General features: G+C 56.0%; 2 protein-coding genes, 1 long non-coding RNA gene and 1 pseudogene across 6 annotated transcripts; 2 read left to right on the top strand and 2 right to left on the bottom strand.

The window, feature by feature from the left end:
- Window positions 1-12,619: 12,619 nt before the first annotated feature.
- Window positions 12,620-22,423, bottom strand: Asmt (acetylserotonin O-methyltransferase). Its single transcript, XM_087209897.1, has 7 exons — window positions 22,349-22,423; window positions 21,927-22,191; window positions 18,120-18,249; window positions 17,418-17,486; window positions 15,960-16,249; window positions 12,967-13,089; window positions 12,620-12,872 (listed from the first exon to the last, which is right to left on the bottom strand). Exons 1-7 carry the CDS (start codon window positions 22,421-22,423, stop codon window positions 12,661-12,663), a joined length of 1,164 nt encoding a protein of 387 aa, XP_087066023.1. The 3' UTR covers window positions 12,620-12,660.
- Window positions 22,424-32,280: 9,857 nt separating this feature from the next.
- Akap17a (A-kinase anchoring protein 17A) lies at window positions 32,281-38,127 on the bottom strand. The gene is given in 6 exon segments (XM_087209961.1): window positions 32,281-33,516; window positions 33,772-34,012; window positions 35,480-35,628; window positions 36,069-36,497; window positions 36,499-36,848; window positions 37,993-38,127. Coding segments are annotated over 5 exon segments (2,064 nt in total). The 5' UTR covers window positions 36,835-36,848; window positions 37,993-38,127; the 3' UTR covers window positions 32,281-32,607.
- Window positions 38,128-38,242: 115 nt separating this feature from the next.
- Window positions 38,243-53,226, top strand: LOC101705268 (uncharacterized). 4 transcript variants are annotated; one of them, XR_015450810.1, is made up of 7 exons: window positions 38,243-38,522; window positions 46,072-46,280; window positions 46,592-48,007; window positions 48,181-50,012; window positions 51,844-51,945; window positions 52,040-52,244; window positions 52,686-53,226. It is a non-coding gene; the product is annotated as an uncharacterized LOC101705268 (long non-coding RNA). The 4 variants fall into 4 exon arrangements; XR_015450807.1 differs by having other exon boundaries at window positions 52,040-53,226; XR_015450809.1 differs by having other exon boundaries at window positions 48,181-49,852; window positions 52,040-53,226.
- LOC147828460 (uncharacterized) lies at window positions 50,530-51,351 on the top strand (annotated as a pseudogene).
- Window positions 53,227-62,924: the final 9,698 nt, after the last annotated feature.

Here is a 62,924-nt window from a genome sequence, read left to right on the forward strand (position 1 = left end):
ATGATCCAATTTCTGTGACTTTGGGGGACATTTTAGATCTAGAGCATTCCAGCCTCCCAAGGGTGCTGGTGCATGAACATCTCCCAAGAGGCCTCAGTGCAGTCTCCACGTGGCATAGGCTCTGGAACAGCAGGACATTCTGTCCCAAGCTGTGCTGGTGAAGCCGTGCACCCATACTGTGTGTAGGGCTGGCCCTTCCAGAACATCCCAGAACATCCCAGTCCAGTCTTTCTGGGATAGAACCCTAAAAGCATTCAGACTTCCACCCACAAGGTCACCACTACCTGACAGAGGACCCCACCACGATTTAGTAGCAACAAATGCTGTCATTCTCTAATCCAAAAAATAAATGCAATTATTCTGATGATCCATCTTGTGTGTTTCTAGGGCATGAAGTTAATTAAATGCAAACAGAATGGGACATGTTCAGAACAGCCAGCTGTGATCATGAAGCATGTTGATAAAAGACTTTCCTGGTGCTCACACGTCAAATATGCTACCTTGGTGTTGTTTCATGAGTCGAACACCCGTGCCCTGTGGTGTCCCTTGGGTGGAGAAGTGAAGCCCACAGTGACATCTCCGTGCCCTTCACTGTGATGCTTTTGGAGACATGACGTGGGTATCTGTTCAGCAATTTATGGCCATGAATCAGAACCTGAGTCCAGCTTCTCCACAACCAACTTCTTCCGCATCCAACCGATGCCCCTGCTTCCCAGGTGTTTGTTCCTATGGGCTCCTGGGTCACTTGAAGCTTCCACAAGATTCATTTGTGTGTCCTCTCTCTCATTGGCCCATCTCTATAATAGGGGACCCCAAATTCAAGCTTTCCAAGCCATACAGAAGTTACTGCTTTTTCTTCTAGGAAAAACAGAAAGCAATGAGGAAAGAAGTGAGGAGTTTTGAAGGCTACTCCAAAGAGACAGCTCAGTTGAAAGAGCTTGTATGTTTGAGTCTGGTGTGTGAGTGGTATAAAGTGTGTGTGTGTGTGTGTAACTGTAACACACCATGACTATCCAGGAACCTCTAAACTTACCCTAAGACACACAAGGGTCACTCCCACCAAAGAAGATTCCCCAAAGTCCTCCAAGACCAAAGAAGCCTCAAACACGCAGCCATGGAAATCCAAGATGGCAGAAAAATGGATGAAGAAGGCACCCAAGGCCTCTCTGAGCCTTGGAGATTTTTATAACCAGCAAAAATGACCACACACACATCATGGCAGACACCGAATCAGCCAGCGGGGGCTAATTTTCCAGGATCTAACAATACTTTTGCAAGGTCTGACATCAGCCACTCTCCCACCCTGGCCATCCGAATCCTGAGGCAAAGACCACAGCCTGGTTTGCATTCATTCCCAACCCCTGCCCTTCTCTTAGTCCCTCTTGTCTCCCCTCGAAGAATGCTCCTCTTAGTTATGAAAGCCTGTCCTGCTTACCCTTGAGGAAGCATGTGTCTGGTTTCTAAATTCAACCTGCATTTACCTGGTTTTGCAAATCTATTCTGCACCCAAGTAAAATGTCTTCTAAGTCCCTGCATTATTTACACAAGGTCCAGGGTGTTTGGGTCACAGATGCAGAAAGCAGATGGGTGGTCACAGGTGCTGGGGAGGGGCAAGACAACTAAGCCAAGTCTCTGACACCCAACAGACAGGGGACCATCTAGCCTGCAACCAAGATGTATGGAGAAGATGGTTATCCACTGCAGAAGTGGATTTTGGGAGATGCAGAAGTGGACTCTGGGAGATGCAGAAGTGGATTCTGGGAGACTCAGAGGGGATTCTGGGAGATGCAGAAGTGGATACTGGGAGATGCAGGAGGGGATTCTGGGAGATGCAAGAGGGGATTCTGGGAGATGCACAGGGGATTCTGGGAGATGCAGAAGTGGATTCTTGGAGATGCAGAAGTGGATACTGGGAGATCCAGGGGGGATTCTGGGAGATGCAGGAGGGGATTCTGGGAGTTGCAGAAGTGGATTCTGGGAGATGCAAAAGTGGATACTGGGAGATGCAGGAGGGGATACAGGGAGATGCAGGAGAGGATACTGGGAGATGCAGGAGGAATTCTAGGAGATGCAGAAGTGAATACTGAGAGATGCAGGAAGGGATACTGGGAGATGCAGGGGGGATACTGGGAGGTGCAGGAGGGGATTCTGGGAGATGCAGAAGTGGATACTGAGAGATGCTGTCCACACCTGGTTTTCCAACTTTATTGGTTCCCTGGCAAGCTCTGTGTTGAGTGTCTTGGGGGCCACATGCCTGCCTGGAGTGGTCGGTATTATGCATTAGTGAGAGACCATGAGAATTTGTCCTCCTATTCCCCACGTGGAGTAAGCATCTTTCTGAAACTCAGTGGGTACTGATTTGGTCTTGCCTTGGATTCCACCTGTCTGAGTGCACTCCCCAAGCTCTGTCCCATCCTTAAGTGTGGGAACTCAGATTCCTTCACCTCCGTTCTGAAAATCATCAGGTTGCTCTTCACACTGCCCAGCATGCGGGGATGGCTCTTGAGGGGCCGGGAGGGCCCCAAACTCTTGAAGGACCGGAAGAAAGATGGGGGACGTAGACCTGCAAGTGAAGGTACAAGTAGTGAAAGTCAAAGATAGCGACACAGACACGGCCAGTGCTGTAGACTGAACAGAGACGGGCACTGAGGCAGTTGCAGACACAGATACAGGTAGGGACCCTCGCGAGACACTGTCAAAGACACAAAGACAGGCGGCAACACACTCAGAGATGAACACGTGTATATACGCATCCATGCGGCCATAGACATGGGCTGAGATACAGAGTCGTAGGTGTGGATCTAGATGTTGACATAGACAGAGATTTTTCTAATCTTTTATTTTGCTTTTTGTTACTATTTTGGGTTTCTCATATAAAGGGAACCATGCAGTATTTAACCTTGTGTGTCTGATTTGTTTCACTTAATATTATATTCTGAAGGTGCATTTGTTTACCTAGAAATCCCTCAAGTTTATCCTTCTTCACCACAGAGTAGTACTCCACTGTGTGTAAACACCACCTTTTCTTTATGTATTCATCTGCGGATGGACATTAGGTTGCTTCCAAGATTTAGTTGTTATGAGTTGTGCTGCTATAAATATGGGTGTGCATCAATCACTGTAATATGATGGCTTTAACTCTTTGGGGAAGACACCTAGGAGAATAGCTGAGTCAGATGGAATTTCAAGTTTTACTCTTTGAGGAATCTCCATGCTGACCTCCATGGTGGTTGTATTGTTTACATTCCACCAACAATGAAGAAGGATTCCTTTTTTCCCTCCAGCCTCAGAAGCTTTTTTTATTATTTCATTTCTTGATGCCGGCCGTTCTTTCTGGGCCGAGATGGTATAGGTCTTTATGCTGACCCCGGACACGGGCGTGGACATAGCTAAAGGCATAGATGCAGATGGAGAAGCCGTTCAAAATATAGACACGGACAGAGGCCCAGAAATAAAGAGAGACAGAGACACAGCTCTGTGTCCTCCTCCACCCGAGTCACCGCAGCTGGCACCATGCGACTCCCGGCTCCTCCCCAAGGTCAGGATGACCGGGAAAGGTCACCATTCTGAGTCCACTCGGGACATCGAGGCAGCCGGGATGGCGCAGCTAAAGACCCTCAGGGAAGAGGACTCCAGAGCTGCTGCGGACAGCGGCCAGGACGGCGGGAGGAGGGTGTGCACAGCCGGGGAGGATTCTGGGGGGATTCGCAGCCACGTCTCCTGACCACGCATGAGCAGATGGGGCATCCCTGCACTTGTGTCCTACACACACGAACACACGCATCCAGCTCCCCCGGAGCAGCCCATTCTCCATTATAAACCACGCGTGCAGTGGCTACCTCAACATCTCGTTTCTGTACGTTTTTCAGTCTCACTCTGAAAAGGTACGTGTCTGTGAGTGTCGGGCCGGGTGTCAGGCTGCCTTGACTCACCTATCTTTCATTTATTTATATTTATAGCTATATTTGCTATAGATTATGAATACTTAAGTTCTCACTCGGTAACGGATGCAGGGACATTCGCCGTATAAAGAATCACGTTCATCAACGAATTATCCTCAAAGCTCATCTTGGAAAAGCAGAAGTTATTCAGCCTATGTACCCTGGGAGGTGGAAATAACCGTGTTCAGTCTGATGGACGTAAAGATGTCACAGGAATTCCTCAACCGTAAAGGAGATGTGAGCGAAGCTGTTTATCTCAATTTTTCTTTCCCTCCTGGACCCTTGAATTTCACAAGTGACCAACATCATAAAAACAGCAACACTGACTGCTTCCTACCACACTGAACACAGGTGACCACGTGTGCTTCTCGCGTAAAGAAGTCTTTGACAGAAAAAGCAATATCTGCCGCGTGTAAATTTTCTTGTTTTGGAAAGAGCAGCTGTGTGGCGCAGACAGAAGTCGCTCTCCCGCGTGGCTGCGGGCTGACCCCTTGTGCTGGGCCAGTCCGGACTGTGGAGTGCTGAGAGGGGGGACACCTAGTCCAACCCCAATGGCTGCAGGGGGCTGTGCAAAGGCCCTGGGGTGGCCGATGTCTCCCTGGTGACCCCACAGCCTCGAGGCCGCGTGGGCCCGCACCCAGGTGCACGAGGAGAACCGGGCACCCCAGAGCCAGCCCTGGAGCTGCAGCCCACGTGGGCGCAGGTGCGAGGCCGGCACGGGGCCGTCTCCCTCCAGGCAGCCGCTGTTCCCTGACACGAAGGCCCAGGGTGCGTCGGGGCTGAGGACTGAGGACGCGGCAAGGCCCAGGCGGCGGCTGCACGGGGCACGGCGCGCGCGCGCCCCCTGCTGGCCGGCGCCTGCCAGTCTCCTGCGCTGCGCCTCTCGGGGCCGGGTGCTGTCCTTGGGGTCTGCTCAGGGGACACCTCCGCCCGGCCCCTCCCCGTCCGCCCCCCACCACCCCGCTCCTCCGTCAGGCCTTTCTCATCTGCAGAACGGGCTTTGTCTCCTTTCAAGCCCCAGCCCCTGTCTCCCCTTCGCCGCCCCTGGGGACCACCGACCTGCTCTGTCTCTAGAAGCCCCCCGAGTCGAGGGGTGGTAATAAAGGCCATCCTGGAGGGTCGCCCCTCAAGGGCCTGGCTTCCCTCTTCCAGGTGCATCTTCGGTGTTCACGTATCAGAGCCCCGTTTCTTTTTCATGACCAAGTAGTATTCCACCGTGTGGACGGACAGACCCTCTGTCCATCCATCATCCGTCTTGGCCCCTGGGGTTGCTCCCTCTTCTCGGCCACGTGAACAGTGCTGCTCTGAACATTGGTGTGCAAGACCCTGTTTTCAGGTCTTCTGAGGAGACACCCAGCAATCCAGTTATTGGGTCGTATGCTAATTCTACATTTAGTCTCTTGAGGAGCCGTCAGACTGTTTTCCAACAATGCACAGGGATTTGTATTACTCATAGCCACAAACGCTTGGTGTGTTTTAAATACATATATTTATAAATATTAGTCATCCTAATGAATGTGAGGTAGTTCGTGACAGATCTGCAGAAGAGATTTTCCCCGCACAGAATCTCCTGTATTATATCCGGTTTCATTTTCCTAGCAGCCTCCTCAGAGAGAGAAAGCCCAAACATCTGGAAGTTAATCCTTCCCTCACTCTGGGTGCAGGTGACGTTCTTGGAGAAGAGATGAGACTTTCCTTAGGGATGACCTCAGCTCAAAAGAAAGCCCAGGAGAAGATAATGCACTGCCCCAGACCTCCAGGAAAAAGGGGGAGGAACTATTCTGGCAAATCCACTCAGGAAGAAAACTCCAGGTGAATCCCGGGAATAAATACCCTGGCTCCTCTCTCTTCCCGCTCTCTTGTCTCTTGCTGCTGTCTCTCGTTGGCTGAGCCCACCTGCCAGTCATCCAGCTATGGCACCAGGCACCTGTCAATCACAGGTGGCAAAGGACCTCCCAAGATGCACTGCATCTACATGGGCCCCTGTGGATCATGCCAGGACGCTCAGGGCTCGATGGTCGACCTGCAGGGTCCAATCTGGTTTATGGCAGCTTTTTGCTGACAGCCGGTACAGCTGGAGAAAGAAGAGGTAAGGAGGCTTCGCTTTTTCTGTGGCCACCTTTTGTACTTTCGTATTTATTTAGGTGCTCAGTGGTAGAGCATATGCTTAGCATGGGCAAGGCCCTGGCACCAACCTGAAGGAGGCACGAACACAGAGCGTGGGAGACATCGAGGTCGTGTGCGGGCCTCTGTAGGAGCCACCTGGGACAGAGGGAAAGTGGGCCGAATGTATGCACACACTGTGCACACAGCCCACATGCACATGCACGCTTGTACACACATGCTAACACATACATGCACACACACACTGACAGGCACAGGCAAGCACGCACATGCATGTGTCCACATGGCCCCCACACACAAAATGCATGCATACAAGTGCCCCAGGCACACACGTGCAAACACAGACACACGCACAAGGCACACATACAACTCCCATGTGCACACACATGTGCATATGCATGGGCTAACAGGCACATGCATCGTGCACACGCAAAGTAACACACATATTCACATACACATACCAACACATTACCGTCTTACACACGAGTATACACACTTAAACAGTGTGTACACACTTAAACACATGTGTGCATGTGTAAACCCATATGCACTGTGAACCTACACAGCCACATGTGTGCAAACACTTATGCAAACTCATGTAAACACAAGCACATGTACACACATATGTGCAGACACAATGAAAAACACAAACATGCACAAATATGCATGCAGACATACATGTATATGTAAACACACATGTACATAAAACACATCTACACAAATGCAAGCAAAGACCCACAGAAGTGCACCTGCAGGCAGGTACATAGACACACATCTGCGGACACACACAAATACATACACAAGCAGATGCGCACACACATGCAAATACACATTGTACAAACACATACAAGCATAAAGAAATGAAAAAGATGCACACATGCACACAGTCTGTATGATACACACAAATAAACAGAGGCACACACAATGCGCACACACAAACATATGGACACAAAGACAGACACACACCCTTGAGGACAAACCTGTAACCCATGCACACACATAGACACACACAGCACAAACCACTTAGCTAAAAACTGGAGGAGTGGGCCATAGTGGTGCACGCCTGTCATCCCAGCTCTATAGAGGCTGAGGCAAGAGGATGTCTGTGAGTTCGAGGCCAGACTGGGCCACACAGTTCTGGCTCATCTGCCCCACCCCAGGCTCTCCAGGTGCGACTGGGCCAGGTGACACCTCTGATCCATTAACCAATCAGCACCTCTGCAGGTAGAAACTGATACTCGGTCCTCAATCCGTCCAGGGAGCCCTCCTGCTTCAGCCTCCCAGCCAGACACAGATGGAGTCTTTCCCAAGCTCTTGGCTGAGTGTGCTGCTGCTTGCTAATTTTTCTTTGGAGTCCAAAGCAAGTTCTCCGGCTGGTGGCTGCAGGGACGTGGAGATGGGATAGCAGGAGGATCCCAAGTTCCACCCCAACATGGGCAACTGAGAGACTTAGCAAGACCCCGTCTAGATGAAAAATTAAATAAATAAAATAAGACCATGGGTTCAATCCCTAGAACTGCAAAAACCTAAGAAGTAGAGATTCCTGGCAGGGGAGAAGTCGGATTCAGACGGCCAGGGCTGGCGGGGCTGTGTCAGCAGAGCGGGAAGGATGATCCAAGTCCTGGGGGAGGAGGGAGGTGCAGACAGGGGTTCGGGGAGCAGAGAGACCCCAGCGCTTCTTCTCTGCATCCCCTCGGATGGGGGAAAAGTCCAGGGCACACGAGCTTCACCACGCTCGGGTGGACAACTTGGGCATCTCCTGCCCCACAACCAGCTTCTCAGTCTGGCTCCACAGCAGCCTCCTCCCCCCAAAAGGAGACCCTGCCCCATTAGCAGCCCCTCCCCACTCCCATCCCCGTTCCTAACAACCAAGCATCTGCTTCCTGTGGACTTGTGGATTTGCTGGTCCCTGTGGATTTGCTGGTTCTGTGGATTTCATATCAATGAAGCCTCACACTGTGCATCCTGGTGTGACTGTTTATTTCACCAAGCACGTCATCCTCGGGGTCCATCCGCATGGTAGCAGATGACAGAGCCTCACCCCTGTTCATGGCTGTGTAATATTCCACCTCATGGACATATCACATTCTGTTCATCCATTTATCTCTCCGTGGACACGTGGGTTGTTTCCACCTTTTGACTGTTGTGAATCATGCTGCCATGATCACTGGGGATATTAGCATCCCCACCGATCCACTTTCTGTCCCTGTAAATCTGGTCATTCTGCCCATTTCGCCTCAGTGGGGCCCCACGCTCTTGGTGTTTGGTGCCTGACCTCTCTCGCTCAGCACCATGTGCTCAAGGTCCATCCATGTCAAGGCGGCTGTCAGAGCTTTGTTCCTTCCCATCCATTCTTTCTCCAATTGGGATGGTTTATTACATTGAATAAAAATGTGATTTAGCAACACTTGATCTCAACAGTAAACTATTCCAGCCACCAACACTTGGTAAAATTCCACCTTGCCGAAAAGTTCATTATTTGTAAAGATAATGAATCATAGCGAAACCTATGATTACATTTTTAAAGTTTGTATCGTTTTCCCTCTTTTATGGTACTGGGGAGTGAACCCGGGGCCTTCACACTGAGCTATATCTCCAGGTCTTTTTTAATTTATTTATTTAGAGGCAGGGTCTCGCTGAGTCACTGAGTTGCTGAGGCTGGACTTGAACTTGGGGTCCTCCTGCCCCAGCCTCCCAGAGTGCTGGGGTGACGGGCGTGCACCCCCACACCTGACTTTAAATGCCTAACATGTTGAGTAAGAGCATCCCTTCTTTTTCTCAGAGAAGGCAAGAATCAGTAATAGAAGGCTTTAAAAAATGTTGAACATTTATCATTTCCAGGTGCAGGGAAGATTTGACCTCCAATTTTACTTATTTTTAAATATATTAGATTTGTGTGTGTGTGTGTGTGTGTGGTACTGGAGATCAAACATAGGACCTTCCCCTTGCAAGGCAGGGGCAATGCCACTGAGGTAAATCCTGGCCCTTTGAATATATTAGAGATGGCTGTAGAGTATGCTCATCTTAAACTACAGAAAACTGGAACAATTTCATCCTCTCCAAGTAAATTTTGATCATTGCTCTCCAACCTCAGACAAGCATGGACCAGCCCTGCCCTGATGTGACAGCACAGAAAGGGGAGCCCTGCACTTTACAGCCCTGCAACCGACAAGAGCAAAGGTCCCCAGACAGCCTCAGTGCCCCTCCGCAGAAGAAAGCAGAAAGAAAATGAGGTATAGATGCGTGGTGGAATATTATGCAGCCCTAAAGAAGGGTGGGATCATGTCATTCGCAGGAAAGTGCCTGGAATTGGAGACACAGAGGATTAATGATATGTTTCTCATCTATGAGAAACGGAAAACATAAAGAAAGTAAAACAAAGGAGGAGAGAAAAGGGCAGAATTTCTGACAATGGGGAAGGTGACTGGGGAGGGGTAAAAAGATCAGAAATAATCAAGACCTGTTATGTTAGTGCTGGTTTCCCTGAAACAAATATGACTGTTGTTAGGTACTGCACACACACACGGGCAAAGAAAAAGGGGAAGCAGACACTTGATGGTGGTCCCAGGACATAGGGGATGAGATCAAAGTCTGTGTGAAGACATCATCTGGTGTGTTCAGGGAGGAGGTGCCCTCGAACGGGAACCGCATAAGGGGGCCCAGCAAGGTCAGCCAAAGGTGGTACAGGAGGCAGAGGCAGGCTGGGCTTCCTCCAGGGTTATCCCAGGCTGTGGGCACTGGTGACCTACGTCTGTGTTCTGGGAAGAAAATGAGGTATTTCTACACGGTGGAGTACTAGTCTGCCATGAAGAAGGATAAACTTGAGTCATGTGTTGGAAAATGGATGCACCTTGAGAAGGTAGTGTTAAGTGAAAGAAATCAGGCACACGAGCTTCAGTATCACATGGTTTCCTTTATGTGAGAAACCCAAAGTACAAATAAAGAGCAAAATAAAATATAGATAATAGGAAATGGGGAGACTAATCTTTCTCAGATGGGAAGGGGATCAGGAGCTAGAGGAGGGGGAGGAAGAGTATTTAAAAAGAAATGAAGCTGCATTCTGTGAGTGCACAAACTCCACGGAAGGAGTGTGATCATTGGGCACCGCAAACGTGGACTCAGAAAAAGCTTTTTAAATACTAAAAATACAAATTCTACCTATTAAAAAAGAGAACTTGGATGATTCTCGAGGTTAATCAGTGGCAGCCTCTTTGTAGCCATGAGGACGAGGAACCACTTGTTCTCATGGATCACTCCTCCCTCCCTTGCTTTGGGCCAGCTGTGAGCTTGCAACCGGAAGCCAGGTGCAGCTCAACCCTGCTCCCCACAGTAAATAAAGACGAGGGGTCTTTTCTTCCTAGTGAAAGCCACGTGTGAAAGCCACCCTGGGTGGTGACCCTGGTTTACAAAGATTTGTGTGCATTTGAAAAAGAATGGGAAGTGGGATTCCTGGAACGGGAAGAGAGGGCGATTCCCTGGCCTTTCCTGGATTTTCAAAGGGGTCTGGAAGCTCCTAGGGCTCATTTGCAATTGCTCTTTTCCAGGCGAAAGTGGGCAGGGGAGCATTTGAAGCTGCCTCAAGGAGACCTGACGTTTATGGCGAGAAGGAATAACACAGCGGGTGTGTGTGTGAGTCTCTCTCTCTCTTTTCTCTCTCTCTCTCTCTCCTCAACAGCTCATCCACCCCTCCTGCCTCCCACAAGCTAAGGAAGCTGAGCTGAGATGGATTCCGTGGCCCATGGAGCCATCTAGCGGCCGACACGGACACCAGCCTGCCACCCTTCCCTGGTGGTCTGTGCATCGCCATGGCAACAAGAGTTTCCCACAAGGCTCTGGGCCTCCAGACAGCTATGCGCAGAGCACAGAAGCAGACCCTGCCTCGCTCCCCGGGGGACCCTGCGCAGTCCTGACCCCTGCTCCACCCTCCCTGCTCAGAAAGGGAATTAGCAGCCCAGATTTCCTGAGGTCAGATCAGCCCGACCCAAGCCCAAAGGGGCACAGGCGAGGGACAAATGTCATCCTAAAACCCAGGCCCTTCTCTGGTTCCTATCAGAGAGGCTCCAGTGTGCCCCGTGTTGATCAAGGTTTTCCCCATGCTGCTCTGTGTAGGCTGGCTTTGAACTTGGAACCTTTCTGCCTCAGCCTCCAAAGTAACCCCTCCTGGGATTAAAGTGTGCGCCACCAGGCCTGGCCTTATTGATTTTCGTTCTGTTCAGGTGGAACTATATTGGCTTCTATCCAGGTCACTAATACACTTGTCCTCTGAGGTTTCCATGAACTCATTGTTCTGCCAGAGGTGACAGGATCTCTTCTATCATGTCCGCTTTAATTGCTCTGTTTGGACTGAATTGTTTAACTCTTCTGCTATGCTCCTATTAATGTATACTCCACCATAGATGGAAGGGTGAATGGATGGATAGAATGAGATACTGAGATAAATACATGCTAAGTGATGGATAAATGCATAGACAAATTTCAATAATACCACCTTTAGCTGCACCGTCCTGGCTGCCTTGATGTCCCTTCCCGGTCATCCTGACCTTGGGGAGGAGCCAGGAGTCGCACTGTGCCAGCTGCGGTGACTCGGGTGGAGGAGGACACAGCATCGTGTGTTTGCGAGCTGCCTTTCCGCTGGACGGCGCCCGGCAGAGCAGTCACCATGTTTGTGATCACACCTGGTGAAGACCTCAGGAAAGAGGACCCCAGAGCTGCTGCGGGAAGTGGCCAGGACGGTGGGAGGAGGGTGTGCACAGCCGGGGAGGATTTTGAAAGGGGTTCATGGCCATGTATCTGTTACTGTACTGCATTTTTCTTAAATATTCACCATATATTCTGATTGCACTGCACATGCCTACACTAGGAGATAAGATGGTCCCAGAGTCATTTTCTAAAGAATACACAAGAGGAATAAGGGAGGGACCATCATCACCATATTGGGAAACCCCAAAAAGAGATAGGAAAGGAATTGCTAAAAATATGTGTAATCACTCCTTCTCCAAAGCATCTGATTTTCCTTTACCCACACAAGTCCTCTGCCCTCACCAGATGGCAAGGACCTGAGTCCTCTTGGTCACTTTGCCACCACCGAAATACTTCCACCGCTGACACCCACAGCTTAAAAGGACAGAGGTTTACTAGTCTCATGGTCTCAGAGAGTTCAGTCCACGGTCAGCTGCTCCAATGGTCTCAGGGGGTTCAGTCCATGGTCGGCTGCTCCAAGGCAGGAGCATCATGGTGGACAGGAGTGGAGGAGGAAAGATGCTCACATCATGGTGACCAGGAAGCAGAGAGAGAAGGGAGGAGCTGGGACAAGAACTCTCCCTTCCAGGTCACACCCCAGTGAGCTCCTCCAGCCAGGCCCCACCTCCTACAGCTCATTCACCAGGAGCTCATCCATGATGATCCACTGATGAGCACAGCACCCCCTGAGCCGTCACCTCCCAAACCTCAACCAAAGAAGAAGCCACGGGTTGAGGGCCATCAGCCACTATCCTCAGAAATACTCCCTCACCCCACCCCGAAAGACCAGGAGATACGGGAGACTTTTCTCTTTATTACAGCTGCTGTGTTTCCATGGTAGCTCAGACCCGGGAAGTTACTTCCGGGCCAGCATGGCATCGTAAAAGCCCCCCGTTTTCTTCAGCTGGAAACCCCCGAAGCCGGCGGAAGACAGGCGCGCACAGCACTGGCTCGTGCTCCGCTCCCGGCCCTCCGTCTGCAGCAGCATGTTCAGGGAGAAGAGCAGGGTGCTGAGCGGCCCCTGCCTGTCCTCGTCCGGGACCCTTTCGATCGCCAGGACGCCGCCACCTGGGGGAAGAGGAGGTGAGCATGACACACGCCGCGTCCCCGTCCCGTGGACCCGGGGCTTCTGACCGCCCAGCCCCGGTGGAGCCCTGCCCACCTGGCCTGCACGTGCGGTGGACCCTCGCCAGCAGCGCTGAGCACTTGGGGTCCGCCCAGTCCTGCGGGACCCTGGCCAGGATGTACAGATCGGCTTCGGGAAGAGGGTCCCGGAAGAAGTCTCCTGGAGCGGAACACAGGGGTCCCCAGACCCTGCTCAGCCTGGTGCATGGGACTGAGCCTGCTTCCCGCGTTAGAGGTCACCTTGCAAAGCCCTTCCATCCCTGGTCCTGCTGCCAGCAGCCGGCGGGCCCTGCAGTGAGAGCAGGGCTCAGAAGGCCTGCGGGGTCCGAACCCTGCAGCTCGTGATAAAATCACTGGGCTGGGCCGGCCCCGAGCACAGGGACCCCACAAGGTCCCCACCGGAAGCCAGGCCAGGCCTGTGTGAGCCAGCGCCCGCCCAGCCCGTACATGGCCTCCTGGTCATGTTTCCCTGACTGCAAACACCCCTGCGACCCTAGGCCCGGTGCTCCCCAAATACTGAGCACCGGCCTTCGAAACACTCCACCCACCGGGCTGAGAGGACAGGACAGACCCACACGTATAGGGTTGCACACGGTCTTCAGGTAAGTCAGGGATTTTGATCGCTGGCGGCTTTTTCTGTCCTCGCTTGTGATTTTTAAAAGCACTGCATAAGAATGTAGATGTGGTGGTGGGCACGTGCCGTCCAGCACTCTGGGAGGCAGGAGGATTCCAAGTTGAAGCCCCGCCTGGGCAACTTAGTGACTTAGCCAGACCCTGTCTCAAAATGAAAAATAAAGAGAGGCCGGGGCTGTAACTTCCTGTGAAGGCTCTGGGTTGCATCCCCGGGAATGAAAAAAAAACGCCATTTATTTTGGGAACCTGGATTTCAGGGCCCTTACAAATTGTGCCTGGAGGGCCAGGGATTTAGCTCAGTGGTGCCACTGTTGGCCTCGAAAGCGCAAGGTCCTGAGTTCGATCCCCAGTACCAAAAAATAAATAAATAAGTATATATATATATATATATATATATACAATTTTTTTTTGTATTTTTTTATAGTGCATGGAGCAAGATCAAAGTTGATTTCTTCATCTTAAATATGAGGATGGGGAAACCTGTTTCTGAGGGTTGGTGAAATTAAATGAACTAAGAAATTTCTATTTCTATACAGCTGGGGAAAAACAATATTTTTCTTCATGGGTTCAAAACCACTAAATGGGGCCCATATCACACCCAGTGTCCTCCTCCCACAAGAGAAGAAAAAAGAAGCACAGAACTTCAGTCTCTTCTCTCAGAGGAGGGACAGAGCACAACGGCCAGCAGGGTGTCCCTCCAGCAGGGTGTGTTCCTCCAGCAGGGTATTCCTCCAGCAGGGCGTGTTCCTCCAGCAGGGTGTCCCTCCAGCAGGATGTGTTCCTCCAGCAGGGTGTGTTCCTCCAGCAGGGTGTCCCTCCAGCAGGGTGTGTTCCTCCAGCAGGGTGTTCCTCCAGCAGGGCGTGTTCCTCCAGCAGGATGTGTTCCTCCAGCAGGGTATTCCTCTACCAGGGCGTGTTCCTCCAGCAGGCTGTTCCTCCATCAGGGTGTTCCTCCAGCAGGGTGTGTTCCTCCAGTAGGGTGTGTTCCTCCAGCAGGACATGTTCCTCCAGCAGGGTATTCCTCCAGCAGGGTATTCCTCCAACAGGGTGTTCCTCCAGCAGGGTGTTCCTCCAGCAGGGCGTGTTCCTCCAGCAGGGTGTGTTCCTCCAGCAGGGTATTCCTCTACCAGGGCGTGTTCCTCCAGCAGGCTGTTCCTCCATCAGGGTGTTCCTCCAGCAGGGTGTGTTCCTCCAGTAGGGTGTGTTCCTCCAGCAGGACATGTTCCTCCAGCAGGGTATTCCTCCAGCAGGGTATTCCTCCAGCAGGGTGTTCCTCCAGCAGGGTGTTCCTCCAGCAGGGTGTTCCTCCAGCAGGGCGTGTTCCTCCAGCAGGGTATTCCTCCAGCAGGGTATTCCTCTACCAGGGCGTGTTCCTCCAGCAGGCTGTTCCTCCATCAGGGTATTCCCCCAGCAGGATGTGTTCCTCCAGCAGGGTGTTCCTCCAGCAAGGTGTTCCTCCAGCAGGGTATTCCTCTACCAGGGCGTGTTCCTCCAGCAGGCTGTTCCTCCATCAGGGTATTCCCCCAGCAGGATGTGTTCCTCCAGCAGGGTGTTCCTCCAGCAGGGTGTTCCTCCAGCAGGGTATTCCTCCAGCAGGGTGTGTTCCTCCAGCAGGGTGTTCCTCCAGCAGGGTGTTCCTCCAGCAGGGTGTTCCTCCAGCAGGGTGTGTTCCTCCAGCAGGGTGTTCCTCACCGGAGCTGAGATTCTTTTTCACTGTCTGGGTCAGCGTTTACCCCCACTTTGCCTTCCACACACCTTCTGTCATTCACAAACACCATGGGGTCAGTCCTGTATGCAGGTCCCAGGGCCACCACAACAAAACTGGGGGACTTGAAACAGCGGGAATGCGGGAATACCTTCCCTCCAAGCTCCAGAGCCCAGGAGACTGAGACCAAGGCATCCTGAGCCATGCTCCTTCCATCCGGGCTCCAGGGGAGACCCTCCTGCCTCTGCCTCCTCCAGGGGCTCTCAGCGGCCCTGGGCTGCGACCCCATCACTCCCTTCTCTGCCTCTGCTGTCACCTAACTTTTCCCCATCTGTCTGTGTCTGAATTTCCCTTTTCTAATAAGGATGTCATTCATCAAATTCTGAACACACACCTCCTGAGGTGGTCTTGTCTTAGCTAACTGTGCCTTGTAAACAAGGTTGCAGTCAACACCGGCAGGGCTTTGGAAGGGGCGAAGTCGCTTTTCCACCTAAGGCCACACTTCAGAAGTCACTGATTGCAAGTCATCAGTCAGTCCGTCTACACCATTTTGCGTGCATCATAAATCTCGCAGGTTGAGAGGAACCTAGAGCGCTGAGGGAACCACGCTGAACCTGCCTGGGTCGCCATGCACACACCGCAGAGCCCAGGACTCTATTTCCCATGGAAACAAATCCCCCACGCTGCCTTACCTTCCTGAAACCCTATCTGCCCCTCCGCGGGCACTGGGAAGTGCTTCTTTACCGTCCGAACCACGTCTGGGGTGTCAAACACGATGACCTTCGCGTCAGGATACAGGGAGGTGCATTCCCCGGCCAGAGCCCCGGAGCCACCTGGAATTGGACAGATTGGGCAGGGTGAGCTGCCCCTCGCTCTGTGTGTGGGGTCTGGGCTGCAGCCAACGAACATGGGAAAGCCTGCCTGCCTGCCGTGGACCTTGGCAACCAAGAACCGATCGGACACAGAGTCCCACATTCCTACCCTTCAGGAAAGCAGTGAAGGACACATTCTTCGGATGGCTTGGGGACCCGGCACAGCCCATATATAACTTACCAAGGATGCTCATCAAAAGGGCAGACGTCCCTCTCAAACGCCTCAGCATCAGAGGCAGAGGGTCCTACTGTGAGGGGAACCCAGAAACTTTGCCTGTTCCTGCTTGACTTGCATGCTCCACCCAGGCAACACGACAAGCACAGTATTGATTTAGCCCATTCTTTGCTACAATCACGAGATGCCCAAGGCTCAGTACTTATAAAGAGAAGGTGTGCATTTAGCTCACTAGTCTGGATACACAAAGGCAACCTCTGGAGATGTTTCCTTACATGCAGAGTCTATTCCTCTTCTAGGTGTCTTCACTAAAGAGTTAAAAGACATCATATTACTGCTGTCCATGCACACCATGTTTATAGCAGCATGACTCATAATAGCTAAATCTATTGGAAAGCAGCCTCTATGTCCATTAGCAGATGAATGTATAAAATAAATGTGGTGTTACACACAGTGGAGTACTACTCTGTCATGAAGAAGGATAAACTCGAGTCATGTGTAGGAAAATGGATGCACCTCGAGAGCATAACTTTAAGTGAAAAAAACAGACGCATGAGCTTCAATATCACATGGTTTCTCTTACATGAGAAACATATATGTATAAATAAAGAGCAAAATAAAAGATAATAGGAAGTAGGAAGATAGTTCTTTCTCAAACAGGAAGGGGACTGAGAGAAGAAGGGACGGGAAGGGGGTGAAGGAAAGAATCAAGATGTGTTCTTTCCATGAACCAACTGCCCACAAGAAATGTAAACAATATGTACAGCAAAGATGGACTCTGCTCCTTCTCACCATGTTGGTGCTGCCTCGAAGCCAGCTGACCATGGACTGACCCCTCTATAACCTGTGAGCCAAAATAAACCTCTCCTTCTGCACATTGTTGGTGTCAGCTTTGTGTCTCAGCAATAAGAAAGTGACCGAGATGGGAAGATCCGCTTCCAGTTGGGAGTTCACAGAAAGCAAACATCCCCACAAGAAAATGAGAGGGTGGGTTATCTTCAATTACGTGTTGACTTCTTTGCATTGGGTTTTTTGGGAACAGGTTTAGGGTCTTGTAAGCGGCAGCCCTATGAGAGTTGGAGGTCCTAAAGGATTGAACTTACCTGTAGATGGCTGTGAAAAGGTCATGAGAGGGAATGCCGAATGCCTTCTCGTACTGATTCTTCCCTTCTCTGAGAAAAAGAGGAAAAGTTCTTCCTCAAGAATTTAGGCATGTAATTCCAGGTGTGGTGGTGCATGCCTGTAATCTATATATCTATCATCCATCTCTTCATCCATCCTGTCTCTCTCTCTCTCTCTCTCTCTCTCTCTCTCTCTCTCTCTCTCTCCCTCCTCCCTCCCTCTCTCAGTGGTTTCTGACTAGGTGAAAATTTTGTCACCCTTCCCTGTCCCAGGGGACACTTGACAATTTTTGGAGACATTTTCCTTGTCCCTTCTACTGTGGGGCTGCTCCCGACCCCTGGAGGTGGAGCCCAGAGACGCTGTTCCACGCCCGACCATGCACAGCACAGCCCCACGGAGAATCTCCGGCCCCAGACGCCCACAGCACCAAGCGACCTGATGTAGACAAAACCATTGCGACCAGAGCCTGAGTCTTGGCATCCCTGCTCTGAATCACCGCCCTTCCCTCCACACGTGAGACATCAGTATGGACTTTTCCCCGGTGATGGAGCACTACTGAAAGAGGCACTGATCTGGTCTCCAATCCCCGCCACGAGGGGTTCAGCTCTACAAGAAAGCGGGTCATTTCGGTCCTTGGTCCCCCTGATCCAGCCCCAATGGGGGCCCTGAGGCTCGGAGCCCACCTCACGGCCTCGGCCAGGTGTCCCCAGCAGCGGTAGGTGGTCCTAGACAGGTACAGCAGCATGTGGCACTGGGATTTGGGGCCGAAGCTGGTGAGGTAGGTGCAGGGCAGCTCTGTGTTTCCATAGAAAGCTGTAGAGAAAGAGAGAGCAGGTAGCGGGAGATCTTAGCCACTAACGTGCCCTAAATGTGATTCTCAACAGAATTCCAGGGAGCTGGAGCTCCCGGAGAAGGAGGCAGGGTGACCAGATGGTGGTCGGCACCATGCTGGGCACAGTGGCCCCAAATCCCGCTAGAAGTACTGTGTGGGTAGATGCAAATGAACAAAAAAGGAGTCCTGTGTTGTAGTCTGTGGACCTTTCAAAAAAACAACTTATGTCAAAATGGACCAATGGGTGACACCACGACTCTTAGGAAGGAAACAAAGATGGTGGTTCTGCGGGTCCACATGGGATTGAATATCTGGGGTTTGGGGGAGCCCAGAGACAGTGCTGTGCATCCTGCAGGGCACACCGCAGAGGACCAAGGAGAGCCACTCGGCCCAGATGGCCCAGAGCTGAGGACATGGAAGCCCGTCTCACCATGAGAGGGTCCATCTATCTACCCATCTACCTGTCCATCCATCCAATCGTTTCTGTGCTTCTATGTATGAGACCATCTATCCATCTACCATACCTATCTATTCAATTCTGTTCTGTTCCATTCTGTTCTATTCTATTCTACACCTATTGCTAATGTATCTGCTGCAATATATAATCCACTAATCATCTTTCTATCTGCTATTTATCCCCCATCACATATACATCTATTCTCTATATACTTTTCAATCATCTACTTGCCCATATTTAATTATCACGCATATATCTATGTATCTACCCAACATCTTTCCATCATTGGTCCATCCATCATCTATTCATCCATTATCTATCATGTATCTGTTGATCAAGTACTTGTCAGTATACCTATCCATCCATTAATCATCTTTTCATCTCATCCCAATCTGTCCATCTATTATCTACATTTCTATTTTCTATCTACTTACCTATCATCTATCTGTGCCTATTTCTATCATCCATCCACCCACCCATCCACCCATCCATCCATCCATCCACCCATCCATCCATCCACCCACCCATCCACCCATCCATCCATCCATCCACCCATCCATCCACCCACCCACCCACCCACCCATCCATCCATCTCGACCATCCACCCACCCACCCACCCACCCATCCATCCATCTCGACCATCCACCCACCCATCCACCCATCCATTTATCTATTCATCTCTCCACTTATATACCCCTCTACCTATCCATCATCCACTTATCTTTCTATCCATCTATCTATCATCTGTATATCTACCATGTGCTTTGTGGCCAGGGTAAAATTCAGTCACTCCCCCTGTCCCCATGGGGCACACATCAAAGTCCAGAACATTTTTCCATCACTACTGGGCTTGAGAAGGTGGTGTCACTGGGGAACAGTACTCCTGCTTGTGACTTGGGCCCCCTGTTCCTCTTGGAATGGGCCAGATGGCTTCTTCTCTGGGTGAAGAAGGTAACTTTCATGTCCACCTCAGGACCAACATCTCCACTGTGTCTGAACACTGTGTTGTCACCCGCTGAATGGGTGAGGGGCACCTTCATGGCCCCCATGGCAAAGACCAGAATGCTGAGCTGGGACAGGCTCTCCTTCACTTTATCCTTTTGCCCACCACACCCTGCTGTGCTGAGTCTCCTCTGACCTTCGGGTGTTGGGGATGGGGTGGTGTTAAGAGGTGCAGCCCTTCCAAGGTCTCAGGAATCTTCAGGCTCCCCCTTGTGAATGGGCTGAGGATGGACGTTCTAAAGGGCTGGATGTGAGGAATCTGTCTCCTCTGCTCTTCTACTTCCTGGCAAGTGAGGCCCGAGTGTTCCTCCCATGCCAAGGACGAAGCAATCCCGGCTCCGTTTTGGAAGCAGAGAGCAGCCCTCACTGACCCAGGACTGGCCGTGGCTGGGCTCAAACATCTCAGCCTCCAGGACTGTGAGTAATGAGAGACTGTGGTCAAATCCTCCCTCCTGTCCATGGTGTTGTGTTATGGTAGCCCAAGGAGATAAATACAAGAAGAGATCAGCCCTGTGATCCACATCATGGATTGAAGATCTGCATCCCCAACTAAATTCCTATGTTGAGTCTTCATGCCGAAGGAAAATATGTTCACTGGGCCTCATCATTTCAGAGAGTTCTGTCCATGGTTGTCTGGTTCCAAGGCAAAAGCATTATGGCAGGAGACATATGAAATGAATATCAAAACAACTCTGAGAGTCCATCTTATCCCTGTCAGAATGGCTATCACCAAGAACCCTAAAAACAACAAGTTCTGGGGAGGATGTGAGGGGAAAGGACCCTTCTAGGATGTCGGTGGGAATGTAAACTAGTTCAACCACTATGGAGATCAGCGTGGAGATTCCTCAAAAAATAAAACCAGATAGTCTCTTCAACCCAATGACACCTCTTCTGAACATGTTCCTAAAAGAGTTAAAGATGTCATATTATACAGACACATGCACACCCATGTTTATAGCAGTGTAGTTAATAGGTAAGCCTTGGAAACAGGCTGGATACCTGCTGATGGATGAAGGGGCAGAGAGAAGGTGGGATAAACACAGAATGGAGTACTATTCAGCCATAAAGATGAATAAAATCATGTCCTTTTCAGGAAAATGGACAGATCTTGAGACCGTAATGTGAGGTGAGATGAGGCAGACACAAAAGGCTAAATATCATATGATTTCTCTTATAAAAGAAGCCCAGGGTATAAATAAAGAAAAATATAAAGGCAAAAGGATAGAAAACAGGGAGGCAGAGTTTTTGGAAATGGGAGAAGGGACCAAGGAGAGGTGGAGGGTAAAGAGGACAGGAAAGGAAATTGAAAATAATTAAGACATGATTTATATATATACCAATTTCCCAATATGAATGAAAATACTATGAGCTGCAAACACACATGAAGGAGGAGGAGGAGATGGAGGAGGAGACAGAGGAGGAGATGGAGGAGATGGAGGAGGAGGAGAAGGAGGAGGAGATGGAGGAGGAGATGGAGGAGGAGGAGGAGATGGAGGAGGAGATGGAGGAGGAGGAGACGGAGGAGGAGGAGATGGAGGAGAAGGAGGAGGAGGAGAAGGAGGAGGAGAAGGAGGAGGAGATGGAGGAGGAGATGGAGGAGGAGGAGATGGAGGAGGAGGAGATGGAGGAGAAGGAGGAGGAGGAGAAGGAGGAGGAGATGGAGGAGGAGATGGAGGAGGAGGAGGAGATGGAGGAGGAGATGGAGGAGGAGGAGACGGAGGAGGAGGAGATGGAGGAGAAGGAGGAGGAGGAGAAGGAGGAGGAGATGGAGGAGGAGATGGAGGAGGAGGAGATGGAGGAGGAGGAGATGGAGGAGGAGGAGATGGAGGAGATGGAGGAGGAGGAGATGGAGGAGGAGGAGATGGAGGAGGAGATGGAGGAGGAGGAGGAGATGGAGGAGGAGATGGAGGAGGAGGAGACGGAGGAGGAGGAGATGGAGGAGAAGGAGGAGGAGGAGAAGGAGGAGGAGATGGAGGAGGAGATGGAGGAGGAGGAGATGGAGGAGGAGGAGATGGAGGAGGAGGAGATGGAGGAGATGGAGGAGGAGGAGATGGAGGAGGAGATGGAGGAGGAGGAGATGGAGGAGGAGATGGAGGAGGAGATGGAGGAGAAGGAGATGGAGGAGAAGGAGATGGAGGAGGAGATGGAGGAGGAGGAGGAGGAGGAGATGGAAGTGATCTCCTTGAGATGCCTCCTTACCTTCTGCTGTCCTCATTTCCACTGTCAGCAGCTTCAAGGACACACAGGCATCCAGCAGTAGCTCTGTCCCGTGGGAACTGGTGCCCAGGCGCGTGGTAACTGCACCCAAGTCCAGGGGCCCCGGGGCCTCCGCGAGGACGTGGAAGACACCCAGCTCACAGGCAGCCAAGAGGGCCTGGGGGAGGGAGAGGGCGGCTCTGAGCCCCCGGGAACCACACCCAGTGGGAAGCCACCGAGAAATGCCGGGCTTAGTTGGTTTATTTAACTTTGTGTTTAAAAAGTACTCTTATTATGCCCTGAGAAAGTGTAATTATAAATGAGATGTGATCAAAAATGCAGACAATGTTTAGATTTAAAATGTTTTACAGCCAAAGCCACATGCCCACGAATCTCCCAGAATCCCCCCCCCCGGCCGTGCACACCCTCCTCCCGCCGTCCTGGCCGCTGTCCGCAGCAGCTCTGGAGTCCTCTTTCCTGGGGGTCTTTAGCTGCGCCATCCCGGCTGCCTCAATGTCCTGAGTGGACTCAAAACGGTGACCTTTCCGGGTCATCCTGACCTTGGGGAGGAGCTGGGAGTCGCCCGGTGCCAGCTGCGGTGACTCGGGTGGAGGAGGACACAGCGCCGTGTGTTTCCGAGCTGCCTTTCCGCTGGACGGCGCCCGGCAGAGCAGTCACCGTGTTGGTGACCACACCCGGCGAAGCCCTCGGGAAAGAGGACCCCAGAGCTGCACCCTCAGGCTCCGGACACCACAGATGTCTTCCTGTCTCCCAGCTTCTGCGGCTGAGCTGGGCTCGCCAGCTCCCTTGCCAAGGCTGGGCCGCCCCCCCGCCCCCACCCCGCCTGTCCGGGCCGTGCGGGAAGATTGACTCCGTCGGGCGCATTTGCTTCACTTCCTCGAGATGCTGCTCGCTGTCCTGCTGGTGGCCGCGCCTGTCTGTCCCCTGACGCTCAGCACTGGGGATGGAACCTGGGGCCTGGCACGCGCTCTGCCCCTGAGCGACGCCCCAGCCCTTGCTCAGTTCCCGGTCAGGGTCTTGCTGCGTTGCCTGGGCCAGCCTCAAACTTGTGATCCTCCTGCGTCAGCCTCCCAAGGACGTGCGACGCGAAGCATGCAGTGCTGCACCTGGTTTTATTGACATTCCATCCAGGGACGCTCCGCTGCATTTTACGCTATTCAGGGTACATCCACTCTCTTTTTTCAATTTTCATTAACTTTATCGACACATGTGAGGTGTGCAATACGCTGACACTCTTCACTGGCATCTGTACCTTTACATGGTGCATCTTGGTTCTTATTTTTCCCTTTCCCCTGCCCTCCCTTCACCCCTCCGCCCTTCCCTATTTACAAAGACTTTGTGTCCATTTTTCCTTTTCTCATATTTTTTCCTTTCCCCTCTTTCCCTTCCCCTTCCCCTCCCGCTTCCTCTTCCCTTTTGTCCTGTTAAGTCTGCATTAACTAATTCTCCTGTTGCGAGTGAAGGAAGTGATCTTCTATCAAGTTTGCACTAGCTAGTTGTTTTCTTTCTGTTGCTTTTTTTTGAGACAGGGTCTTCTATGTACCCAAGGCTGGCCTGGACTTCACCGTGTAGCCCAGGGTGACCTTGGACTTATGGAGATCTCCCTGCCTCAGCCTCCCAAAGAATGCCAGGACAGCAGGTGTGTGTCATGATGCCCAGTGATGAATTCTTCTGTCCAGAGCGAACTGTTTCATACTACTGAGCTGCTGTTAGCTCTCATCCTATTCGTGTGCTGGATTTTATTGTGTTAAAGTTGCTGTGGCTCTTGTTCCAGTAAGTTGCAACACCTAACTGCTCTGTGGGGCTGAGTCGGCCTGGCCCTGAGAAGTCCGCATCGAATCCTGTTCCAGTCACCTCTGGGCAGGGGCGCCATGCACTGTCCCATGCCCTGGCGTCATCTTATCTCCCGGATCCACAACCCACTGAGACAGTTTTGGGCTGGGTTCGCTCCAGAGAACGAATCCCCTACCTCAGACGGGGAGGGATGAAGTAAATCTCGCCGTGACCCAGCCAGGACCCCTGAGCTCCGACAGAGCTCTGCTCACTTCTCAGGGTACCGGGGCCACTGGGGTCCCCGAGTTTGGACACAGAGGAGACCCCACCGTGAGCACCCTGCGTCCTGGCAAAGGGGGAACGGAGCCCCACGGGGAACGGAGACCACTGCAGGCCACCTGGCCAAGACCCTCGGCCACACTGATATCCTCGGTCCACATACCCGGCATGGAGCAGCTGGGAAAACTAAAACCGCACCCGTCATCCCAGGCGTTGAAGCACGGGGCTCTGACGCTGCACCCCCAGCCCTACTGATTTTTTACTTTGATATGGGCTCTTGCTAAGTTGCCCAGGCTGACCTAGAACCTGCGATCCTCCTGCCTCAGCCTCCCGAGTGCTGGGATGACAGGCACACACCACCACTCTTCTATTTTGTCATTAAAAGTACAATTCACATCAAACTCACCGTTCATCCTTTAGAGGGAATCTAATCACGGACCCATCATCACTGCTGTGTAACCCTGGCTTCTGTGTATCTCGAGGACACTGTCCTCACCCCAAAGCAGACCCAAACCCGTGAGTCAGTCCCAGGGGCCTCCCTGCCTGGGGAAGACTAACCCGCTCTGTCCCCGTGGCCGTCTGCACTGGGTGTCCACGCAGTCAGGCGGATTCGTGGAACATAAACACGGAACCCAAAGCCCTCGGCCACACGAAGCTCGGGGGACTGGTACCTACTTCCCCGCTCGAGGGCGTGCAGGACGAGCCTCCAGCCGGGAGCTCCAGGGCGCACCTGTACACCCAGACACTCAGGAGGCTGAGGCAGGAGGATCGCTTGAGCCCAGGAGGAAAAGCAGTGAGATCCCAGCTCCTCCCTCCAAATTAAAAGCCCCCAAATCTTGCCTGTGTTTGCAATGCACCAGCTAATTACTTAGCATGTTAACAAACACACACACAGATTCCTCTATCACAAAATATTTTCCTTTTTTTTTTTTTTTCCTTTTGCCTGTGCTGGGGATTGAACTCAGGCCCTTCACACTGAGCTGCATCCCCAGGAGCTTTGCTTTCTTCTTTTCATTCTGAGACAGGCTCTCCCTAAGTTGCTCAGTTTGGCAGGCTGGGCTGGGCCTCCCTCAGCCTCCCAGAGCACCGGGATTCCAAGCGCGCACCACACCTATATCTTGACAGGTCTCGGTTCAGTGCACGTCTGGTCCCACCCCACCCATACACAACAAAACCCATGATGCTGAGGCCTGTGGTATTCAGTGGCCGAGGACTTCATATGTCGATTCACACTGCACGGTCTGGGGCACCGTGGTAAGAAAGCACATCCCTTCTAGGCCCAGGACAGACGTCAATGTTCTCTCAGATTTTCAGTCCGTGGTTGGTCGAATCCACGGATGTAGGGGCCCCAGGTTCAAACGCTTCGCCGTGTCTCAGCATGAGGCTTACAGATGTGATTTGGGTTTGGGTTTTTTCGAGACAGGGTCTCGCTCTGTAGTCCAGGCTGGCCTTGAACTCACTACGGAGCCCAGGCTGGCCTCGAACTTGGAGCGATCCTCCTGCCTCAGCCTCCCGGGTGCTGGGTTAGTTTAATTTTTTAGACTTTAAAGACACTAACCATGCAAGCTTGCTTTTCTCCCTGCCCCCCTGGTTGTATTTATCCCGTTGCCCCTCCACATCCCTGCAGGTGTGTCCGCAATTGATGTCCTGTTACCCCGGAAACAGTGGCTCTTTCTTCAGGGCATGGAATGCAATGCAGGGCCTCGCTGCACACAACTGCACATCCTGCCTCCGAAAGAGTCAGCTGGGGCTGCGGACATAGCTCAGTGTTACTGCTCCTGCCTCACAAGCACAAGGTCCTGAGTTCGATCCCTGGCACCGAGAAAACAAAACCAGAAGGCTCAGCTTCCTACAGCATGCCTAGGTCCGCAGGAGCCCACAGGGACCCGGCCCGAGGCCTGCAGCTGCGTCCGGCCCCAGCGAGACCTCCACCTGCCCTGCAGCCCACCGCAGCCCTACCTGTGAGACCATGAAGCTGTGCACACACTGGGTCAGCAGGCGGCAGGTGCTGGGCTCCGGGGAGCACATGTCCGCCCAGCGCGGCTGCCCGGGCGCGGCCTGGACGGAGGAGCCCAGACAATTCCCCTCGGCTTATGAGGCGGACCCCCGAGCCCGGGGACTGGCTGTCCCCAGCTTCTGTCACTGTGCTGCCCACCCCACGTGCTGAGCTGCGGGCCTGGCACCCCGCTGTCCCACAGGACGGCTCCGAGCTTAATCACAGCACAGCTGATCCTGGTTCTGGACTCCCTGGGATCGGGGGCAAAGGGATGAACTTGTATCGGCGACCCCCAGAACAAATGAACATGAACTGGGAGGACTTCAGACGTCAGGGGGCCACCTTCTCCCGTCCTGGACCCCAGGGGGATGAGACCCACGCGTCCCGAGCCAGGCTCCCTCCACTGTCTCCCGGGGAAACCCTCCTGCCTCTGCCTCCTCCTGGGCTCCAGACGGCCCTGGGCTGCTTTGGGTGCCTTGGCCTGGTGGCTCTGGCAGGGCTGAACATCATGGCAATGATGTGGCGTGGAGGCAGCCAGCAGGCAAAAGGAGGAAGCGGCCAGCGTCCCTCTTCCCCCTCCCGTGGCCTTCCTACTCTGTTCTGCCCCAGCTGGGCTCCAAGCGGCTCCATTTTGATAAGGGTTGGCACGAGCGACCCTATTTCATTAGGCCTGGCCAAAGTGGCTCCATTTGGTTAGCACACTTTTTTTTTCTTTGGTACCGGGATCGAACTTGGGACCTTGTGCTTTCGAGGAAGGTAGAGGAACCACTGAGCTAAATCCCCGTCCCAGGTGACTCCATTTTGCTAGGCCAGGCATCAGCGATGTCATTTAGTTAGGCTTGGTGTAGGTGACCCCACTTCCTTGGGGCCTGGCAAGAATGACACCATTCCATGGGACACTGCGGGATCGCTGCCGTTTTGTTAGAGCTCGGCAGGAACGATGCCATTTTGGGAGGCTTAGCATGACCACCTCCATTTTACTAGCGTTTGACATATAGTGAGTCCATTTGCTGGGGTTTGGTGGGACTGTTAGGGCTTGGATATAAAACGTCCCCAAAAGGCTCAAGTGTTCAGAGCTGGGGCTTTTGGGGAGGCTATGGATCGTGGGGACTCTGTACTCCTATGTGGATCAATCTATTGATGCATTTAGAGCTGAATGTGCTGTTATAGGTGGGATCTGAGGAAAAAGGTGGGCTGGGTGTCTTGTCCTCAGCTCCTCCCTTTTTTCCCTCTCCTTCCTGGTAGCCACCAGGTGAGCACCTTTCCTCCCCCACACCCATCCACCACACTCCTGCCTTGGAGCAGCCGACCATGGACTGAACCCTCTGATACCATTGGAGCAGCTGACCATGGACTGAGCCCTCTGAGACCACTGGAGTAGCCGACCATGGACTGAACCCTCTGAGACCATTGGAGCAGCTGACCATGGACTGAGCCCTCTGAGACCACTGGAGCAGCCGACCATGGACTGAACCCTCTGAGACCACTGGAGCAGCTGACCATGGACTGAGCCCTCTGAGACCATTGGAGCAGCTGACCATGGACTGAACCCTCTGAGATCACTGGAGCAGCTGACCATGGACTGAACCCTCTGAGACCACTGGAGCAGCTGACCATGGACTGAACCCTCTGAGACCACTGGAGCAGCTGACCATGGACTGAGCCCTCTGAGACCATTGGAGCAGCTGACCATGGACTGAGCCCTCTGAGACCACTGGAGCAGCCGACCATGGACTGAGCCCTCTGAGACCACTGGAGCAGCCGACCATGGACTGAGCCCTCTGAGACCACTGGAGCAGCCGACCATGGACTGAGCCCTCTGAGACCACTGGAGCAGCCGACCATGGACTGAACCCTCTGAGACCATGAGCAGCTCTCCTCCTTCGCCTCATGAGTGTCTGATATTTTGTGTCGGCCATGGGAAAGTGACTGATATGGTGACCTCATTTTATGAGGGGTTGACATGAGTCCATTTTGTTAGGGTTTGACATCGAGGGACTCCATTTTCTTAAGAGTTGGGCATGAGTAATCCAATTTTCTCAGGATTTGGCACCTTCTTAGGTCTGGCGTGAGTGGCTGCATTTTGATTCTGACAGCTTTCACAGCCTGAAGGTCGGGAGGATCGATGAAGGATTTCATCTGGGGGCATCTTACAGGAGAATGGGAGGTCTCATCTGCTTAATTACACCCAGAGCCGCCTCGCTGGGGTGCGAATGCCAGCTGCTGCGGGGATGCTGGGGGAATCCTCAGCTAAGGCGATTGCCCGGCATGAGATCAGGGCTGAAAGAGCAGGACGACACTCGGAGAGATTGCAGTGAAGGCTGTGAAACCAGAGGCCCAGGTACACCGTGCGCTTTCCCAGGCAGAGCCGGCAATAAGCAGGGTTCAAACTCGCGGGATCAGACACTCCGCTCGGGGCGGGTGAGACTCACGCGCCGCCCTGGTGCTTGGAGCTGTGCCGCGGAGTGACATCCACCACTGAGTGGTTCTCGGTTCCTGCTGAGGGACAGTGGCTCAAGGTCCGGGCTCCTGGCCAGCCCAGTCCTGCCTGAGACGGGGTTGTGGGTCCCCCATCTGGGTACCCCTGCGACTAGAGCCCTGCCCTCTGCACCTCTAGCCAAACACAATTCCCCTCAAGGTGGGAGACTCAGGCGAGCCTCACTGTCCTGGAAGGGGCTTCCTGCTCTGCTCTCTAGCTGTGGGTCCCCCCAAGAGCCTGGGGTCCCTGGGGTGTGACCCGGAAGACTGAGGACTGACCCTGCTCCAACCGGAAGCCAAAGTAAACATCTCCTCCCTCCAGCCGTGGATGGCAGGGATTTTTGTCGCAGGAGGAGAAAATGACCGACACCTGTGGTCCTCACACTTACGCTCGGGAACTTCGGGGACACTCCGGGAGGGACGGACCGTGGGACTCAGTTTCCCTCCTGCACTCGAGTAGCGGGAACCGGTCCAACTGCACTTCCTTCTGCATCTGTTCCAAACGACCGTGCGCGTCTCACCGATGCCTAAAGTACACACACTCGCAAGTGTGTAACGGGCCCGCAAAGAGGCGCCGCCGCTGTGGGAAGAACGTGAACAAAGCTGGTTCAGGGTCCGAAGTCTGCGGCCCAGGTGGGAAACGTGAGGTGAGGGCGCAAACCTGAGCATGGGTGCGGTGAACGTCGGGCCTGGCAGAGCCGAGCTGTGAGCCCCGTTCGGGGCAAAGGCTCCCGGGGATCGGGCAAGGGGGCGAACTGCGTGTGTGAGCGAACCCGTGAGCACGCAGCCCAGAGAGGCCCCCGCGGGCCCCAGCTGGACCGCGCCCAGCCAACTCCTGGGACGCGGTTTCTGTTTCTCCAGCACTGGGCGGGTGGAACGCCGAGATCCCACAGGGCTTCGTCTCCAGCCCTTTTGAAAAATCTTTGTTTCCAGACAGGCTCTCGCTAACCCACTAGGTTCCCTAGGCTGGGCTGCAACCTGAGAGCCTCCTGGCTCAGCCTCGCTGAGGGCCGGGATGACGGCAGGGTTCTGACAACTCCTTGGTGCCTGTGAAGCCTAGGTGACACTGGGGATCCGCTGGGACGGGACGCACGCGCTCTCCCGGCGAGAGGGCTCCTTGGCTCGGCTCTGTTCTAACTGCGCTCTCACTTCCTGATCGTCTACTTTTCGCAATTTGCCCCATTTGGAATCGATAGTGTGCTGTGTGAGCCCCACGCAAAAGCTCCCTGGGACTTCACGCGTGTGTGTTTGGAGACAGGCCCCGCAGAGGGAAGGAACCCGAGCAGCGTCTGGGGGCGGGGCCGTCCGGGTCAGGGGGCCCTCAGTCCAAAGGCAGGGTCCTCACGAGAGGCAGAGGAGACGCAGACAGAGACAGAGGAGAGGCCTCTGTGGAGACGGAGTGAGGGATGGGGCCGCAGCCCAGGGCCACCTGGAGCCCCGGGAGGAGGAGGCACAGGCAGGAGGGTCTCCCTGGGTCCAGAACATTCTCGCCACCCCAAAAGGAGAGCCTGTAGCCGTGCTGGCCTCGCCGTGGCGTGCGTGCCGCAGCGGGCGGTGGGCATCACCACAAGCTCGGAAGGTTCGCCGCCGCTGCCCTGTCCCATGACCGCCACTGCCCCTCCTCCCTCCCGATGGGAGGCGCACTAATCCGCGTCCTGGCTCTGCGCATGTGCCCGTCCCGCCCGTTTCACACCAAGGGAATCACGCAACACGTGGCCTCTCGTGCCTGGCTGCTCACTCATCATCATGTGGTCGAGGCCCATCCCTGTTACAGCAGGTGTCTCAGCCCAGTCCTTTTCAGGGCTGTGTAATATTCCTCCGTGTGGATCCCGTTCCATGCCTGCATCCATGCACGGAGGGTCGCTTGCTTTGTTTCTACCTTTTAGCTGTTGGGAATGATGCTGCTCTGAAGAAGGGTGTACACAGTCTTGTTGGCATTCCTGTCTTCACTTCTTCCGGGAGTGGAATTGCTGGGTCATGTGATCAATGTCTTCAGTTTCTTCAGGACTCCGCAGAGGCCTCCTCACAGTGGCTGTGACATCTTCTGCTCCCACCCGTGGTGCAGGGACCCCCAATTCCCTGCAGGCCCTGCCTGTCCTGATTTCCCTATCATCATCCCTCCACCTCCTCCTCCCTCGTCGCCTGTTCTAGCGGCTACGGCTGCACTTCCAACACTGATTCCACTGGATTCATCTTCAAAATCATTCCTTGCTGTTCCAACACCAGCCACGTTCTGCAAAGGCGCTGACTTCTTGTTCTTGCTTAAAGAGCAGCGTTCGGGCTGATTCGGGCGGAGGCCAGGGCTGCTTCTCTCCTTTAGCTTAGTCCCCGCGGTGAGCACCGAGCCCCGGCAGCCCTCGAGGTAGGTGCTTCCTCCCGGGAGGCAGCTGGTGAGGCCTGGGGAAGAGGGGCTCCGTGGACTGCTCCTCTGGGGACAGGGGCGCCCAGCGTGGGCCCTGAAACATGGCCGCCTCGGCAGGGAAGGGACAGAGACCGAGGTGGACGCCAGGGCCTGGGGCACCTCAGCTCCAGGTCACCGCACAGATAAAGGACGCCAGCCCCAGGGTGGTCCCTGTGCGGCCCGGGGTCGTCCTGCCTTTGTCTGATTTCTGCAGAAAGCCAAGAGAACCCCACGCCCACCCAGACCGGGAGGTGCACGGGTTCCAGGCCAGGGTCTGGCTACCAGGGTCTGGCTACCAGGGTGCGCCTTCCGCTCCACTGCGACCGACCGCGGACTCCGTCAAGTCCTGTCTTGCACGGGCACCCGGGTGCGGCTGGGACTGGGGTGACCACTCGCCCACTGCCCCCCATGGATGGCACACGGCCCCCTCAGCCCCAAGACTCGTGCTGGAGGCTTCCTAGCCGGTGGGCTCGGGCCAGCGGGCGGCTCGCAGGAGTTCGACACTGCGGAGACGCCGCCTTCTCGGGAAGCGCTGGCTGAGGCAGGGTCACGGGCCGAGACCTGGGCGTCTGTTCCCGGGCCCTTCCCCTCGCTCGCTCCCTCCCTCTCTCCCTCTCTCCTGGCCACCACGCAGTGAGCAGCTTCCGCCCTCCACGCTCCCGGCACCATGCTGACCGCGCCGCGGGCCGAGCCGTGGAGCGGCTGACCCTGGACTGGACCCTCTGAACCCTTGAGCCCGCCCGCATCAGCCTGCCCCGTCGGGCGTATGCTCGGGCATCTTCTCAGGGTGGCAGGCAGCTGCCCCGCTCACCCACCAGACCTCACGGAGGGCAGGACGCAACGCCCGCCCCGCGCGAGGAGACGGCCGAGAGGTCACTGCCGCCGCCCTGACAGGCCGGCAGGGGGACAGAGGGCCGTGCAACCCGAGGACCAGCCGAGGCGGCCCCGGGGAGCACCTCGCCCACGACGCCTGCTCGCCCCTGCAACCTCGGGGAAAGGCCTCCGACCCACACCGGCCCGTCGGAACCCACTCTTAGACGGCGGCGCCAGTGCCTTCTGCAACAGCAGCCCTGAGGTCACCGGAAACCCCTCCCGGAGCCCGGGTCTGGGCCCGAAGGCAGCGCGCACGCCACAGGCTGGGATCTGAGCCCCGCGCTGCCGGGTGGGCATCCACGCATGCGCACCGCATCCCGGCCTCTGCCTTCCTCCGGGTCACCTCGGGCGGACTTCAGAAGGAAAATCAGGCGCGGGGCACCGAGGGGCGGGACCGGCTGCTCGGAGAGCGCGGCTGCTGCGGACTCAGAACGACGGCCGGCCGCGGGGCGCCCCGCACACACGCGCACGCCAGCACCCGCCTGGGGCGCTCAGGGCCCTGGTCCCCGACGGCCGGGCCGGGAGGAAGCAGACCGCTCACTGCAAAAGGACTTTATTTCGCCACAGAAACGCGAGCTGGAGTGGACGCCGCCGGGCACACGCGGAAGGGCGGGGCGGGCCGGGCCTGGGCCCCGCCAGGACAGAGGAGGAGTCCTGGCTGGGCGGCTCGGGCTGGAGGGGCAGGCGGAGCCCAGCTGCCCTCCCACGCCGGAGTCTCTCAGGGCAGCAGGGAAACCAGAGCCCCGCAGGCAGCGTCTCCTCTTGGCCCGGGGCGGGGCGGGCAGAGGCCGGGAGGCAAGCGAGGCTCGGTGGTGGGGCGGTCCGGGTCCGGGGCCTGCGGTCCAGGCGGCTCCTGCCCTTCATTACCTGTTCCAGGCGCTGCGCTGGCGGCTGGGGGACCGGGACCGCGACCGCTCGCCCTGGCGACGGTGGCGGCTGCGCTTGCGGCCCGCGCTGGCCCTGCGCTCGCGGCTCCGCTCCCGGCGCCGGTCCCGGCTGCGCGACCCCCGGGGGCTGCCGCTGCGCCGGCCAGGGCTCCCTGCGTCCCGGTGGGCATGCTTCTTGTGCCCACGGCGCTCCTTGCGCGGCGTCCGGTCCTCCCGGCTGCGGGCCCGGCTGCGCTCGCGCGGCGCCCCGACCCCGACCCCGACCCCGACCCCGACCCCGACCCCGACCTCTCCGGCCTCCCCGGCCTCCCCGGCCCCAGCCCCGGCCCGGCCTCCGGCGTCCTCGGCGCTCCCGGCCCGGCTGCCCCGGCTGGGCTCGCGGTTGCACTTGTCCTGCTCCGATCCTGCCTCCCTCCTGGCCGCGCCCTGCTCGCCGGCCGGGGGCCCCTTGGGCTGCTGGCTGCCGTCCTGCTGGTTGTCGGGGATGCAGGCGAGCACAGCGGGGCAGCGCTGCTTCTCCTCCTGCTCCGGGGAGCCGGGCCCCGGGGGCTCCCCGCGCGCCGCCGCGTCCTCCAGACCGCCGTTCAGTCCCCGCGGCGCGCGCTCGGCCTCCTTGGGGTGCAGCGCGGCGGCCGACACGGTGTGCAGGATGTCGAGCACCGGCTGCAGCAGCGCCTCTGGCGGCCGCGCGTCCTCAGGCTTGCGGCTGAGCAGGATGCTGAGCAGGCGCTGCCGCAGCTCGCGCTCCTTACGCTGCAGGCCCAGCGCGCGCTCCTTCTCCTCCTCCACACGCCTCAGCTCAGCCTCCTGCAGCCGCCGCCGCTCCTCCTGCCGCTGCAGCCGCTGCCGCTCCTCCTGCTGCTCCTGCGCCTGCAGCCGGGCCGCCTGCGGAGAGGGGAGGGGAGGGAGAGGCTCAGCCACGCAGACGGGAGGGCAGCGCCTGCGCCCACTCTGGCACCCGGGGCTCAGCACCGGCCTCCTCGGAGGCCGAGTCAGGGCGCTGCCTTACTCCGCCCAGCCGCACCTCGGGGCCTGCAGGATGCGTCCGCCCACCCTGAGTCCGGGGGCGGAGGGGAGGAGAGGGGAGGGGCCACCCCGCGCCCGCCAACCGCCCGCCAACCGCCCGCCAACCGGAGCCACCTTGGCCCTGCTCAGCAGCTCCGCGATGAGCCGGATGGACTGCAGGTTGCGCTGGGCCAGCAGCAGCCTGCGCTCCTCCAGCCGGATCTTCTCCTGCAGCTTCTTCTGCTCCTCCGCCTGCAGCCGCTCCAGCTTCTTCTGGCTCCGCCGCAGTTCGCGGTCGCGCTGCTTCTGCTCCCGCTTGCGCAGCTTCTCCTCGCGCTTGCGCTCGCGCTCCTGCTCCTCCAGCTCCTTCTGCTTCCTGGGGCGGGGCAGGGGGAGGGGCGGTCAGGGCCGCAGCCCCGCGGCGTGGAAGAGAAGCGGTCGAGGACCCCTCTGTGGCTCCGCGGAAGCCAGGGCCCAACGGCCGCTTCACCGCGACACAGGATCGCGCTGTCACTCCGTGAGCCGGGCTGGGCTCCAGCTCGAGCGCCTCCTGCCTCGGCCTAGCAGACCCCAAGGACGACAGGCCTGGGCCGCACACCGGCCTGGGTTCATTCTCTCTCCCAACAAAACGTCCCTGGGCAGAGGACGGGAGGCCCGGGCCTGGATGGCGCCTGAGGAGGCTCCCGGTGTCTGCGCCCTCTGGAAAGCGCTCGGCGGGCGCAGGAGGCGGCGGGGATGAGCCGGCCGCGGGCTCGACTGGGGCAGGGCCGTGGGCGCCGGGCCTGTGCGCGCTCGAGGGCATGGGAGGCACAGGGCACTGGGCACGCGCGACCCTGTGGCCACGCGGAGGGGAGGGGACCGAGCACAGCAGTCCTGCCGCTGGGCAGGGGGCGACGGAGCGCGAATTGCAGGCCCAGGCCTTTGGGACGCGGGAGGTCGGGTCGCCCGGCCCACAGGGCACCCACCGCAGTGAGAAAGGCAGGGAGCCGGAGCAGGGCGCCCCCGGGGTTGGCCCATCCCCCAGCACCCCGGGCCCCGGGGGCCTCCACCAGCCCCACGCTCACTCGGGACAGGGCGCCGCCCAGCTGGGAGCGGATCTGGCGGCCCCACGGGGAAGGAGGACCAGCCCCAGAACCAGGATCGGGCTGAACCGCCAGCTCACGCCTGTGACCCCGGCACTCCGGAAGGCTGAGCCAGAAGGGTCCCAAGCTCCAGCCTGGCCCCAGCAACTCAGTGGCGAAGCCAAAGTGGAATGCAATGCGAAGGCCCTGGGCTCGACGGGTGTTTGCGGAAGCGTCCCTGAGCACCCCTCTCCCGGTGGGAGGGGACCGGGCACGGAGGCCGGGGTGGCCCGGGGCGGCCTCTCTGCTCCCCCAGAGCCACAGCGGGGCCTCACTCCGGTTGGGTCGGAGCGGCCGGGCCTCCAGAGGGAGACGACAGCGCGGGAGCACGCCCCACGCTCAGGCCCACATGTGTGCACACGCCCTCAGCACGCAGAGGTTCACGGGCCTGCACACACACGCACAGCCAGGTACCACACGCACATCGAGTGTACAAACAGCCGGGCATGCGCACACGACTCGGGCACTCACTCACCTACAGGCGCACACACATCGCGGGTGCACACATTCTCGGGCATTCTCGCAGCCACTGCACGTGCAGACACACGCACACGCTCACAAGTGTGCACACACGCACGTTCGCAGGCATGAGCGCACACCTGCACAGTCGGCTGTACACGCATTCACAAGCGTAGCCACACACCGGCAAGTGCGCACGCGCGCCCCGGCATCCACAGATGCGCTCAGCTCTGCAGCTCTGCAGCCCCGTCAGCCACGCCCACCTCTCCTGCGCCCGGCGCCGCTCCTCCGCCTCCTTCTCCCTGCGCTTCTGCTCCTCGCGCTGCTGCTCCAGCTCCTGCAGCTTCTGCCGCTCCAGCTGCCGCTTCCGGATGGACGCGTCGCTCAGGTGCTTGGTCGAATCGAAAGAAACCTGGACAACAAACGGGGCAGGCGGTGGCTTCTCCCGGCCGCGCCCCGGGGCCTCGGCCGCCGGGGCACAGAAAGTGAGGCCGGGCAGCCCGGCCGCCCTCGCTCACCGCCCCCCGACGCCCAGGCTGCGCCTCCCCAGCAACCCCCTAGGCCAGCTGGCACCGCGGAGCAGCCGCGCCATGGGGAGGCAAACAGGAGCCCGAAGCTCCCGCTCAAGGGCCGCCTCGGGCGCCCAATTCCCTCCAGCCGACCCGCTTAAAATCCCCTTCGCGCAGCCCTGGCCGACTACACGTCACGGCCCGGAGTCAGGATCTCGCTAAGCCGCTGAACGGCCCACACTAGGGCGTGAACGTGCGACCCTCCTGCCTCGGCCTGGGCTCCCGGCACAGGGCCTGTGAGTTAAACACGTGGCGCCTGCGCGGCCCCGCCCCCGGGGCTCACCTTGATGTTGCAGGCCACAGCCTTGCCGTCCTCGCCCTTGTACATGAGCTTCATGCCGCGCAGCGCGCTCATGGCCTGGATGAAGCCCGCGTACTCGCGGTACTGCACATAGGCCTCGAAGTTGAGGTGGCCGCCGAAGCTGAAGGTGTGGAAGTTGCGGCCGGTCATCTCCTCGCGGTACGGGTCCAGCATGGGGATGTCCACGTTGCGGATCTCGCCGAACCTCTGGAACACGCGCACCAGCACGTCCTCGCTGGGCTTCTCGGAGCCCGCCTCGCGCCGCGCGAACCACTTGCAGGGCAGCCCCTCCAGGTGGATGGTGTCGGGCCGCTCGCCGGGCAGCGTCTCGTTCATGTCCTTCGCGTCGCGGAAGAACGAGTCCCAGTCGTGGCGCGTGGGGAAGTCGAGCTTGAACTCGGCGGCGCGCACGCACCTTGAGGATGTCGGAGAAGCCGCTCAGCTTGATAGTCTTGCCGTCCAGGCAGGCCAGGAAGGCCTTCACCAGGCTGCGGTTCTCCACCTCGCCCTCGAAGCGGATGAAGTCCATGGTGCTCTTGGAGATGCGCAGCGTGGAGAACTGGTGGCTGTGCACCATGCCCTTGAGCCGCTCCATCACCTCCCAGTTGGAGATGGACTTGCCCGGCTGCTTCAGCTGCGGCAGAGCCACGCTGATGCTCATCTTGGTGATCGGCTTCAGGTACAGGCCGTGCGCCGCGCACAGCTCCACGGCCTCCGACGTGTCGTGCACGATGGTGGCCGCGGCCATAGCCGGGACTGGGCCTGCGGGGGGCGCGGGGTCAGGGCGGCTGCATCGGGGAGCCCCCCCACACACCCGGGCAGGAGCGGCGACGCTGGGCGGCAGGAGGCGGCGCCGGCCGGGCTGGGGCTCGCAGCAGACGGGAAGGAAGTCCCGCCCCGCAGCCCGCGGCCCTCCCCGCCTGGCCGCTGGTGCCCTTGCAGGGCTAGCGGGGCCGAGGGAGCGAGGCCTCACCAGACCCCAGACCCCGGCCCAGGCCGCCCCCAAAGCCCACCGCGGGGGGACTTCCGGGAGCGAACTCCAGCCAGGAAACTCGAGCGGCACAAGGCCCACTGCTTCCGCTGCTGGGGCGGGGCGGGGCGGGGGCGGGGCGGGGGTGGGGGGCTCGCAGACCCCCCCAAGCAGACCCAGCGGGCAGAGGGCCTGCGTGACGGAGACCAGGACACACGCGAGACCCCTCCTGCGGCCGCCCCCAGCCGGTGGGTCCCCAGCCTTCCTGTCCCCCACCCCATCCACGCAGTTACCCCGCTCCTAAGACCCCCACCCGGAACCCCAGGCTTCCTAGGCACCCAGCGCCGCACATACACAGGGCCCCTCGTTCCCAGCCGTCCAGCGCCCCGGTTCGCGCACAGCCCTGGGCCCAGCGCCCCCACGATCTGTAGCACCCCTCTGGGCCCCAGCACCCCATACATTCCCTAGTACTGCTCCCAGTCCCCCAAATCTCTGGCGCCCCGAATCCCACTCAGCACTCCCTAACGGTTCCCTGGTCCGGCCCCCAGCACCCCCGGTACCGCCTGCAGCCCCCCAGCACCCCCACTCCCCGCAGGCAGGCCAACCTCAGGTCCCCACACCACTGCAGCGCCCCACTCTAATTGTGGGCTCCCCCACCCCTGAAGCTGTCCCCTAGCACCCTCTAGGATCCCCGGTACTGGCCCCAGCCCCCCACATCCCTGGCAGCCCCATTTGGCCCAGGTGTCTCCCCAGGTCCCTCGCACCGCTCCTGGCCCGTGTCACCGTCCGCCTCCCCTTACTTTCCCCTGGCGCTGCCCCCGGGCCTCCAAATAATCCCCGGGCCCCTAGGACGCCTGCTGGATCGCCCCAACCCCCGGGCCAGGGCCAGGCCCCGCCCCCGCCCGGCCAGGAGCGCGGCTTCCGGGCAGCACTCACCGCCTCAGGGCTCCGCCTGCGTCGCGGCCCCAGCTCTCGCCGTCCCCGACGACCACCGGGCAGGCGCGGCCTCCCGCCTGCCGCCGTCGCCGTCGTCAACGTCCGCCGGTGGCGCCCCGGACGCGACCCGCCGTCGCCGCCCGCCCCCTGTGACGCACTTCCGCTTCCGGCGCGCGGCCAGGAGGAAGCGGCCGCGCGGCGGCACCGGGTGCGTCTCCCCGGCCGGGCCCCGCCCCGGGAGAGGCGGGACTTCCGGGAGGGCTGGCGGTTCGCTCTGTGCGTGCGCGTCGGCGCCCCGCCCCACCTGCTGCCTGCACCTGCAAGCCCAGCCTGCAGGTGGGCTCCGGGAGCCGGGCTGCTGCGGCTCCGCCTCCCAGCGTCGCCTGCGGCCCGGGGGTCCCGACCCTAGCGAAGCCCAGAGCAAAACTGCAGAGGACAGGCGGGTGTTACTCCAGTGTTTGTACCAGGGCGCTCCTGTGCGGTGAAAGCCCATCTCCTGATCAGATGATGTACAAATAAAATAAATATATGTGAGTATTATTCTAATGTGGCCCATAGCGGACCCGACGGTGTAGCAATAGCCCATAACGTAAATGTAGATGATATATACCGAAATAAAACACATATACTAGTATTACTCTAATGTTACCTATAGTAGATCCCACAGTGTAGTACTATCCCATAACGTAATTGTAGATGATACATAATAAAATAATAAAATATATATAATAGTATTATTCTAATGTTACTTATAGTACATCCCACAGTGCAGTAATATCCCATAACGTAACTGTAGATGATACATAATAAAATAAAATATATATATAATAGTATTATTCTAATGTTACCTATAGTAGATCCACAGTATAGTAATATCCCATAACGTAATGGTAGATGATATATAATAAAATAGTAAAATAAATATATATAACAGTATTATTTTAATGTTACATATAGTAGCTCCGACAGAATTGTAACATCCCATAATGTTTAGATGATACATAAATAAAATAAATATAAGTAGTAGTATTATTCTAATGTCACATATAGTAGATCCCACAGTATAGTAATATCCCATAACGTAATTGTAGATGATATATAAAATAAGTATGTAATAGTACTATTCTCATGTTACATATAGTAGCTCCTATAGTATAGTAATATCCCATAATGTAATCATGGATGATATATATAAAATTATTTCATGCTAGTGACCTGCAAACATACAACAATGCTATTCTAATATTGCCTGTATAGTGAAATTCCATAACATACTGCAACCCCTTGCAAAATTATAACTGATATGTAAAATAACATTCTGATGTTCTGTGTATAATAAAATCGTGTAGTCTATTGAAATTCCATAATATAAATTTAGCATAATGATATTACAATGTTCTAAATGATAAAATTCTAATAATGAATTTCATAATATAAATGATATATACAGAGTAAATATGAAATCTAAGTAGTAGAATTCACTAGTAAAATATGCTATGTAATATAATGATGTTCTAATGTACTATATGTAAGTTCCTTCTATAGAATAAATTTCATAATATAATTTTTGGGAATATATGAAATGATGACATTACAGTATTCTGTATGATACAATTCTAGGAGATAATGAAATTCAGTAATATAAATGATATATGCTGACATAGTACATGTAAATTTGAAGTAATAAAAATCAATGGTATTATAAAATCCCATAGTCATAAATGATATATGATATGATGATATTCTAATATTCCTTATGAGTTCATTTTATAGTGCAGGTAATTCCATAATATAATTTTAAGTGGTATAATGATATTATAATATCCCATGATGGAATTCTGTAGTATAATGAAATTCTATAATGTTAATGATAGATACAGACATAATAGATGTAAATTCTAAGTGACAGAATTTGATAGTATAACATTTTACACACTGTCGATTGTATATAGTATACTGACATACTTATAGAAATAAGCTCTGTGATAACAGTGATATACTCGTGGAATTATACGATCATCATGAAATACGTATTGATTTTATGAAATAGCTATTAACTGCTTTTCCCTCCACTTGCTGAAGCATTTGCAAATCAACCTAACAAATGGAATGAGCCCCTTCTATGGATACCAGCGAACATGAAGCCGTATATATGATAATTTCAGAAATGTTCAAGAAAAATGCAAAATATATAGTAACAGCATTGTATGATACACATGGGGATTTTTGTTGTCATTGTCGTTGTTGTTCGGTTGGTTGGTTTTGTTCTTTGAGACAGAGTCTCGCTATGTAGTTCAGGCTGGCCCTGAACTCACTGCAGAGCCCATGCTGGCCTCAAACTCACAGCGATCCTCCTGCCTCAGCCTCCCGAGTGCTGGGATCACAGGCATGCACCACCACAGCCAGCTACACTTCTGTACTGTAGTAGAATTCTCTGATACAACTACAAATCATATATTTTTTGTAATGTAAATATGTCCAAATTCTATAGAATAACCCTGTGATATAATAGTGGGATGATGTAAATGATCTGTTTTATAGTGTCTGCATATCATGGAATTATAAATTAATAAATCATAAGTTACTGAGCTCTGGTCACAAACCCAACCCCCTGTGGGCCCTGTGCTTCTATCTCCTCAAATATGTCACAGGTCTCGCCAGGACCGCGGTTATTCTTTAGCGTTTTGGTTTGGGGGGCTGTTTTGCTTTGTTTTGAGGCAGGGTCTCGCGACGTAATCCCCTGTGGGCCCCATACAGAGTAGGCGCGACACGAACAAAGCCAACCCGGGGGAAAACGAGCTCACACACCAGAGACCCAGGTGAGGTTAATGGTGGGTGCCCAGGTCTTCTTCATAGATTCCCCCAGGGTCCCTTTTTCTGTCTCTTGCAGGATAAAGGACTTCGCTGGTGCCCACAAACCCAGCTGGTTGCTAGATGCTGGGATTCACGCAATCACTACACATGAGACACTTGCATCCCGGCCCTGAGCTGCCACACTCCTGCCTCCCTCTAGATTAGACACCAGTCCTGCTGATGTACCATCCTTTCCTCCAGTGCCATTCATCTGCTTCTAGAGGAAACATGGCCGGGATGCTAATATGTACTGCGTGGCTGACTCTGTCACTTAGCTATGTCACCCTGACCCACAAATACGTAGCAGTCTATTCACCGATTGACCGATCCACCTACTCATAGGTCCACCCATCCGTCTTCCATCCAGCCACCCACCCACCCATTCACACACTCATTCATACGGCCATGCATGCACCCACCACCCGTGTACCCGTCTACCCATTCACCCATGCGTCCGTTAATCACCCGTCCACTCCCCCACCCATCTACCCATACGCCCATTCATCTGCCCATTCATCTTTCCATCTCTGTCCGCCCATCCACCCACTCACCCATCTGTTCATTCACTTACCCCATCACCAACCATCTACCAGTCCATCCATCCACCTTTTCGTTCATCTTCCATGCATCCATCTGTTTTTCTATCAATCAATCCATCCATACAGCAAACTACCCATCCACCCACCCATCCATCCACCCACTCATCCATGCATGCATCCATTCAGCCATTCATCCACCCATCCATCCACCCACCACCCATCCATCCACCCACCCATCCATCCACCCACTCATCCATGCATGCATCCATTCAGCCATTCATCCATCCATCCATCCACCCACCACCCATCCATCCACCCACTCATCCATGCATGCATCCATTCAGCCATTCATCCGTCCATCCATCCACCCACCACCCACCCATCCACCCACCCATCCATCCATCCACCCATCCACCCATCCATCCATCCATCCCCCATCCACCCACCCACCCATCCACCCATTCGCATACCCAACCACCCATCAGCCCACCATCTACACACCCTGCATCTACTTAACGGTCTAGTCTTGCTTCCCTTTATACACCTGCCTCCCGTGTCCCTGCCCCTCAACCCTTTATTCAAACCAAGCCCTGTCCTCTAGGTGGCAGTCTCTGACTTCCACACACCAGGGAGGAAACAGCTGTACCCACCCTGGGGTTCTGGGGACGTGGTATCCATCAACTCTCAGCAGAGATTTCCTCCCAGTGCTTTCCCATGAACCTTATCCTCTTTATGAAATCCACCCTCTAAGGCTCATCCCCTTATTTGGAAATTATTCATTGCAGAATTTTCACTGCAACAAGTCTCCTCTGTCCAGCACTAACCAGCAAAATGTAAAGAAAACAGGGCTGCCCCTTGTTTGAAGCCACCACATCTACACTGTGAGACGTGTGCAGGGAGCAGGTGGCCACGCTAGGCGTTCTCCTGGTGGCCGGGTCGAAACCCGTCCACTCTGTAAAAGAGGACGCTCAACCCGTTCTGTTAATTACGTTATTTAGTGTTGTGCAAGTGTGCATGCCGTCTTGGATTCTGCAGCTGCACTGGACATTCGTCTTTATGCAGTGATTTAAAAGTGTATAAAGATATATGTACAAGCACTATGGTGCACACATGTGTAGACCACACGTGTATTCTTCACAGTGTACACAGAGGTCTCCGTGCAAACAAATGTAGAGCAGTGCATACAGACCCATGCACACAGCGCACGGATATATGTGTTGTGCTTGGACATACTACTCTGCCCAGCCCTTTTATGGTTTGGATTTCTTTCTTTTTTTTCTTTTTCTTTTTTTTTTTTTTTTTGAGACAGGGTCTCGCTATGTAGCCCAGGCTGGCCTTGGACTCCTGGCGATCCTCCTGCCTCAGCCTCCCGAGCGCTGCGCTGGGATGACAGGTGGGCATCCCCACACCCGGCAGCTTATGCTTTGGATCTTAAATGTCTCAGGAGTCCAGAGGTGACTGCACCACGCCAGCTCTGTTGTCCTCGTGGGTTCGCCCGTTGGGATGAATTTGCTGGGATCATTGACAGGCGAGGGGGGCGTGGCAGGTGGGTTTCATTCAGAGGAGGGGCCAGGTTGTGCGCCCCTTGGACCCTGCCTGCCCCGGCCCCTCTCTCTCTCTGGCTCCAGGCCTCTCTGCTTCCGGGCTGCCGTTCAGGGAGCTGCCTTCCTGCTCTGCCTCCTCCCAGGCCTAAAACCAACCGGGGCAGCCAGGAAACCGGGGCTACAACCGCTGAACCAGGGCTTGGACTACACCTCCCCTCCTCCAGGTGATCTTACTCAGGAATCTGCTCACAGCAACAAAACTCTAAAACAGGAACACAAACAACGTATGTGTATAGTTCACATATATATGGCGTGTCTGTATAGATTGTGTATATATGAGGTGCAATTGAAAAAGACAGTGAATGTTTAAAATTTAAAAATACGCTACAGGAAAAGCCGCGTGGCCGTGAACCTCCCTCAGAATCCTCCCCGGCTGTGCACACCCTCCTCCCGCCATCCTGGCCGCTGTCCGCAGCAGCTCTGGAGTCCTCTTTCCTGGGGGTCTTTAGCTGCGCAGTCCCGGCTCCCTTGATGTCCCGAGTGGACTCAGAACAGTGACCTTTCCCAGTTATCCTGACCTTGGAGAGGAGCCGGGAGTCACACGGTGCCAGCTGCGGTGACTCGGGTGGAGGAGGACACAGCATCGTGTGTTCCCGAGCTGCCTTTCCGCTGGACGGCGCCCGGCAGAGCAGTCACCATGTTTGTGACCACACCTGGTGAAGCCCTCGGGAAAGGGGACCCCAGAGCAGCTGCAGGATGCGGCCAGGACGGTGGGAGGAGTGTGCACAGACAGGTGAGGATTTTGAGGGGGGATTCATGTCCATGGGTCTTGTACGATCATAGTTTAAAATATAATTGAAGCATTCACTGTATAGTTCGATCATATCTCGTATGTGATGCACATATATATGTGTACATAGCACATAGTATTTATATATATATATTTCATATGCCTATTTTATTTCCCATAGGTACACAAAGATATATGTGATATAAATACGTGCATGTATTCAGATATACATAAGCATACATTATTTGCATGTGTATTGAGAGAAATATGGACACATGCTATGTATATATGTTTATCGAGACACATATCTGTGCTATGTATATATATGTGCATTGACATATATGCCCTATATGTGTTTGAGATATACATACACGTATGCTATGTATAGGTAGCCTACATATGCACAGATATGTGATATATATGCATAGTCTGTATATATGCGTATGAGAGATGTGTGTATATACACAGATATATTATGTATATGTGTGTGTTCTTGATATATATATGTCTCGTATGCTTTTGTGTATCTTTGATATATATATATATATATAAATGATATACTATGTATATGTATATTGATGGGTGTGCACATACAGAGACTCCTAAACAATGTGTACACCCATGGGCTGGCGATTTAGCTCAGTGGCGCCTGGCAAGCGCAAGGTCCTGAGTTCGATTCCCGGCACCAAAAATAAAAAAACTGTCTACCCACATCAGCAGCTCTGTGTCCTCATCCACGTCTGGAAGCTGACGGCCACCACGCTGAGCAGCTCTGCTCGTGCAGAAGCCAAAGGTCTCACGATGTCTCGATAAATTTAGAATTCAAATACCTGCCCAAGTTTTTCTTCTGCTGTAGTGCGTCTGCCTGCTGGTAGGAGCTTCCAAGGGCCTCAGGGTCCAGGGCAGCTGCCCCGGAGGACTGCTGTGACAGAATACACAAGAGTCCTCTGTGCAATGTGCAGTTGCAATGGGTCGTTTATTCATTCAACAAACACTCTGGGCATCTCCGTACTCTGGGTGTGGCCATGTGGTTGGGATAGGGCAGTGTTTGCGGCACATCCGTGAAAAGCGAGACAGACACCCGGCAGTCGGGAGGATGTGGCGGGCGCCCCGAGACCCTCTGGCTAAGATTCAGAGGGTCTCTGACCCTCCGTTGGGTTGAACTTCACCAGCATCACTCGTGAGACCACTCTGTCATTTGTCACTGTGCCCGGGACAGCGAGGTGCCGCACGCTAGGTACTGTGCTAGGTATTGCCGGTCACCTGGGTGCTGCCCGGTTCCTGCGAGGACCGCAGGGCTTCTCTGTAAATCTCCCACCGGTGCATCGTAAGGAACTCGAGCACCCCAGATCGGAGGGTCTGGGGGTCACGGAGTCTGTCCACCGTGAGGCCCGTGGACCCCGTGCGGTCTCCTGGCTGACTGGGAGCTCCTGCCCCTCTTAGAACTTGGAACACATCTGCTGCGGGAATCGAACCCAGAACCTCCATACTGAGACACAACCTTGGCCCTGTTAAATGTCGTTATTTTTTGCCTGTCATCGCAGCACCCGGGAGGCTGAGGCAGGAGGATCACTGTGAGTTGGAGGCCAGCCTGGGCTACACAGTGAGCACAAGGCCAGCCTGAAGTACATAGGGAGACCTTGTCTCCAAAAATAAAGTAATTTTTTAAAATTTTAAGACAGGGTCTCACTGAATTTCCAAGTTGCCCGGGCTGGGCTTGAACTTGGGAGGCTCCTGCGTCAGCCTCCCACGGTGCTGAAATGATAACTATGTGCCACATGGGGTGCGGTGCAGGCTGGGGGAGCAGCGGATTCTCTGGGGAGAGCAGAGGCCGCGGAGGGAGGAAGGGACACAGGCAACGCCCGGGAGAATCCCGTCGCCCGCACCCACCCGGAGTCTCGGACTCCACTGGCTCCCGGCGTCTCTGAGCCTCGCTGCACAACCTGCCTTCCAGCCCAGCGGGGCTGCTGTTGCACCTCCCCGCGCCCTGTCCCATGCAACCCGAAGTCAGGCGGGCCGCGTCAGAAGGCATCAGGTGTTGGTTGAACGAGCCCCCTCCTCCTCGGTGCTTTGCTGCAGCTCTGTAAACCGCGCCTGGGCCGGCCGAGCGCTCCCCAGGCCTCAGCCCTCTCCCTCCAGGTCTCCTCCCAGGTCCCTCCCGTCTCCGGTCGGTCTCCGCAGGCCCGAGAGCCAGCAAGGCCGGCTTGGAATTCGCTGGTCCGGGTCACAGTCTCAGTCTCTGCCCTGTCACCCTGCAAGGGGCTGCACGCTTGTCCTGCTTCCCGCAGCCCGCTTCTGGCCTCGCTCGCTGCCCTCTGGAAGAACCCTCAGCGCGTCCTTCCTTCCTCTGCAGGCTCAGTCCAGCCCTGCCGGAAGAGGCCCCTCCTGCTCCCTTGCACTAGGCACCAGCTCGGCCCTTCCCAAGCGTGGGCAAATCCAGCCTGGGGCTCCAGGTCCACAGGGCTTCCCGGAAAACCACTTCCTCCGTCCTTAGCAGGAGGAAAAACAGAGAGGCAAGGGAGTTCATTTCCCCCAAAGTGCACCAGAAGCAGTGCCTCAGAGGTAAGACAAAATCCCGAGCGGGTGGCCAGCGGGCAGCAGCCGGGACATCCGCTCTGCCAGGGAAGAGTTGGGGAGCATGACCTAAAGCTGCAGGCAGAGGAAGCGAAGCCCTGAGTCTTTTGTCTCTTCTGGCTTCTGCTGAAAGAATTAATTGCCTTTGCCCGCTCTGGCTGTCAGCTGCCACTGCCCAGGGTCAGCCCTGCTCCCGGGGTAGGTGTGGGCTCAGCCCGGAGCCCTTATGCCTTGCTCATCTATCCGGAGACATGGTTGCATTTCTTTCACGCTTTCCTTTTTTTCTTTTTTTGGTACAGGGGATCGAACTCGGAACCTTACGCTTGCGGGGCAGGCGACGGAACCACTGTGCTTCATCCCAGGCCCACTTTTGTGCTTTCTCTCTCATCTTCCAAGTCAAACACTGAAGACGGAGGGGGTCCTGGACCTAGCTCACCATTCTTTGTGATGCCTCCTCTGGAAGCCCTGCCCAGTGCTAGACAGTCAGTGATCCTCCTGCCTCGGCCTCCCGAGTGCTGCTCAGCCGTGGTCGGCCTAGGGTCACAGAGGGAGGAAGCGTGGAGCCCACGGTGGTATTGAAGTGCGTGTGGTGGTGGGATGCTATTCTTCCCAGCCCTGGAGTGAAGAGGGGATTTCTAAAGTCCACAGTGAGATGCGGATGCAGAGATCTCACCCCAAGAGCACGCCCCCCGCTGCCCAGCAGGAGCCCGACGGAATGTCCATGGGGCTCCCAATGCCCAGAGCTGGACACGGACACAACAGCCGACGGTGAGGTCAGGATGCGCAGGAATGGGAGTCTTGGCAGTGAGGGAGGACGGGAGGCCTTCCTTGGGCTTGAAGAGGTAAAGATGTTGTTCTCCAAGGGGACCACCCAGGACGTCTAGGAGAGAGGGAACTGGGGGTCAGCAGGGATGGGGTCCCGCTGATTCAGATTCCAGTGGAACAGCACACCGCGGACAGACCTTCAGCCTTAGCCGTGCGAGACAGGAAGAGGGTGGGACTGTCCTCCACCCACCCCTCTGCACATGTCCATCCATCTGGGCCAGTCCATTCATTTATCTTTCTTCATTTACCCATCCGTCCATGCATCCAAATGCATCCTTTGGTTCATCCATACAAGCAACCATTCACCCATCCATCCATCAATCATTCACTTTCCTGCCTATCCATCCATCCACCCACCCACCCACCCACCCACCCATCCACCCACCCACCCTGAAAGAGTGTGAGCACATGACATGAGAGTAGATTTAGGGGAGCCAAGAATCCTCTGAGGGACAAGGGCGAGGGGATAGGAATGGCACAGCGGCACACTCCAGCTCGGGCTCTTTCATCCTGAGTCCCTCCGCTAGGAGCTGCTGGCCCCAGGCAAGGGGAGCAGCCCCCACCCAGCTCCCTCCCCTGGTGAGCTGGGTGCAGATGGTGCCTCAGCCCTCATCCCTCCTCGGCAGCCTCCATGCAGAGCCCCCCCCCGCCGTGGGGGACAGCAGCTCTCGAACCTCAAAGTGTCACAGAAGCCCTGCCACGGACGATGTGGAGATCCTGATGGAAATCCTGTGTCCACCCGGCTTCGCTCATGGACCTGACCAATTTGCTTCCTGCCCCTAACGCACTGAGATTCCAGGGGAGCGGCAGGCGGCTCCTCTCTCAGACCTTCTGGTCCCCCGCACTGGGGAGGCGCAGGCAGCCCGCAAGTCTGGGGTCCGACCAACCATGTGAGTGTGATGCAGCACTTCTGCCTCCTGTCTCTCTCCGCGGCGGGGCCTCCCCTCCCCTGACCCCCGCTACAGGGTCCCCCCCCCCGCCCCGCGTGCCACACTTCTGCTTTTGTTTCAAGCCCGTATCTCTGTCCCACTCAGAAAATGACATTTTCATCTTGATTATGTAGGAAGGAGAGAAAAACAAAGTGAAGCCATTGTTCAAAGCCATGAGAGCAGGCGTGGTGGTGCCCAGTTGTAACCCAAGCACTCCGGGAGGCTGAGGCAGGAGAATCCCCATTGGAGCCCAGCCTGGGCAACTATGGGACTTGCCAAGATCCTATCTCAAAGCAAAACAAAACATCTTTAAGAGAGGGCTCAGGAGGTGGCTCACTGTGAAGGCGGTGGGCTCCATCCTCAGGGCCACAAAAAATAAAACTGCTGGCTAAAAGTCTTTGTTTCGTAAAAAGCCAACAGATCTGTGAATGCAGTTAGTGTTCATATATCCCTGTGGCAGTTTAAACATAAATATCCTTTCCCTTTCAAATGTATATAAGAAACTTTGTAAGAATAATAAACACATGGTGTAAAAAAAAAGAAAACCTAAAAAACCAAAGTCAAACAAAAAGAGAAATGAAATAAAGCTAAAAAAAAAAAAAAAGAGAGAGAGAAAACTAAGGCAGCCAGGAAAGCTACCATGAAACTGAGAAGTGAGATTTGTAGCAGGTTAATAAGGCAAAATACAAACGCGAGGCCCAGAGGCCTGGAGGGACACGGCCACTGTGATTTGGAAGCGTTCTTTCTGCCCCACAGCCCAATAGCAGGGAAAATAGATAAATAAAAAGTCTACGGTTTCAGATACACAGGAACGCGCTTAATAGTTCTTTCTATGAAGCACTCAGGTGCCATATCAAGGGGCTGTACACTCGGTGACTTAAAGCAACAAAGAGCCATCTTCTCCCATCCCAGGGCCTGGGAGGCTGAGACAGAGGCGTCCCGGGCTGCGCTCCCTCCACAGGCTCCCGGGAGACCCTCCCGCCTCTGCCTCCTCCGGGGCTCCAGGCGGCCCTGGGCTGCGGCCCCATCATGCCAGGCTCTGCCTCCGACTCCACCCGGCTTCTCTGTCTCTGTGTCTGCGTCTCCTCCTCTGCCTCTCGTGAGGACGCTGCCACTGGATTCAGGAGGCTGAGGCAGGACGGCCTCGGCTCCAGAGCCTCCTCTGATTCCCTCTGCAGCAGCCCGGTTTCCACTCAGGCCCCGGCCCAGGTCCTGGGCTCAGGACCTGGACCCACCTTCGACCCCGGGCACAGCCAGGCTCACTGAACAGGCTCCACGAGAACGGCCAGGCCAACAGCCCTGTCTGCTTGGTCGTAGGCAGTGAGCTCCGTGCCACGCGATTCGGCAGAAACAACTTCATGGTGGATGCAGCCCCAGGACCGGGCCCCTTCCTGCGAAGCTGTTTCCAGGAACTAAATGTTGCTGCGCCCCGCGATATTTCCAGAGAGGCCCCTGGGGCGTACAGGTACTGTTTCCTGTAGGAGATCAAGAAGAGGACCAGTCGTGATTAGATCAAACCATGACCTCAAACCGTGCCCAGAGATGAAAGCAGGATTTTCTGTTCGAGGCACGGCCTCCCCACGTGGTGCAGGCTGACCCGAATCTCACTACGGAGCCCAGGTTGGCCTGGAACCTGCAGCCATCCTCCTGCCTCAGCCTCCCAAGTGCTGGAATGACAAGTGCAGACCACGTGAAGTTGACACCGAAAAGCCTGCCTCCCGAGGGGGAACGAGGCTCTCCTCATGGTCTGCAGAGACTGGACGGCCACCCCATAGCTCTGCCAGGTTCGGGGGCTGCAACTCAGAGGTAGGCCTGGGGCCAGCACTGTCCAAGTCCCGAGGCGGCAACCTCTGCCGGGCCCATGAGCAGGGGCGGGAACAGCAGAGACGTCCTGTACTGCAGGGGAACACAGGGCCAGGGCAGGCGCCAGGCCGAGAGGTCAGGCTGCAAGAGCCAGAGCCCCAAGGTAGGGGTCTGCTCCCACGGGGGCCCAGGGCATCCATCCATCCACCCACCCATCCATCCATCCATCCACCCACCCACCCATCCATCCATCCACCCATCCACCCATCCATCCTCTCATCCTTCTACCCATCCATCCACCCATCCATCCACCCATCCACCCATCCATCCATCCACACATCCACCCATCCATCCATCCACCCATCCATCCATCCACCCATCCACCCACCCATCCACCCACCCATCCATCCACCCATCCACCCATCCATCCACCCACCCATCCATCCACCCACCCATCCACCCATCCACCCATCCACCCACCCATCCACCCACCCATCCATCCACCCATCCACCCATCCATCCACCCACCCATCCATCCACCCACCCATCCACCCATCCATCCATCCACCCATCCATCCATCCACCCATCCACCCACCCATCCACCCATCCATCCACCCACCCCCATCCACCATCCATCCACCCACCATCCATCCACCCATCCACCCATCCATCCATCCATCCACCCACCCATCCATCACCCATCCACCCATCCATCCACCCACCCACCCATCCACCCATCCATCCACCCACCCATCCATCCACCCACCCATCACCCACCCATCCACCCATCCATCCACCCCCCACCCATCCACCCATCCATCCACCCACCCATCCACCCACCCACCCATCCATCCACCCATCCATCTACCACCACCCACCCACCCATCCATCCATCCATCCACCCATCCACCCACCCATCCATCCACCCACCACCCATCCATCCACCCACCCATCCACCCATCCATCCACCCACCCATCCATCCACCCATCCATCCACCCACCATCCATCCACCATCCACCCATCCATCCACCCATCCACCCATCCACCCACCCACCCATCCACCCACCCATCCACCCACCCATCCATCTACCCACCCATCCACCCATCCATCTACCCACCCACCCACCCATCCATCCACCCATCCACCCATCCATCCACCCACCCATCCACCCATCCATCCACCCACCCATCCATCCACCCATCCATCCACCCACCCATCCATCCACCCATCCACCCATCCATCCACCCATCCACCCCATCCACCCACCACCCATCCACCCACCCATCCACCCACCCATCCATCTACCCACCATCCACCCATCCATCTACCACCCATCCACCACCCATCCACCCACCCACCCATCCATCCACCCATCCACCCATCCATCCACCCACCCATCCACCCATCCATCCACCCACCCATCCACCCACCCATCCATCCACCCATCCATCCATCCATCCACCCACCCATCCATCCACCCATCCACCCATCCACCCACCCACCCATCCACCCACCCATCCACCCACCCATCCATCTACCCACCCATCACCCATCCATCTACCCACCCACCCACCCACCCACCCATCCATCCATCCATCCATCCACCCACCCATCCATCCATCCATCCACCCACCCATCCACCCACCCATCCATCTACCCACCCATCCAGCCAGCCAGCCATCCAAACATCCACTCAGCCATCCACCTCTCAGTTTATGCTCCTGTTTATGCATTTGTCCATCCCCCCCAGCCAGTCATTCAGCCTTCAATTCATCTCTCTATCCATCTGTCAAACCATCAACTCATCTTTTTATCAGTTCATTTTCTGTGCATCCACCCGCCCACCCACCCATCCATCTGTCCCGCCAGAGAGCAGGGGGCAGCCTGCTTTCCATCCTGATTCTCATTACGAAGCTTTTCCTCGCTTCTTTTCTCACCTCTCAACATGAAAACTGAACGGCCCACGGTGTGGTTGTGTTGTGCACGCCCAGGGACGTGTCTCTACGAGGGGACTAGGCGGCTTCACTTCATCACCCTGACACCTCTGCACACCCCTGTTCCCGGACACCTCACCTCCGGAGCGATCTGCTTAGGTAAATATCTGCATCTGTATTTTCAGTCCTGGGGATTGAGCCCAGGCCTTCACTCTGAGCTACATCCCGACCTCCTTTTATGTTTTATTTGCAGGCCAGGTCTTCGGGCTGGGCTCAAACTGGCAAATCTGCCCGCCTCAGCCTCACATACCAAGATAATGCTCAAATGCCATATTTTGAACATCAAAATTAATGCCAAAAATGCGATGAACAAAACAATCAGCGCTCTGCTGATTCCTATGGGCGCCTGAAGAAAAATATGTAGAAGAAAGCTATCCGCACCTCCGTGAAGCTGTCCGGTGCTTTGCCCTCTGAGAGTTCATTCTTTTTTTCCGGAACATTTACATAGCAACAAATATAATGAAAATAGAAACACAGATGTGTGTAAACTAAGGCCGTTGCTTTAAATATTTAATTTATACCCAAACTAGACCTGTTTTCTGGTAATTGTACTTTCCCGGCTTTAGTGCAGCTGTGCTTATGAAAATTAGTCTGAAGCTAGGCACGGCGCGCACACCTGTAATCCCAGGACCGTGGGAGGCTCAGGCAGGAGGTTCACAACAGCGAGGCTACCTGGGGAAACTTAGCGAGACCCTCTCTCAAAATGAGAAATAAAAAAGTGTTTTAAAAGGGCGGGGGCTGGAGCACAGCAGGAAGGGTCTGAGTTCTATCCCCTCTGGCCCACTGTTCCTTCCGTTTTGGGTGCTTTCTTTCCTCACAAACTTTTCCCTTTTTTTCAGGGTTTCTACACACTGCCGCACATTTTTAGTGGTGCTGAGCACTAAGTTTAAGCTGTGCGGCTGAAGCCAGGGGTGGTGCACGCCTGTTGTCCCAGCACTCAGGAAGCTGAGGCAGGAGGATCACTTTGAGTTCCAGGCCAGCCGGGGCTACACAGCGAGACCGTGTCTCAAATGAACAAAGAAACTTGTGCAGCTGAGCTGAGTCCGCCAGTGCTCAAACCCCCGCCCTGCCCAGCGTGCGCGGCCCCCCTGGACTCCTCAATTTCCTGGGCTCCCTCAGACATGGGGCCTTGACCTACTTTTTTCAACTTGTAACTTTCTGATGAGTCCCCAGTTGCAGTACATAACCGTGGGGAGTCGTGCATGGACAGAACACATCTCAGTCCGTTTTCTGGCCCCTTGCCCTCCCTCCTCTCTACCTGTTGGTCCACTTCTGTTTTCCAAAAGGTCCAGCTCTGAATTTCCTGCTTTTTTTTTTTTTGGTCCTTATTTACATGTGTTTATTTACATGGGTTTCTCAGATAAAAGATGTGATATTGAAGCTCTGTGTCTAATTTACTTCATTTAACATTTTGATCCCAACATGCATCTGTTTTCCTACACGTGACTCAAGCGTATCCTTCTTCGGGACAGAGTAGTACTCCCTTGTGTATAAATACCACATTTTCTTCACCCATTCATCTGCTGACGGACATCGAGGCTGCTTCCAAGATGTAGCTCTTGTGAGTTGTGCTGCTGTACACACGGGTGTGCACGGATCACTGTCATATGAGGTCTTTCTCTCTTTGGGGAAGACACCAGGCCAGGGAACACCTGGGTCCCGTGGAATTTCTAGCTTCGGTTTTCTGAGGAATCTCAATGCTGCTTTCCAGCCACGAGGCCTTCCAGCCGCCCAGTTTGCCCAAGTCTGGTGACCCTACAGTGCCGATTTCCCGTGCCCTCGCTGAGGGCCGCCCTGGGCCTGCAGCTCCACGGAGAGCCAGGGAGGGAGGGAGCAAAGGCCCGGCCTTTCCTTCCTGTCTTCACCCTCCCAGCGCTTCCTGTTGCTAAGCAACACAGAGCCCACGGGGAAGTTGGGGTAGGGGATTTTAGGAGAACTTCCCACTTTTTAAAACATTATTTTTTTGCAAGTGTAAAACACTTCTCCAAACACACTCCAGTGAGAACAATTGCAAAGAAATGCTACCAAGCACGGTGGCTCAGTGGCCTCGAGTTGTGCGCTACCCAGCCAGCCGGCCCCAAAGCGGTTTCTGTTTCCCGAGATGAAAGCGATTGTTGATCACTGTGGAGCAGACGCAGATCGGTGCTTTTCTGCCACAAGAAAGAAACCGGTGGTGGTGAGGGGAGCCCCAGCGGGTGGGGAAGGGCCCGGCGACGGGAGAAAAGCTGCATCCTGCAGGCCAAGTGGGTGAGACCAGGGCAAACGACCAAGCCCTCGCAGGTCTGGAGATTCCTCCACCTCAAGCAGCAGCCCATCAATAGACATGACTTTTACGGGAGACTCCGGGAACTGAGACACCTCCCTGAGGGGTGGGGTGCTGTGTGCAGAGGAGCCAGTGGCGATTCTTTCCAACAGCAGACTTGTCATCTTTGTTTTAAAAGCAGCCCATGCCCAATTCCCATCTCACGTACAGCTAAGAACCCACAGTACCCTGCAACACACCCAGGAACTGGAATATTATACACTCGTGAAAAGGAACAAAGTTCAGTGCACAGTTCCTGAGGACACGATGCTGAGTGAGACGGGAGGACTCATGGTGTGCCATTCCACTGGTAGGAAATGTGGAGAACAGGGCAATCCAGACACAGGAAGTGGACTCCTGGGGGCGGGGGGCTGGGAGGGACCCGTACCGGGGACAGCGTCTCCTTGGAGGGAGCCAGAAGAGGCCCGACCTTCTCAGATGTGGGGATTCTGGGGCCACGTGAGTGCACTAAACCTGCCCAGAATTGCTGGCTTTGAATAAATCACACGGCTGGTGACTGTCACCTGGATTTTTTAAAAATGAGGAAGGCGGACGCCAGGCTTCCTGTGTCAGCTGAATCGGGGCCCGGTGCTTCCTGCTCTGGTCCGGGTTGTTCCTGGAGCCCAGATGCAGGCCCGCGAGCCCGTAACCCAGAAAACACTCACATGGTGGTAAAGTCCGTCTGCCGCGATCCGTCACGGTGGAAAAGCCCCGGTGTGAGGCGGAAGAAGCCACGGTCTGCAGGGAGCTTTCCAAAAGCAAATGCAACTCGGCCGTCTCCCCCGGAACCGCACCCCACCTGTGTCCGAGGCCACACGAGCGAGCTGCCCGGAGGCCGTGGGGAAACTAAGGCCCGGCCAATGGACCGCACTGGGCCCTCGTCGGCACCGCTGTGGGCTTCTGGAGGCCACAGGCCCGCCCGGTCCCTCGTGGCCTCCTGCCCCCAACCGTCTGCATCCACAGGGAACCACGATTGCAAACACAGGCAGATCCCAAGCGTGCAAGTGTCCTGGGGTTGCTACAACAGACACCCCCCCATCGAGGCTGAAAGCAGCAGGAGCTCACGCTCTGCGAGTCCCAGACGGAGCCCAGCAGGCTGAGACCTCCCAGGGAGACCCTCCTGCCTCGGCCTGCCTGCTCTTCCATCAACCCTCTGCTCTCTCTCCGCCCCAGCACCCAGAGTGCGGCTCGCTGCTCCTTCCTAGAGGGAGCCGCTTCACAATCCTGTCCGCACCCTTCCTCGGCCGTTCGCCGGGCCTGGACATCACACCCCACCCACGGTCCCTGCCTTGTGTCTCCTTTTGAGACAGGGTCTCGCTAAATGGTCCAGGCTGCCATGCCCCTGCCTCGGCCTCCCGAGGAGGAGCTGGGGTGGCAGGCGTGACAAGGAGAGGTGATCCCGAGCCCTGGGGGTCCCCAGCTGGGCCTCTGTGGGGCCCTGGCCCGGTGTCTCGCCCTGAGCTCGGGGCTCTACGGGCCAAGGCAGACTGCACTCCAGAGGGGGCTGCCGGAAGTGACGTCACCGGAGCCCCCCGGTGGCCGGGAGTGAGCGCCGCCCCCCCAGCCGTGTGTGTTTCTGCGGGAAGCTCATGCCAGGCCCTGCGGAGCAGAGCGAGGCTGTGCTGCCCGGAGGTGCCAGGGCGGGGCGCATCCTCTTCCCCTGCGGTCTTGGCCACACGTAAACAACAGGAGCCCGGGCTGCAGCTCAGCGCGCCTCCCACAGCCCCAGGGCGGAGTCAGTGGCGCTGGAGGTGACGCTGAGGGGTCCCGCACCCCGGGGACTGCTTCCAACTAGGCGTCCACAGCCCACGCGGTGCCTCGTGGTCACATCCCTTGTGGGGGCTGCGGCACGCACGCGGCTCAGCTTCCTTCTTTTCCGTCGGTCTCCTCTATCCCTTGACCCCCTTTCCTTCTGGAAAAGACCTGTCTCCCCGATAATTCCTATCCTCTATCTTTTATTGTGCTCTTTGGGTTTGTCATGTAAGTGACACCTGGCCCCGCTGAAGCTCCGGTGTCTGCTTTATTGCACTTAAGATGCATCGATTTTCCTACACGTGGCTCACGTTTGTCCTTCTTCATGGCAGAGTAGTACTCCATTCTGCGTAAACACCGTATTTCCTTTATGTACTCGTCTGTTCATGGACACGCAGTCCGTTTCCAAGATTGAGTGCTTACGAGTCTTTATGGCATGAATTCGAAACTGTGGGCACATGCTGGGCGTGTGTCTGTCCCTGGACCTCAACTGGCAGGGCTTCTGCAGCCATCAGACTCTGCTCCGAGGGACTCCGACCACTCTGTGCGGCAGCTCACTCTGCCTTTGCCCACCTGTGGAGCCTGGGCATTTCAGACGGAGTCTGAGTGACACAGAACCTGAGTGACTGACAGACAGCCCAACTCCACGGCTCCGGGTCCCAGCGGCCCGAAATGCAAGGTCCCTGCGAGGCACAGCCCGTGTGCTTTGCACGCCGGGGTTTGTCGGCCCCATCGAATCTGTCAGAGTCTCTGTGCTTCGCTACCTATGGCCAGGACCCCGCTGCACCTGCAGGTCTGGCGTGCGCGGTCATGGAAGACCCAGCAGCAAGAAGCCAAGGTGCCAGGACACGAGGGGTGCCTTCCTCGCTGGGCAGCACAGTCCCCAGGAGACGGGCTCAGCGTGCTCGGCGCCTCGCCTGTGGTCCTCATCGCCGGGCCGGCCCTGGGCAGGAATCCTGGTGGCTCGGTTCCGCCTGTCTCCTGCTCCGACCTGGCTCCCAGCACGGATCTCCACACTTCTCTGTTCCACCCAGTCTCGCCCGGACACCGCAGCTGGCACAGGGGTGTGGGTGTGTGCGGGGTGTGTGTTGCACACGGAGCTGTGCATGGGCCGCCCAGGGGGCTGAGGGACAGTGAGCCCATGACCCATCCGGCGCCTGCATTTCCCAAGTGGAAAATGGGCCCGGGACCAGGAGCAGAAGGCGGGTAGTGGCCGCTTACGTACCACCTTCACATGTTCACCTCACTTCTCAGAGGCTGCTGAGATCTGTGGGCCTGCGCACCTCCTTCCTCCTGCAGGGCCAGCTGAAATCTGTGGTGAGGAGAAAGAAAACAGAAAGCGAAATATCTGAGACTGAGCCAGCCATGGAGATGCATTCCTATAATCCAGCACTCTGGGAGGCTGAGGCAGAATTGCCCAGACCGCATAATTGAGCCAGAACCTCTCAGAATTTAAGAAAATGTATCTTTTTGTTCGGGTTTGTTTGCTTGTTTGTTTGTTTGTTTGTTTGTTTAAAGGCTGACGGTGTAGCTCAGTGCAAAGTCTCTGGGTTTTCAATTCCCAGTACCACAAAATAATCATCATCACCATCCTAGTCCATATCTGAGACTGCTGGCTTTGGAGGAAAAAGCTTTATTTTGGTTCATGGTTTTGCAGGCCAGAAAGTCCAAGCTCAGGCAGACCCCGCTGACTGGTGCCTGGTCCTGCAGCACAAGGTACGGACGTCCACGGAGTGAAGAATGGCGAATTACGGCGAGCAAGGCAGAGAGAAGATGCCAACCATTCCCTTTATTAGCAACCAGACCTTGCGATAACTCATCCGATCTCCTGGAAATCATCCTACTCTCGTGATAACAAATACAGTCTCAGGATAACTGATCCAGGTTCCCAAGCGTTAATGAAGTCTCCTGGTGATGAGCCAGTCTCGCGATAAGTGATCTGCTCCACTTGTAACTGCTCTTCTCTCGCGATAACGAACCTGCGCTCCCGGCGACTCTCCCAGTCTCGCGATAACTGGTCCCGCCTGGGAGACCAGCCCGCTGCTGTTTCCGACGGGGCTGCCATGTTGTGATTGGAGACCCAGCCCCTCCCAGAACCCGCCCTGTGCGGGCAGCGACCCCGCACAGGAGCCCTGGGCCCCAGACCACATTGAAAGCACAGCAGCTGTGGGGATCCGAGCCCAGAGAGCGTGGAATCCCCCATGGCTGCGACGCACGCAGGGCCCGGAAGTGGATCGGGGCTCCCGGGGCTGGGAGCGGAGGCCGAGGCCGGCTGCGCTGGGCCGAGGGTCCTGGAGCCGGGCCGCTGTGCAGGGCTGCGGGTGGGCCGAGGCCCGAGGCGTGCACTAGGACGGGCAGCGTGTGGCTGCGAACTGGGCACAGCGCTGCAGGGCTCCCGAGGCCTCTGTCCGGGCTGCACCCCAGCCCCGGGTCCTGCGCACTCCCGCCCCGCTGAGTTGGTGTTTGTTTCCGGCTTTGAGGCAGGGCCTCACTCTGTCGCCCAGGCCGGCCTTGAGCTCACTGTGGAGCCCAGGCTGGCCTGGCACTCGCAGATCCTCCTGCCTCAGCCTCCCGCGTGCTGGGATGACAGGGGTGCGGCCCACGCCCGGCTTCCAGCTCCGTTTAGAAAGAGGAAAGAAGCGAACAGAATGCAGGGCCGTGTGGCCGCCCTGGTCTGCAGCTTTCTGGGCCATGTTTTGAGCATGCCCGGAGCTAAGTCGTCTCGGAGGAGAGAAGTGGGCGAGGGACCCAGGGAGCTCCCGGCCGGCCCAGCCCGGGGCCAGAAGACCCCAGGGCCGTTTATTCTGGTGATGATCGGGACAGTGCGGCCGGCTAGGGGAGAACACAGGAGCCCCGGTGCCCTGGAGCCTCCCGCGTGCTGTGAGAACCGGTTCTCCCCAAGTGTGGGCTTCAGTGAGTGGGAGCTGATTTCTCTCAATCCTGGACACGAGGGATACCCAGTCTGTGCTCCCTCCACATAAGTGTGCTCAAGGGCTTGCTGAAAAACAGCCCCAATTGTGCAAGAAATAACATCAAAAATTAACACATGGGATTGTGGCAGGTGACAGATCTCCGCCACATCAGACCAGCCGTGAAGAGCCCAGTCTTCTGCCTCCTCCAAGGATGTGGTCTTCGGTGTAGAGCCACGCTGAGCCAGGCAGGTTCATCTCAAGATCCTCAGTTGCGTCTCCGAGGACTTCAGCTCCCAATAAAGTCCCAGGCGCAGACCGCAGAGGCTGGGTCGGGGGCCTGTCCTTCCAGGACACCCCCCCCCCAGCCCACCAAGTCTTCTCCGGGCACAGTAACATCTCCATGTTCACCCGCATTTGCGTGAAGACCCTCAAAATCCCAGGCTGTGCACACCTGGGGAAGCAAAGTAGCTGGGCTGAGCCCAAGGCTGCCTCGCTAGACTGTGCAAAGAGAGAGATCCATCACGCCCTGGAGCGCAGCCAGTGCCCAGGGCGGCTCGGCCCAGCTGTAGGCCCCGTGCCTCCGTTTCCCCCATGGGCGTCCGGGGCCAGCAGTGCTCAGTGTCCCGGACCCAGCAGGCGGGGCGGCGGCCCGGAAGCGCCCGGCCTGGATTTCCAACACAGATTTGGGGATGGGCTGGGTTTCTATTTCGGTCCTTCCCTTCCTCCAGGACCTGCCAACTTTGTTACTCGCTCCGCATCAGGCCGCCGGGTCCCCTGGGCCCCAAGACATCCTGTGCCCTGTCCCCTGCTAAACGCCCGGGCTCAGCTGACTCCTCGGGAGCTGGGCTGGACTTTTCCAACTGTGGGCTCCTTGGAGCCCCCAAAAAGGGCAGAGGCCACGTCTGTGCAGCCTTAGATGTCCACGCACACGCACACGCACACCATCGGACTCCCCGGGATGCAGAAAGGGCCCTCAGTCAGCCAGACACACACAGAAGGTCCACACACCCCATCCATGGTGCCAACCCTGCATGTCTTCCTCTCATTCTTAGGTGTTTCAGTGCTGCATGCTCGGTGTGTGGGAGGGGTTGGCAGAGGAAAGCTGCTGACCTCGGGGTGCCTGGGAAGCAGAAAGAGACGGGAGGAGCCGGGGTGGGAGATCCCACCCCCAGTGAGCCCACTTACAACCAGGCCCCACTTTTGAGTCCATGAGGCTTGGGGGGGACACCAGACAGAAATCCTAACAACATGTGAGGGCCACTGAGCAGAGACCTGAAAACCGGGGACTGTGGCCCGCAGTGGGCCCCATGTTGCTTTTTTAAATAAAGTTTTATTGGAACACAATGAGGCCATTGGGTTCCTCCTTGTATCTCTCTGGCTTCTCCCCATCGTGGCCAGGTTGAGTCATCCCAGCAGAGGCTTATCAAGCCTGGGAACCGTAAAATGTTTACTGTTTGACTTTTTTAAGGGATATCATTTCCAATCCTGGTCTAGCAAGGCAAGTTGGGGTCTGGAACAATTAAAAGGGATCAGGGGTGCGTAGCAGCTCATCAGGATCCACAGATTTATCAAAATGCAGGGAAAGAGATCAAGGTAGTGGAGGAAAGGTTTATTTTGCATCACAGTTTCAGAAGGTTCAGTCCATGGTGAGCTGCTCCAGTGGTCTCGGAGGGCTCCGTGGTCGACTGCTCCAATGGTCTCAGGGGGTTCAGTCCATGGTCAGCTGCTCCAAGGCAGAAGATCATGGTGGACAGGCTTGGAGGAGGAGAGATACTCACATCGTGGTGACCAGGAAGCAGAGACAGAGACAGAGCACGCCTGGGACAAGGTAGTCTCCGAGGGGACATGCTATGACCCACTTACACCAACTGGCTTCTACCTCCTGGATTCCCATCACCTAAAGGATTACAAACACATCCGTGAATTAACCCCCTGATGAGCTATGGAACCTCCTGACACATTCTCAGGGTGCAGAGGGGTTCAGCTCGGCAGCGCAGGGCTTGAAAGGTGCTGGATGCGCTGCCTGGATTCTGGACTCTCATGTTCCTCTCCCAGCTGTGCCTTCTGCTCACAATGGATCCCTTTCGCAGGTGGCCACGGTGCCTCCCCCAGGGTGAGGACAGAGTCCATGACCACCACGTGGCTGAGCCTGGGCTTCCCATGGTGCTCGGTATTCACAGCTGTTTCCGGGACCAGTGTTGGACTCAGTAGGCTGAGTGAGGAAGGTCTCTTGGCCAAGACCAGAAATCCCCGAGCAATGCATTGCGGGCTTTCACAGCACGAAGACCAGCTTTGCCGTGGGTTCCTCCCGCCTCGACCCAGCTGTCCCCCTTTCTGAGAGATTTCAGTTCTTACGGTAAGCAAGGGTTTTCGGCACAGCATACCGACTGCTATATTTCTACATTTCTGCACATTTTCTTAAATTTTTGTTTTACTGGGACAGGCTCTTGCTGAGGAGCCCGGGCTGGCCTCCAATTCAGAGCAGACCCTCCTGCCTCAGCCTCCCGAAGTGCTGGGATGACAGGCGTGCGCACCACACTGGCCTCTGGCTTTCGGTTGGTGGCTCTGCCCCTGCGTGGGGGACGATGCAGGTCACCTCCGTGAACCCTGCAGTTCGTCTGCCCAGACCACGCAGCCCGGGCGGCTCCAGAGGGTCCCCAGGTCCCCAGTGCGGGTGTCGGGGAGCAGCCCCAGCCTGCAGCCCCCGCTCCCTACCCTGCTGGCTGCGGGCCAGGGATGCAGCAGTGCGCCCAGCCGGCAGGGCAGAAGGAAATGTGTCCTGTTAGCTTCTTTGTTTCTAAGGGTTTTTTCCACTTAAAAAAAGAAGCAAACAGGAATTCGTTCCTTGTGGGAATGCAGCGTCTGCTCACCGCCTGCTGTGAACGTCAACAACTCCTTCATCCTCCTCCTCTGCAGGGAGAGGAACGGGGAGGCCCAGGCCGCCCCTCCTGGTCCCACATCCTCCTGCAGCGACACAGGGGCGGGGCAGGCGGGCGGGGCAGGGACGCCTGTGCAGCCGCCTGGCTCCGGGCTCGCGGGCTCCTCGGAGAGAGCTCACAGACGGTTGCACAGGAAATTTCAAAACAGGTTTGCGCTGCTGTTGCTGCTGCTGCTGCTGCCACTCGACTCTCAGCCCGGCCGGCGGCTCTGAGGTGGACGCTGAGGACAGCGCACCTGGGGACAGGGGGCCGGGGCCAGAGGGCAGCCACGCACGGAGAGGTGGCACTGCCTCTGCCTGCCATGCCAGGGGGGTGACTCCAGGGCGCCTGGCCGGCCCAGCGGTGCAGAAGGAAGACGCCCTGCTGAGTCCAGGACCGCCCGGGGCTCTTCTGACCCAGCAGCTGAGACACCGGAGGCTGAGACAGGTGAGCCCCGCGGGTCCCTCTTAATTTCCTGTGTCAAGGAACAAGGAGGCGCGGAGGGGCTGAGTGCGGGAGCCGCCAGGAAGAGGGTCACGGCGCGCCCTGCTGGGTGAGGCTCCTAGCATAGCCGCAAAACCCCAGCGGCAGTCACAGACCCTGAGCTTCCAAACGTGTGCGTGTCCCAGCTGGCCAAGATGCGTCCTTGAGCAGCAGGTCTGCCAGAGGCTCCGATGTGGCCTGGCCTGGACGGACAGCAGACAGGGTTGCATGCCTCCCTCTCGGGGCTGACACTGGCAAGGCGGCTCCTCACAGTGAGCCGGGCCCCAGGCCATTGGCACGGACTCAGGAGATATGCCTGTTCCTGCCGCGCGTGTGGGAAGCAGTCACGGAGAGGTCAGGAACAGCGAGGGGCCAAACCCAAGCGTGGGGCCCTGTGGCTGCCGTTCCATACAGAGGAACTGCAGGTCGCGTGGCTCGAAAGCCTTGTGTGTTGTTTTTGCTTTTGCTTTTTTCTGCGGTCGTCTTGTTTATTTTGTGGAGATCCTGAGCAGCGGAAGCCAGCGCGTGAGGTGCACAGGGCAATTCTGGCCACCACCCTCCCCCCCGTCTGTCTGTCTGTCTGTCTCTGTCTCTCTCTGTCTTCCCGGTGCCCTTGTGGGCAGGGAAATCCATCAGACGCACAAGCTCAGAGAGCGCGCCAGAAACCCACAGGATAAATGAATAACGAGCAAATTAAGGGACAAATTAAAG

This window comes from Heterocephalus glaber, unplaced genomic scaffold, assembly GCF_053883595.1.
Source record: "Heterocephalus glaber isolate CG9 unplaced genomic scaffold, H.glaber_assembly_v1.0 deba00001072, whole genome shotgun sequence".
Taxonomy (NCBI): domain Eukaryota; kingdom Metazoa; phylum Chordata; class Mammalia; order Rodentia; family Bathyergidae; genus Heterocephalus; species Heterocephalus glaber.

Coding starts and splice junctions, on each gene's coding strand:
- Asmt (XM_087209897.1), bottom strand. CDS start 22,423: ATGGCGCAGCTAAAGACCCCCAGGAAAGAGGACTCCAGAGCTGCTGCG. Junction 22,192..22,348: donor GCCAGGACGGCGGGAGGAGG/GTGTGCACGGCC, acceptor TTAAACACAAAG/TTAAATAAACCAACTAAGCC. Junction 16,250..17,417: donor CTTTTCACAGCCATCTACAG/GTAAGTTCAATC, acceptor GCTTTCCTGAAG/GGTAGGAATGTGGGACTCTG.